Consider the following 72,089-nt stretch of genomic DNA (forward strand, 5'->3'; position numbering starts at 1 on the left):
TTGAACCATCTACTAGGAAGAAAATTAACTCTATGCCAACTGAAATCAGGACAGTTATTAACCTGTGGAGAATAAGAGAAGCTTACTGGCCTCATTTACATGTCAGATATGGGACAGATGGGAAATGTTTGTTTAGAAATGCAATATTATAATTTAATTAAATTTAATCCTCTCTGTAAGTCTTCGAATGAGAAACTTCAGACTGAACAATGACCAAAGCCAAAACTGCAACTTTCAGTTATAGCAAAGTGTGAAAGTCATAGGTGGAAGCAGAATAAAGTCTCATACAATAGGATTTTCTTTTTTGTTGTAGTGACTCGAGTGATTTGTTCCTGAAAAGGATCAGCTGTGAGGGGTAATTTGACAACACGTACAGGATACAGTGGCAAAGAGCAGCAGAGACATTGAGCTGTAGTGGTGAGGAGGGATGGTGACCGGTGTGTTGCTTGGCTGTGGCAATCCACACCGCAAACGTGTGGGGCTTCCCAGGGTAGCCCCGGAGTTGCAGCCATTCAGGCTGGCCTTGGCTTGGGAGAGCTCAGCACACCTGAGGGGATGAGCCGCCCCTCACTGGGGCTTCTCTGTGCTTTTATGGTGAATTAGAAATAAGTTGTAACTGGGGAAGGGCTGGAATATTATCTTACTGATAGGGTACAGTGCATCCACAGTTTTAAGTGGAGGGTCATGTGGGGAGAGAGTACTTCTGCCTACTGCTAACTGTTCAAACTGCTTTAAGTAGATGTCTTACTATCTTTCCATGTTCCACCCAGTTGTATCCTGGTTAAGCCCCTTTAACTTACTGCTCGGAAGTGAAGCGGCATTCCTCATTCTTGCATAACTTTCGCTAGTGTGAGGAACTGAGAGAAGAAATGCCTCAAACATCAACACAGAAAACCTCAAGGATAAGCTGTGGCCTCTGGATTAGCCTAAGGAATGTCCCCCAAGGAAGCCGGAGGGTAGGGAAGGATGCACCCCCCACTCCCTTGCAGTTGCACTGACAAACATCTTGGATAAACCTCAGAGAGGGAGACAGGGGCTAAACCAGGTTCTTTCCCCTCCAGCACAAGTACGGCTGAGCCCGAAGCTTTGTGGCTCTATTGAGCAAGGCGGACACCAGGCCTGCCTCGCTAATGACTTGCTCATGACTAAGGGGCCTTCACCACTGAAGCGGTAACAAGAACTGGTAAGAGGTGACCATCTCTGGGATGACCGATAAGATCTCTGGGAGCAGAGGAAAACCCAAAGCTGGGCAACGACCACCGACTCAACCGGAACCCTTGCTCCACCTTTTGCCTCCTCTCTCATGGAAGTGAGGTTGTGGCATGCCTGCCCCTCCTCATCTAGTATGCTCATCAGCTCAGAAGAGGAACTTCAAAAAGCAACAGAAACTTCACTGCATGCACACCCACCACCCAGGATTACCAGATTCGAGACAACGCTGGATCCAAGGTTGGTGATCCAGATTTCTTTAACTCTCTCTCCTTTCTTTTTCTTTCCTTTCTTTTCTCTCTTATAGAGTTATAAAAGACCACATTGCTTATTATCCTTTTCTAAGTTTAAATTGTTCTCTACTGCAAGTAAACCATTTTAACCAGTTGTTTGGTGTCATTTCACCCTAATTTAACCCGAGGGGATCACAGAACCCTTGCAATTCTCTGGTTTTCCAGTCCGCGTCGTGACAGCCAGGTCTTCTGGGTGGGTGCTTGAGATGTTACTGTTAAATTTCATCAGTTATCTCTGGGGAGAATTGTAGTTAGTGTTGAGCGTGGGCTGGGAGAAGGATTACATATTATATTATGCCCTTCTATGATCTCTTTCACTGAAAGGAACCAAGACATGTTACATTTACTAAAATGTCAAAATATGCCATGTGGTTACTCCATTATAATATTAACTGGATGGGGAAGCTGCGTTTCTGTGTATTATTTAGACTTGCATAAATGTGTTTCAGGGCTTGGTGTGATATCACTCTTCCGTGTTTTCAGCTTTTTCTTGAGAATTGTGTGAAGAACTGGCACACAAATAACTGACAAAGACCAGCCCGTCAGGTTGAACGGGCTAGCATAATTCTAGTGCTGTTCAGTTCTTAATGCCTGAAAATGTGATACATGTAGGTATATCCCGTATTGAAGCTGTATGTTGAGGTGTCATATGTGCGTCACTGATAAAAAGAGTTAGTTCTCTGTGTGTGGAGCCATCAGTGCCTCCTGTAGCTTGGCCGGTACTGGTGTGGCAGGTGTACCCGCCCAATGAAAATGGGGCTTCTTGGCTGCTCAACTGTGGCAGCTCCTGACTGACTGTTCTCAGGGCTTCAGGGTAGTTGGACCTTTGGCCAATAGAAGCCGCTATTGACCACAGATCAGATTCGGCCTGGGTATCAATGGAGGCCCCTGGGGGAGCCATTTGGAGGTCATCCCCTGGAGCAGCACACTGGGAGAGGACTCTCCCCTTGGGGCGCCACCCAAGGAAACTCCTTGAGATGACTTGGGTCGGGACGCTGCCCTGAGCAGGTCCTCGAGGAGTCCTCATTGTTAGGTGAGTGATAGAGTGTTTTGGGTTGTTGTTAGACCCTGGGAAGCGATAGAGCGTTTTGGGTTGTTGTTAGACTCTGGGAGAGCGTTTTGGGTTGTTGTTAGACCCTAAAAATGGGGGCTTTGGTCTGTGTTTGGAGTTGTCATTAAACCCTAGGAAGTTGCTTTGTTCTCCTCTTGTGGACATTCAAACCTCTAATTGAATGGTTGCGGAAGGCTAGTTAATTGTGTTGATAGTAGATTTTTAATTCTTGGTTGTTGTTTGTTTATTTGGGAGCCTTTGTAACAACTGGCACTTGCAGAAAAAGGCTTTACAAGCGTGACTGTGTCATAGCACTTGCATTTTAGAGAAACAGGGTACAAGTAAGCTCTCCCTGCTGTGGGTTATAATTAATTTCTCTTTGACTTTCATGAGAGGAAAAAAACACTTCCTTGCCATCTTAAAATTCTATGCAAAGCTTGTTGGAGTCAAAGGGAGTTGCCAACAGGTTTAGTGTTATCAGTGCTCAGATCTCCAAGCAAAGGTGAATCTTCTGCGAAAGAGTTCAAATTCAGACACACTGAATGTCAAAGTAATATGGAAAATCATGTAATTTTTTTAGCTGGTAATCATTTATTAAATTTCTTTCAGTCTAATGGAGATTGTCTGTATATTCCCTTGGTGGTCTATTATTACATTATCAGTTAAGTGTCTCTTACATATTAGTGTGTGAGTGGCACTTGTGGTAGTAATTACTTGTCGTTTCAAGGGCAATGTCATATGTGTTTAGTGTCTCTGTCTTTGTGGCATTTTCATCCAGTGAAATTAAATGGCTTTTTTAACTCAAGGGAATAACTAAAATCTTCATCTCTGTTGCTGAATTCCCTGAAGTCCTTAAATGAGAACAATAACATGTACCAGAAGACAACAACCTTAGGTGTGGTAAGTGGAGTGACAAGAGAATTAAAACATATCAGCGAGGTAAAGAAACCTGTATTAAAAACCTCTGCCAGGCACTCTCTGTGAAGAATTTAATCAATTTTATGTTGAAAAGTCAAAAGTATATTTCAGAGCTTTCTTTAATTTTGAAGCCAACTAGTCCTGTGTAGAATCTATTGACAGTTGATATCTTTTTTATTATTATTATTTTAGTTTAGCACACTGCAGTATTATTTTTATTAAGAAAGAAAGGCTTCATGATAATGTAGTCACTGAAGCAACCTGTTGTTTTGACGTATACTGGTCAGAACTTTTAAGTAACAGATAGAAATCCCTGGGGGCACTGGATTTATACACTGCACCTTACTCTACATGAATGGTATTGAATGTGATTAATTCTTCACACTCTACATCTATCCTTGCATAGTAACAGCAGCCATTGTGAATCTGAGTCTCTCTGCCTTCTCTAGGCAAAAAAAGAGTTGTACTACTTGTCTAGTATCTGCACCCAGCAGGCAGCTAGCAATGCCAGTAATGCAAACAAATCCCTTGCCAGTTTTTTTAGCTTAATTTACATCTTTTAATTTGGACCTTTCAGGGCCTCTTTCTCTGACTTGACCCATTAGTCAATGTGAAGCATTAATTGATTTTATAATATTTTTTTTTTTTTTTGGCTTGCAAGTACAAATAATACATAAGATCATGTGTAACTTTTTAAACAAGTGATGTAGCTAGTCTTAGTGAGTCATTGATATGAGGTGGGAGAAAATTTTCAGCTTAGATCTTTTAACTGAACAATGTATATTAAAGTAAGAGAAAATATTTTAACTAACTCAGATAACCATTAAAAGGTTTTACAAAAACTTGCAATTTTATAAATGAAACAGTATTTCTTGAAATAGGACTACCTTTAGAAACTCAAAAGACAAAAATCTAGCCTCAATTCTTACAGTTAATTTTGAATTAATTGAAATCACTGGTTTCTTGATAATCAAGTAATACTTAATGATCTAAACCCTTGTTAATTAAGCCCTACCCTTGTGACTGGACTTTTCAAAGAAATAATTATGTAATTGGTGCAAAGAACCTGTGGACATGCTTGAAGTTAGGTACACTCACAAAAGTGTTTCTTTAACATTCACTGCATGGAAAAATGAGTACGAACTCTGTAATACTGGAACCCTTGATATGAATACTCCATCTGTGGATGATTTTACTGAACACTGGTTACAATGTAAGCTTATGTTTGTTAAGCTGAAGTTTCACTTGAAGCAATGCCTATACCTTTAGGTAAAAAACCCCAAACCATTAAAGGTATTCAAGATTGTCATAGCATACAATTTGCCAAATAACTGCAATATGCAGGTTAACAGGAGTGGTATATGCTGGACACAGTCCCTGAATGAACTCACAAAATTGAATGTCAGCTTTTAAGTTTTACTTTTTTTTGCAGGAAGAACCTTAGAAAATCTAAATTCTCTGAAGTAGCATCTATGCTATAGTATGAACCTCTCCCACCCACTGGTCCGTGATGAAATCTCATGGACGTAAAAAGTGCAAGAACACGAAAATATGCAATTTCTAACAACCAGAGTTTGACCTGTGCTCTATAAATGTAACTGATTGATTCTTCTGCTAGACTTCAGCAAACATGTCAGGAGAACAGTTTGTTATGCTAAACACTACCAAAATGCTGCTCTATATCTTTAGATGAGATATTACAGTACCTCAGTTTTTGGAAAAACTTCAAATAGTTTGGTTAAAGTAACTATTAGCAAAGTTATACACTGTCTGATACTCTTCATACTAGAGGAATGTTATTATTATTATTGTTGCTATTAGTGTGAATAGTTTCCTCCTTTAAATGATCAGTATTCATCAATATGTGGACTGCAAAATTGTTACGATTATTTGAAGCACTTCAATTGACTTACAACAGAAAGCAAGCATCCAGCTTCCCTGAGCTGCTCAACAAACTCTACCAAGCAAATGTCTTCACTCTAGAAAGAAATAAGTTTAAAATAAATCATAACAAATGCATCTTTCTGTAAAATGTGCCCTGTCCAGCTGTAGGGCTTGCTATATATCATTAGTTATGATATTGAAATGACATCTTAAGACAGGAGAAGATGTGGGATAACTTTGCTCAGTGCTAGTAAAATAATCTCACATGTTAAACCAAAAAAAAACCCAAGCAAATCTGTCTTATTTTAAACATTTTAAGGTGGCTATGAAAAATGCTTGGCCTCTTCATGAACTCCAGAAGTTATGGTGACGAACTTCTAGTAGTCAGGATAAGATTTTCCCATATGACTCTCCTTTTAGGCGTCTTCATGACTGTCAAGGAATTAAAAGCATCTTTTGGTGCCTTGTTCTCTCTGAGATGCATCACTGATGTCACAGGGAAAAGGAAAGGATAAATGTGCATTCTGTAGTTCATCTGTCTCAGAGCCTGGTGATGTGCAGGAGTAAATTACTGTTTATCTGCTGGGTGCAGCTTGCATGCTCTAATGCCTTTTGGGTGAAGGCAGAACCACGTGTGCTTTTCTTTAAGGCTGAACGGTTGCAGTGCTCATGTCACTGTCACTGTTCATCTGTGATCACTTCCTCAGGTACTGACACTTGGTATTTTCTGCAGCTTTGCTCTTCTCAGTGGAATTTATTAGTTTAGGCCATCGTACAGACGTGGACACTGTGTTCATGACCATACATTGATTCAAGAGGACAGTGTGAAGGAAACTTCATATTTGTCAGTGGGTTTTTTTGCATTCTGTCTCTTGACATACCTTGTACTTCTTTCTCACCTTCATCGGGCTGCAGTTTTATGGGACAGGATCCCATTCCTTCTGTGCACACTTCACAGGTAACCCCAAGGGTGCAAGTCTGATCATTTTAATATTGTGGTGTATCCGTGGTGTAGGGACTATTTCTTACAGTTTTCAGCATTATTTCATATCATAATAGTAGGGAAAGAATTCTCCCACTTGTTCCCCAAACTACATTTACAGCATAAAGATTTCTGTCTGTGCCTTACAAAACCAGCATTTTGTACTTTTGTTAGGAAGTTTGAATTTTTGTATTACTGCTCAGCATGTTTCTTAAGTTCATACCTTAAATATTGCCTTGTTTACCCACAGGTACTTGCGTTTATTGGGTAACCCTTATTAGCAACAGCTTTATATACAGACCAGTTCCAGTGAATTTATCTAGAATCATGATGAAATTCACAGTAAATGATAAAAGTTTAGTTGTACTTCATTTCAAGTGTTGAATTATCTGGTTATGATCTATAAACACAAAGTGGAGGTTTGGGTTTTTTTTTTCATCTTTTTAACAGCATTTCTGCAGAATGTAAAGCATGACTTTTGTAGCGGTGTTTTTTCAGACCCAAGTGAGTATGGTATTTCTTTTACAACTTTCTTGGGATTGAAACAGACAAGGTTCATAGGTTCTTGCCCAGAAAATACCGGGGAGACTTCAAAAGGCAGATTTTCTTGCTATGCAAGTAGAAAATTACGTCCTTAGATCAGTTTTTTTGAGCACATAAGCTTTTCACAATTGCTTTTCTATGACTGTCAAACAAAGTAATGCCAATTTAATTGCATAATGTGAGTAATCAGCATTTCTAGAAAACCTTCCCCTAGCCCCATGTACCTTTTATTTGCTGTTAAAATGAGTTTATTGCTGGTTTATTTTTCACTGCCTATCAAACAGATGTTGCTCGCTCTCTGAGGGATTTTTCAGCTTTTCCCAGTCACTCTGGCTTGGTGACTTGCCAGATGTTTAGTTTCTCTGCTGCATTTCAATAAAAGTACTGGAGATATAGAAAAGCTTGCAGAAGTAACAGGAACACAGACAAGTGTTCTTGCTGAGAAGATACTTCAAAGAGGAAAACATGAAGAAACCTTGAGAACAGTATAATGCATTCATAAATGTCTACTGCATACAGATGCACATTTCCATTGTTATCTTTCGCTAGGCCTGCACGATATGATCTGTTTTTTCATACTCTAATCTCACTTCTCTCACAGTTAGGAACACAGGTCAGATGTTTTTCAAACTGAATTAATAACTCAAAACAAACAATCATATGTTGGACCAATCATACATTCATTAGTATTCAGCAATCAAAGTCATTCCCACTGGATGAAGAACAGAGACAGGCTGAGAAAAAGGCAATCCATATGGAGGATATTAAAAAGAAAGTATTTGTAAATATTAAAAGACCAGGTACCAGTATCTCAATTTTAATAGATTTTCCCAAACTTCTCACCAGTTAGTCACAAAATCGTAATTGCTGTTTTGTTAAGGAATCTTACTGACAAGAATCAAAAGGATAAAATAATAATTGAGAAAACCTCTTAGGAAACACTTTAGCTATTAGCTACTATAGGTGAATAGCTTAAAATTAACTGTACCAAGACTTTCTGAAATGCTGCTGCTGTTATAGTCATACTGTGGTCTTAAATTGAATTACAGAGGCATCCACAACCTCCCAGCCCAGCAAAAATAAACTCATCAAAAATACTAAGACTAAATGGTTGCAATTTTTTTTTTTTTTTTTCTTAAGGTAGCTTTTTAAGCTAAATTTTATAGCTTTAAAAAATAAGAAATTTTTTAGGATAAAATTTTTGAAATATATTAAATAATTTTTAAATAAAATTGTTAGGAAAAAGGAAGTCTGAAACAGAAATGTTAATGGACAACACTGGTCTGTCCACATGTGCCGAGTGACTAGACACTAAGAAAGACTGCTGCTTAGTCTTGGGTCCTGCAAGCCTTAGTTAAGTGGCAAGGAAAGGTTTGGAAGAAAAATTAATTGTGCTTTTGATTTAATTCATTTTTGCACTTCCCAGAGGTGAATATGAAGTGGGGACAAATTAAATCACTTTTGCTGGAAACAATTCATTTGGAAAATTAGGTGTTATAACCTGGTGACAAAATTGCAGGGTTCTGTTTTAATAAAGAGATGTAGCACAGTCACTAGATAGAAGGACCTACAGACAAACTGACTGCTCGGCTACTTGTGGACTGTGACTTTTAGCCAGCTTAATAAAAAATGCATGATGGAACTAACTGGAAAGTACTAGCAATTATGCATCTCCAATAAGAAAATAGTTAAAAATGATAGAGCATGTTATACTGGAAATGCTCATACCTGTGTTGAGCACGTTATCTTGGATTACTGTCAAATAGAGAAAAAAAAAGTCTTAAGAAATTTCATTTGACAGATTAATGAAAGATAATGTAAGGTATGGATTTGTTTGGGTTTTGGAAAAGGCATATTATTGTTTGTATTGATGCTTTTTTTTAAACTGAAGGAAAAAACCTCACTGAGTCTGTTGCTTTTACAAACAATTATTTTGGTTTTCACTTCTGTCTGATAGAAATTGCTCTATAAAATTTTTTGTAGGATATTTCAGCAGTACGTGGAACATCTTTGTACATGTCTGCTTTTAAAAAATGCGTGAAAGCTTGTAAATGTGAAAGATGCTACTGAAGTCCTGCATTACATATTAGTCAAACCCTTTCCTAGCAAGGTTCCAGGAGTTACATGTGGGAAGGATGAAAACAGGTACTGTAGCCCCTTTTTAATACACTTAATCAGATGTCTAGGTGCTTTGTTTTTATCAATTTCATCACCTTGCTTTATTACAAAACATTATTTCCACCAGTGTAATAAAGCTATTTTCCCCACTCTTTGATGCGTCTAAAGATCATACAGAGAAAAGAAATTTGGATCTGAAAAGCAAATGGCGCTATTCCATTTATAACCTTGCCAAACATACTTTTGTAGAGATTAGGCTGAATAAAACAAGTCTGTGACTCCTTCAAAATTCAAACGTAATCTCTTTAAGGCTTTGAATTATATTCCCTATACATGACGGGATAATTCCGAAAGCTCTACTCTGACCAACCTACCTGCCATCAATTTAAATCTAATCTCATAGTTAAGTTTAGATAAAAAATTATTACAGTGATTTTTCACACTTTTTTTTGTAAAGATTTTGTGGCAAATTGAAATATTAAAGACCAAAGAAATATCTTCATAGAGGCTAAGAGAACTGAAAATGGGATGGCATAAAAAAAGAGCATGGTAGAAGTGTTTTGGACTGTTCTATGTACTTTTATAACATACTTCAGTCCACAATGAAACATCTATTTATGAATGTCCTGTGAAAGCATCAACATCTATTACGATGTAAATATCGTATATATCTTGACAGAGATGTCCAATATATGTGATAAAGGGCTGGGAGAATAAAATTGGAATGGAAATCATGGTGAGAGCTCTCTGTGGGTGCTTGAATATTTTATCTGTGTAAAGAGGGCAGGAGAAAGTGCTTCAATTTCATTTATCTCCCATATCCTTCATAACAGGGGTGACTCCTATATCCTGACATATGCTTTAGCGATGGATTTCTGTCCTAAGTTTGCTCTTCTTTCATCCATAGAAGTTCTCAGATATCCTGGCAATTTGCAATTGAAATGACTTTCAAGAGAAGTTTTACAGACTTATCCATGTTTTAGGCCATACTAGGGAGGGAGATAGACTTTCCTATTTGTTGTGTGTTATTCAGATCTCCTGAGCATGCACACTCAGTGTTATATTAGCCCTCTGTTCTTCATACTCACTGTCAAGAAAGCTCCTGCTAGAATTTAGCATTGAAATAATAAGCCCTCTAAGAGTACAGCTCCTACTTACCATGTTCAGGTTTTAGCATCTAGTGGAGATGTGTTGCAGACAGTACTGCTGTCTTACAGGCATTCAAACTACCTGAAAAACTCAACACTGTTTTCGACTATTACATATTATTGTGTTTGGTTTAGGTGCAGAAATGCAGATGAGAAGTGTGAAAGGTTGTTTAAAACCATTTAAAAAATTCTTTTACATTAAACACATGATATAGAAACAGTAAGTAAGCTTAAATATATTTCAGGATTTATTAAGTTCAGTCCTTTGCCAAGGAAATATCTCTATTGTATTTTTAATTTGTCTTGGTATTTATTCAAATACTCATATTCCCACTCTTTTTCTCCATCATATATATTCCTGAGCATATGAAATGCTGTTTGCCAAAATGCTGTTTTTAAATAAAGCCATGCACATATATAAAATTTGTCTCAAATATATGAATATCTCTATAGAATTTATGTCTCAAATGGTAGTCAGAAGATACTTGTATTAATTTTCAAGATCATGTAGCCCTGTCCCATCACCTGCCTAAATAGGGATGTCAAACCTCTTGTCCCAGATCACCTACGCAAAGTTTGAAAAAGAGAAAAAGCTATCAGTATTTGTAGTACTTTAAATTGATTTGCAACTAATTTAAATAGAAGGTAAAAAAATCTGTACAGAAACATTTGAGAGACCAAATGTGATGTCATGAGGGTGCATAAATTTAACAAGTTTTGCTCAACATGTTCTACAAAAGGATAGATTCTCTCCAGATTTTGGTATCCCTCAGTAATACACATTTCTTCATATCTAAGCCATCTGACTATTTCTAAGTTAAGCCAAATAATAAAATTAGACTTCTGCTATGGAGAATCAGATTCCCTAATTGCAAATGTAAATGTTGCCAGATGTACTGCTCCCCTGTTCCAATTAATAAATCATTAGAAAACACAATTAATAAGGGCCTGGATATCTAGTGGTTCAGACTGCTTCTCGAAGGACGGAGATGAAGAGGAGATGGCTACAATGCCAGCACAGTGTGAATTTGGGGTGTTCTTTTGTAGGGAATTGAAAAAGAAGGATTTGAGTCTGTTGTGTTATCACATGCAGAAGTGGAAAAGTGAAATAAAGGGAATTGGATTAAAGGCAGAGCAGGAAAACAGGGCAAGTGATTTCTGTTTCTGTGATGAAAGTGACATGTCATAACTGAGGTTGGCCAGAAACTTCTTTTGATCGCTGTTCTCTGCACACAAGCTATGGGTCAGTCCTAAAGTCCGTTTGAAATTGTCAGCTAGTTTCAATGACTTTACCAACGTCCCAATTGTGGCACCATAGAGGCCTCGCTGTGTAGCCTAAATGAGACTCTGAAATTCTGTAACATAACCAGTCAGCATTATATGCAGGAGTAACATACAAGTGACAGTTGTTTTCATAACACCTTTAAAGACCTTACATTGCTTTGAGTTTTTTATCTGGTAGTGTTAAAGCTTACTCCCTAATCTCAAATATCAAGAAATTGTGTGGAAGACCCATCAAAATCTGTAAGATATCAAAAGACATAATTTTTTATTCATCAAGACATAGCTGGAATTTACATGTATGGTGAGTGTCCGCTATTCTCCTGTCCGTGTTCACATCAGTCCCCTTCACCTCGAGTCCTAAGAACTAACAATATTTTGCTCCCATTATCTTCTTTTGGCACAAGAGGCACATTTTTAATAGATTTGGGGACAGCCAAACTGTTGCTTTTGAAGCAATACATTCCAAGATTTGTACCTTCCCCATAGAAATGGTACAGGTACTTCTTCAATCTTTTTCTCTGTGGCACTGTTCTTAACTCTGTTACATCAGGTGATACTACCCAGCAGTATGAGGAGAATGGGTTATTTCAGGCAAACAGCAGTCAGCCTGCTGCCTGAGAGTGAAAATGAGCAAATGAAAGTTTAAGACTTTTATCCACAACTGAAAGAACAAAACCTGAAGAGAACTTCTCTTGTCATGCTGTGGTAATTAATAGTAAGTGTAAGATTTTTCCCTTAGTGTGATTCAGAAAATATTTCTGAATGTCTTTCAAACTGTGCAGACTGATGACCTCTAAATATCAATTCCGTGACTGGAAGATTTTAATTTTCTTAAATCCTTAACAAATGACAGGGGCATGCCATTATGCCTAACTGTCCTATTGCAAAAGCCAAGCCATTAAATATGTCTGAAGTCATTGGTGCTAAACTGGTATCTTTGTTTTAATACATTTTCAAGCTAACATCAAAAAAATAAGTGTAAGGAGTGGAAATAGCTGATACTGTGCAATTGCATATCACAGATGGAGGGGAAGGGAAAGAAGCAATATGAAAACGGCAGGAGAACGAAGAAAAAAATTCAAAGATTTTCATTTCAACATTTCAAAGATGGGGGTAGCAGCTGAACACAGTCCTGTTCACGAGGAATGTGGTCATTTATGGTTCAGCTCCATCTAAGCCAATGAACTCTTCCAAGGGTGTGTATGAGGCTCATTCTCAGCCCAAGGAGGGGTATTTGAATCTCCACATTGTTAACTCAGGACAGAGAAATTTTTTAAAGTCTAGTAGTATAAAGCAGCTACATCTAAGTATGGAAGAACTAGGCTCAGAATTATCTTAAGTACAGTTTAAGAGTAATTTGAGATACTATTATAACAAAATGTTCGGTCTAATTTATAGGCTCTGAGACACTAAAAATCATTAGTTTAAAAAAGAAAAGTATCCAGTGTCAACCTAAGGCCTAGGTCCTCAAACTTAACAATGTAGCAAAAAATGATCAAGGAAACAAGTCAAAACAATGTAAAAGTAATTGCTGCTTCCCCTTAGCAGCAGTGCTGCACAGCCTGATTATGCTGTTGCCAGTGCTAGCTGGATGGGCTGAGGTCACCCCAGCCATGTCTTGAGTTTCAACAAGTCCTAGCAAGCTTCAGTGACGGGGAAGGCAAAGACTTCAGAGACCGTTGGAGACCGAAATATAGAAAATAATCTGTAATTATACATAGCGAACCGCTTTATAACAGTTGTAGCATCGAAGCTATGCAAGCTGCGCTGCCTGCATCTCACGGCTCCTTTCAAGGTGAATGACGTCACACCTCGTTCCCGCGCTCCCACGTTGAATTCTTTCTCTCTCATAAAAGAGGAAATTTTATGGCCCTGTCATGCAAAGATCCTCTGTACCGGAAAATCCCCCTTTTAACCTGAATGCCTATAACATCCGTACTAGGCTTGACATGTGATAGCTTTAGGATTAATAATCTGTAAAGACATAAGCCACTTCAGTGTGTATTGTAGAACACAAGAAAATACGAACAGAGTTATAAAAAGTCTGACCCATTTTTTAAAGTTTGAGACCTCACTTTTCCATTGTTTAAATAAGCCCTGTATGAAATTTGGCATCAGCAGAAATTGTTCAGATGGATTATTTTCATTTGTCCAAAACCATATTACATTTGTCCAAATGTTAAAGGCTGCCAGTGACTACAGACTCCCACAAAGATTATTAAACACCTCCCACTGCTGAACTTTGATGCTGGCAATCAGAATATAAATGATGAAAAAAGTTGCTGCATAAATGCTGAGGGGTAAAATCACTTGTTTTTTTCTCATCTTCCAGGAGCCACTTTACCATTTTCATCCAGCATTAACTATCCCAAGTACCAATTCACTTGTGAAAAGAGAGAGGCCAGTAGTACTCTGCTTAACTGAACCTCTGTAACAGCAATGAATAAACTTTCATCTCCTTCAGGAGGGCCACACATTTACATAATTGTACTTACTTTCCTTTCTGTATCTGATCCGCTCTCTTTTCCTAAAGGTTAAGATACAGGGCAGATGTCTATACGCTTGCTGCTGTTATTAGCGTGCTTTGGCCATCTCATTTCTCAGTGGCTTTTATTGTGCTCATCTGTTCAGGAAGACTAGGTTTTCCAAGGCTCATTTGCTGGTTAATTGCATTCTCAGATCCTCTAAGATGTCTGTAGCACCTGCTCTCCACTTCACAGACTCTTTTGATCTCTCTAGAAATATCCAACTTTGATTAAGTGAAAATCTTTCCTAACTGTACTACGTGCCTAGAAAGCAAGTTAAAAACTGCCATTGTGACTATTGTGACCTATGTTAGGATTGAAAATATAATTCTATAATATAAAAGCCTGAAATGAAAAGTGATCCTATTTGCTATTCTGTTTGTGTGCTTCACTGCAGGCTCTAGTTTTCCTTGCCTTGCTAAACACTTAGGCAAAACACAGGATGTAGTGAAATGGTAGATTGCAGCACTGCAGCATGCAATTCAATAGCTCTAAAAATGTACAGTATAGACCAAATTATCACCTGCTGGCATGAATTTTCCCCTTGTAAATATGCTGAAACATTGTTTACCTGTAGTATCTCAGTTTGTTTCTATCAGTATGTATTTGCAAATCCAAAATCAGTGGTTTCAGACCTAACTGTCTATTCTGTTTGTACAGATAACCTTTTGGAGGCACAAGAATTTGGTTTGTCTACCTTAAATAGATTGTAACTATTATTTGGTTTTGATTTGACATTTGTTTCGTAGTTGGCATGCTAGAGGAGAAAAGTGGAATACACCTTTCCTCTGTTACTGACTGATTACATGATTAAGTTATTTAACTGATGTCAGTATGACTTTTCACATCTGTCTACCTAATTCGTGGGGCTATTTTGGGGGCTGCTTGCTAAAACGTTTTGAATTTGTACAGTACTGCTTTTTTTTTTTTTTTTTTTTTTTTTTTTTTTTTTTTTTTTTTTTTTTTTTTTTTTTTTTTTAATAATGCATTGTGAATGGATTAACCCACACCCCTTTCTATTCATGTAGAGCACTACACATTTTTAAGATGGATTTTTTTCGTGAGTTTCTCTCCACATGTCTTTGCAAAGTTTTAGCCAAAACAGCACAGCTGTTTCTGAGGCTTGGAAAACAGTGTTGTACATCTTCAAATGTTGAAGATAATCTGATAATCTATGCAGTTAACATAGAATCAGTGTAGTCTAATTCCTCCAATAATGAACTCAAAATTTGGGAGGAGTTGGTCTTAGGAAAAAATTATACATAAAGGCATTAAATTCTAACATCTTTACAGAAAGTATCATAATATATGTTCTCAGAAGAAATTAAGGCTACACAGCTAATGTTAGTTCTAGCATTTCCTGGCTTTTAGTTCTTGACTTTGTAAAATTACTAGTTGCTTGCCTGCATGTGAGTATGCGTAACTGTTGCCTTTTTGTGTTTACCACTAATGTTCTTGAAGTGAATATTCAGGAAATTGCATTTTTTGGTCTCTGTCTCATACTGAGTATACTGCTGTACTGTATACTACTGTAATATAATTAGAATTAGTGATGATGTATTGATGGAAATAGTAACAAGTAATGAGTGAATTCACAAACAGGGAATACTGAAGGAGATTTAAGAAGCTGAAGGTGATCGCTTTCCTTTGATAAATGAAGGTCAAACTGCCTGTGCCACTATTAATGTAATGGCTGTTCTGTGTGATGACAAATCTTTACTCATGCTGAGGTGCACACTTGTGAAGGTGTATTTGCAATTGTGCTGCAATTGCTCCAGTGAAGAAAAAGCTTGGGCATAACGCTGCTCCACCTCTGAATTCAGATGGAAACGCTAATGATACTGTCCAGAAGGCTTGCAGAGTGACCCCAAAAGCACTAAGCATGAGAGATTTATATCGAATGCTGTTGGATTTTCTAGCTTTCTCAAAGTTGACAACGAATTTTGGGTACTTACTGACAATTCAAGGTCTGATGAACAAGCCCTTCAAGCTTACTTGCAAAAACCTTTCAAATTTACTGAGGCTCGTGATGCAGAGCAAATCTAAAAAAAAAAATAAAAAATCCCACCAGATGCCACTGAGGCACCAAGTGCCAGAAAATGTAAACTGGTCAGAGCCTGAAATTCATTAAGACTGCAGTGCCCCTGAGTCAGTGTGCAGAGGGTGATTACTTTCCATGGCCCTTATGCTACAGTTTTGGACAAGCCTCGCTTTATGCCCATGTGGATAGTCTCCCATTTAGATGTTGGTATTTATGTGCTTGAAATTGAGCACATTCCTACTGCACACTGATTCAGCCTGAGAAGACCAGATAATCCAGTGACTGAAGAGGAATAATTGAGAAATTATTTAGAACCTACTGATTTTTATATTTTCTTCCTTTCTTTTAAAAATATCTAGACAGAAAGATGGTATGATATGTAGAAAAAAGCCCCAAAACCATCAACCTAAGATTCTGTTCTGACTGCAGCACTTCACGAACATTGTACAAATTTATCTTCCAGGCCAGGATTTAGACAAATCTAACAAAATCTGTTTCACAGGTAATGGGTAAACTAAGTGCTTCTGCCTCTAGCAGCTGAGAGGCTATGAACCTTAGCACGTTCTGTCAAAGGAATGTGTTGAAGGTTACATTCTCCGAGGAGCTGAAGAAATAATTCATTGCAAGTAATCAGTTGGATGTAGTGTTTCTTAATCATGACCAGACCCTGACTCACTCACATGTAACAATCCAAGAAATTATTTCACTATCAAAGAATAAATTTTCATTGGAAACTGTGCTGTTTTGTATTAGACACATATTTGAGAGGGACGTGAACAGAAGTTTAATGTTTTGTGGCACATCATTTTTGTGTGTGATATCATAGCTAGAAAATTATAGCTTGTCATAACATTTATTTGGCATGCATAGAAAGAGATCAACAAAGATGAGAGGTAAAGAGAAGTTAAGTAAAATTTAACAGTGGATGGGTGAGTCTGCTGAAGCCAATGGGAGTTTTGTGGTAACTTAGATTTGAATTAAATTCTGAACATCTTGTTTTAAGACTCTTAGGACACATCCAGAATTGAAGTGAGGGAGAGATTTCATTAATAGGTTCAACTCATATGGGAAGGAAAGGGTTGACAGCACTAAGAGTCTGCTGTATCTCTCCCTGTATAATGGAGCAGGCTTTTAGAAAAAATAGTCTTTTGGAATGGATGTGTTAACCCTACTTCTCCTTTTCCTGCCTCTCCATCCATAAAAAAACTTTCTTATTTGGTTTCCAGTGTAACCCAGAAAATAGAGCAAGGACGCACTTGCCAGGGGTGCAGCCATCCCGCCCACCCCTTTCACCTTTGCCAGATCATCTCTCCTTATATTTGGGATTACATTTGGGGTCAATAGTAACCGAAAAGCACCCCTTTAAAATAATCTAAAACCAACTTTCACATACTGTTAAGTGTTGAAATTAAAAAAAAACAAAAACAAAAACAAAAAAACAAAACCCAAAAAAACAAAAAAGCAAGATTTTTTTTTTTCTTCTCTAGTTTTGCTTGCTTCATTTTCTGATTATGGTACCAGTAAAGTTTTTTTCTCAACTTTAAATCCATTAATCTGTAACAAAGACAATTTGCACTCAGAACAGAACAGAAAATCTGTTTCTTTTTACTACTCAGTTTGTGTTAGGTTTATTGAAAATATTTGTTTTGATTGGCAGATTAGATTAGAAAGGGGAGTGGTCTTTACTGACTCTAAAAGTTTGCATCTAGGAGTTTAACTATAAACTTTCAGCTTCACTGAAAGGATTTGTCACTAAATATGGGTGTTCTTATGGAAAGTATTATTTTTAATTTATAACTTGAGCTCTTAATAAATTTAGTAATCTCAGCTCTTTAAAAATATATTTCCCTGTTTAAAATCATTGGAGTGCATGCCATACTGGGACAAAGAAGATATTAATGTATTCAGTAGTGCTGTGAAAGTGTGGATTTGGTGAGTAGTCTAGAATCAAGACCAAACTTGTTCTCTAATGAAGCAGCTGTTGCTCATACATATTAGATGTCCAGATTAGACACTTCTAATAATAACTAAAGCAAGCCTGGATACTCTTACTACTGTTTTTGCATTGGGATACTTTCTCTGTGAAGCAACATTTCTTTCCTCAGTACTTTATTCTGCCCCTTTCCACCCTGATACATTTATGTACCCTACTTATGCCTCCTTGCAGGAAGCAGTTTGTCAGATATGCAAATGCTAAAATTGTTTTAAAGATGCAGAATAACAATATAGCTGTAACGAGTAGGGCAATACAATGTTCACAGAGAGGATGTGCCTGATGCAGCACTGGCATCTGCTGCAACATGTGCAGCCCTGAGAAAAGAGAACGAAGCAGTTGCCCTACACTGCTATTGGATTTCTGCTTTGTGCTGGGGTTACAGAACAAAACTTGTCATACTGAGCGGAGAATCTTTTTCATACCTGTATTTTTATCCTTGCTAAGCTATATATATATATATATATATATTTAAAAGATTTGAGGTTGTGTTCAGGTGGGTGTCTTCAGTCACACTGATCATGAGGTTTTCTGCGGCACCGAGAACAGTTGGCAGGGATCCCTTGGTTCAAGGGTTTTATGCATTTGGAATAAGTCCAGTCTGAGTGAATCATAGCTGTGACCTATGCAGGTTTTTTCCTGGCTCGGTCAATCTCTCTGGAGGTTACAGTTGCAAGAGAAGGCAGTGTACCAGCACTTCTGCTCTTCTATGTTTACTCTTCTGTCCTACATCTCTTTATAAAACTGCATTTTATATCAAAAATATACCCTCTGCCTAGAAAGGTGACAGTACTGGTATAAATTCAGATGAAAAACAATAGTGTTGGCCTTCTGCAGCTCAGTTTTGTAATAAAGCATATTTTGTTACATATGTTTTATTTTTAACAGAATTCCATTTATTTTAAAAAATGTTGAAAATATCTTGTATTGATTTATATGACTTCAGAATGCGTACGCAATTCTGTGTCTATTCATTAGTTACTTTACAGATTAGAGGTTCTAGCTTTTGTAAGACTGAAAATTATCCTGTATGACAGATGAAGCCATTCCTGTAAGATAAATGAATTCTGCAATCAAAGCAATGGACAAAGAAGCAAGGTGTATATTATTTCCTGCATAGCCATAACTAGAGACCCTGTTGTGATGGATTCCATATATGCACATAAAAAGAATCAGTTCTTAGCCCAGGGATTTGAGAGTTCAAAAACCAGACAAAATTGACAGGTTTTAGAAAGCATGAAAAAGAAATATTACACAATTTTGGAGATGCTACTGATGTAAAGAGGGATGAAGTGATTTAACCATGATTTACACAAAGGTTTTCTGGGGAGAATGTCTGAATATGCATCTCTTGAGATGAGTAGCTTGTCCATGAGAACTTTAATTGGTTCTAAGAGTAAAATATTCTTGAGAAGCCATTCTACTACCTAATATATTCTTCTGAATCTTAAATATATCATTAAAACTGTGACATTAATTATATCTGCCTATTTTTTCTCATTTGGCATACCTGAGTTTCTCAGTTATTTTATGAGAACAACAGCCTTGTTAACTAGAGGATAAGAAATTTATGCTGGTTTGTTCCTTATTGTCAATGCAACTCCTACTTAAGGCTGTATTTTCCTAGCCCCAAAATTGTGTGGCTGACGTTGAGCGAAAATAATACTGAATTTCCTCAAAAGCTACATCCTGATTCTCAAAAACCATCACTTACACTGTTGCTATAACACTTCAGCCTGGTGGTAGGGAAACTACAGGTTTGTTACTTATGCCTGGATGCCTGAAGCACTGAGTGCTACTTTTAAGTCTTAAATAGTCACAATGATTCTAACCTTCATTTGCCAGTTTTGTTGTATGGAAGCAAGCATATAACTGAAAACTTTTTCTTAAAAGAACCCGAGAATGCCAATGCACTTGGAAGCTCAGGACACAGTGAAAAGTACTTCCTCTAATTCAGGAATGAATTTTAAATTCTTCAAATTCATGGGGACTACATTCATTTAAAAGAAAAAAAAAAAAAGTTTTGAGATAGATTGCTATTTCGTTTGTTTTCCATTTAAACTTTCCATTAATCTGCTACACTGTGCTCACTTCAGACTTTTGCTGATATTTCAAGTGAGGAGGAAGGTGATCGAGACATGCTTGAAAAAATATAGCAACTGCTTCTTACTGACTACCTAATACTAAGACAGCAGTAAAGTACAGCTATGGTGTAATGCTTACATGATCTATTAAAAAGCTGTCAATATCATTATCTTCAAGCAAAACTGAAACACAGATACATGAAAAAAACCTTACTAAGATCACTCTATGCCGTACAGAGGAGGAAACAGAAGAAGTCTTTCAAATCTATTTTTTCTTCCTGTCCATCAGGATACACAATGTAAATGCATCTGGTTTTGTTTCCCCTGAAGTTAACTATTTCTTGACAATAATTTATCCAATCTGGTCTTTATGGTTTATTTTTCTAGGTGAGAAAAGGTGCAAACTAGTGCAATACTTGAGAACAATCTTTCCAAACGTATTGATGATGATAGGGATAGACATACATGAAATGAATGTTTTACCTGTGAATTCATTTGCCCACTAGGGGACACTGGGACATTATATTTTTGTTCAAATGAAAGACATTTCAAAAACAATGAAGGTGGAAAATTCTCTTGTTCTTGCTCTAAAATAAAATAAAAATCATGCATATCTGATTTCTAACCCATGTAGAATGATGTATACTATGTTTTAAAAAGTTTAATGGGTGGCAAGCTTCTGGGCATGAATGTTGGATCTAAGACGTTTTAGCAAGTAGTTTGAACGGGTCCATGATATTACAGGTTTTGAATTGCAAAGATAATAGATCATATTTTTGGCATTTCCCGCTCATTAAAAACTGTGTCAGAATGATGGATTAATCTGTGGGCATTTTCTGTCTGTGCTATAATCTTTGTCAAAGGAATGACGTATTGGAATTATAATGCCTTTTGTATTATATGAATTATGAGGGCAGGCTTTAGAACTCAGACTTCCTTAAGAGTAAGGTGTTGTGTTGTTTTTTTTGTGTTGTTTGTTTTTGTTTTTTTTTTTTTTTCACGGTGATTAGAAAACCTGCTATTTTACCCCTTTTGCAAGTGAGTAACACCAAATAAAAACATTTGAATTAAAGCAGAAGTTTAGAGTGATAAACTAATATGAATAAGAGTAGGTTAATGGTGTGTAAACTACCTAAAAAAAGCCCGATGTACTTTCTATTAATATATTACATTTCACAGATACATAGTTACTGCCCTTTCCTCATGTTGACTTTACTGGAAATGAGTCTGTAATTTATGGAGCTAGACTGTGAATTGAGCTGTGCTTTCAAGCAGGGAAGGAGGAGCCCTCCCGTGTCTCAAGAGAGATTCTGTTGCATTATTTTACTCCCTTCCCTTACAGGTCCTAAGTATGGGGTTGGAGATTTAAATGTTTTCCCTACTGCTTAGCCTGTACATGTGGGATGCTCTAATGTATTGCAGTTACGGGCTATAGGCAAATCGTGAAGACAGCTTATGACTTTGAAGCATCTCTCTGAACAAGTGCTTATGAAGATGAAGCACCATCTACACATCCTTAAATTGACAATTTAGATCCCAACCTGAAGAGTCTACCTGATAGTCTATTGTCCAGTGTCTTTTTTCATTTGTGAGCGGAAAGTGCATGATGAATATTATTATCTGAATCATTCTTTACTTATAGCTTATCCAGAATGACATACATACACACCTAAACACACACGTATAGATATATACACATACATATCTGTACTTCAGTTCGTTTAATAGATATGAATGGCACATATGGCAGGACTGATGATAGGGCCTAGATTATTATTTTAGCCTGGTTTCAAGTTTTCTCTCTGCAAAATTCTGTGTAAAATTCAGAGAAAAAATACTGTAAGTCTGAGCATCACTGACAGAAAGGAGGGACAAAATCAGATATGTATGTACAGCAACCCTCATCTCTATGCCTTGTGCATTTCACTTTCACCCTTTCAAAACATACTAACACACCCACTTTTTCCAACATTGGCTTTGCGTCCCTTTGTTTCCTCTATACTATTCCAGACATTGCTCTTTCAGTGAGATGTCTGGCAGTTTTTAGCAATTCTACATCTGCTGTGCTCAGTTGTTCCATCAGTGTCATTATTTATAATCAGTGCATGACCAGAAGTCAAGGCAAGTCCCAAGCATACCTGCATTGTAAAGTGACAAATTCGATGGTTTTTAATTAAAAAAGTGCTACATGGAGGAGTCACCTGTATCACATACATCTTAAAGGAAAGGCTCCCATTCATTTGTTTATATCAGGCTTTTTAAGGAAGCCACAAAAAAATGTCAAAATGCAGAGAAAAAGGTAAGGTCATTCTCTTTCTGCATGTCATGTTTCTTAGTCTTTCAAAGACTGTAACTAAGGCTCACCCACTTAAGTACCCAGATGCCTGTTACTCTGAAGGTGGCTGTGGTGAAAGAGTAGAGCAGGTAAGATTGGTGGTGAAATTAGCTGGGATAATTCCTAGAATCCTAGAACAGCCCAGGTTGGAAGGGACCTTGGAAGATCATCTGTTCCAACCTGTCATGGGAAAGTGAGCTTAGATGTGATTACTTGCCACACTGTCCTATCACATCTTGAAAACCTGCAGTGATGGGGACTTGACCACATCCCTGGGGTGGTTGTTCCACTTATTGATTGTTTTCACTATAAAAAAATTCTTTCTTATATCAAGATGGAAGCTAATACTCCTTTTTCCATATGTTAAGAAACATGCAGTTCCTATTTTTACACTATTTTTTGCACTTGTATAAAAAAATCATAGCGAAATGCATAAACTATCCTGAAACAGCATTTACCCAGTGTTTTTTGCTTTATATTAATAAGCAGAGTATTAGTTATGTACTAATTTTCTGAACAAAGGCTTTAATGAATTTTGAGAATGTTGAAAAAAAAAAAAGTTTACATGTGATACCTTCTCCGGATTATTCTATTTCTAATGATATCATTTGGAAAATGATTACTTAAAACAAATGCTCTGGTCAGCATCCAGTCTCTCAAATGATTCCGCCCGTGACAGCAGCACTGTTCAAGGATTAGAAATACTAATAGAAATAAAAGTAGAAATACTGAATTAAATATTTGTCCATTTGGAAGTCAGTGACACAGTTAAGCAAAGTCAGAATTTTGTCACTTGTGTTTTTAAAAAGAAAATTCTGATAAGGACAGACACTTGAGTGTTGCAACAGGAGAAATATTCAAGGAAAAGATTCCTTTATCTTGACATAAAATCTAAAGGGAGGTTAAATTAAAGAAAACCATAGCATGCCTATGAGTAGATCCCTAGCACGCACATCACATATTCATGAAAATCTGAAAAGCTCTTATTAAATGCTCCTTTGTTGTTGTTTTAGTCATAGGAGTTGCACAAATGAAAAAGAAGAAGAAGAAGAAAAAAAAAAGGAATTTGATAATTTTAGATAACAGTTCCTGAAGGTCTTAGAATGATCTTACTTGTTTTTGTGCATAGTTTGTTTTTTTTTTTAAAGTTCTTACCTACTTATGTGCTGGAGCCCGTGATTGGTAAATGGTGACATGTAAGCCTCATTTGTAGTCTTTTTCGACTCAGTTTGTATATAAAGATGACATTCAACTGAAAAATGTTACTTTTTATTGAATCTGCGATAGCATGCCAAAGTATATAAATAGCACTTTGTTTACTGTTTAAAAATACATTTCACTTGAGGTACAGAATGTGCTTTTGACAATGTTTAATTGGGGAAGAAGGAGGAGATTCATGGAAGTAGGAAAAAGCCCATTATACTCTATTTGAGTAGAAGTAAGTAAATAGGATACAAAAAGTACATAAAAATAATCCATTTAATTCTGAATTGAAAAAACACCTGCATGCTTCTTCATGATGCAGATCATTTATTCTAGAAGCTCAGCGCGTCCAGCAAAGAGGCAGGAGGATGGCTTGGGCACTGGGGCAGGCAGTGTATGAGAGGCAGAGGGAGCTGGGTTTTTCTGACCTGCAGAGGAGGATCCACGTGGTAAAAGGACAGGAAACAACTGCAAGTTCAGTAAAGGACATTGCGATTGGCTATAAGGAAAAAATTCTCTATCACGAGAGCGGTTCAGGACCAGAACAGATTACCCAGAGAGGCTGCTGAGCCTTGCTTTGAGCAAGAGGTTGGTCTAGAGATATCCTGAGGTCTGTTCCAACCTAAATCATTCTGTGATTCTGTGATATTTTTTTTCTGAGTTGAATGCAGCTATGCAGATTTTTCAGATATTATGATTTATTCCTTCATCTTCTCCTAATAGAAATCCTTAATTAATATATAAGGTATGTTGACATAGACATAGTTTGGTGCAGAAAAATGAAGGTGTGTCTAGAAAACAAGGGTGTATTTTGAAGTACGAGAAATAAGGAAATACAAGCAACTCGGAAAAGGCACTCTGTGTCCCTACAGAAAGCTGAAGAAAAAGAAGAGAGACCTTGATGAAGAGAATAACTATGTGTTCGGTCTTTGAGCCTCTAGTATATTAATCTCTGAGTTTCAAAAGTGTGAGGAATAGTAACATAGTGCTTTTTAGAAGAAATTCAAAATCTGTAGGTTTAAGAAAATGCAGGAAGTTTTAGCAGCCAAATATACAAATACCTACATACGATGGGTTAAGGTACATCATAAATATCTAACTTTTAGTGACTTTGAGACATAAAATATATTTAGGTTCAAGTGTGTTATTGTATTACTATAGCTGCCTGATCAGAAGGCCATTTTATCAGCAAGAAGACTTGTCGACTTCAGTGGGTTTAGATCAGGTTGTATGTCATGAACAGCAGTAGAAGTTAGATTTCTGTGACAATATTTGGGCACTGTAATAAGAATGACTTGAAGTACAGCCTCACAGACTTAAAGAGTATCAGTAGGTTTTATTTGCATAAGGATGACAAAATTTGGCTTTCCCAAATTGTAACACAGCATATTTTTTCCAGTATGGCATTTTCATTAAAAATTAAATGTACTCTAAAAATGTCTCTAATGTATTTGGTGCAAAGGACGGCATAATACAAAACAAAAAGTCCTAAAGTATTTCACATTTTGTGTGAAGAAATTAAAAAGTTTTAAAACACTATAAAAGATGAGCTAAACTCTCAGACTGTGAAAGCATTTCTATACACAGAAGATATAGAGAATATTATGAGAACTTGATTTAATGCAGTCTATTAATTACTATTAATTATTTAAAATGTTATAAAACTCCCCCATGAACCCTACTGAGATGCCAGCATGTCAAGCAAGCAATTAAAATACAATACAGTTAACCATAAAATAGAGAGCAAAAGGAAATAAAATATTAAAAAGCTAAACAAAGTGGTGGTGTTAACAAATCTTTATCACTTACTGAAATTCAAAATTCCCTGAAACTGAACCAACAGCATTAGCTGATAGGACTTTATGAATTGAAATACAATATTCTCCAAAAAAATCTTACTGCATAAACGTCAAACTTTACTTTTTTTTTTTTTTTTTTTTTTAGATAAATGTGTGATCATTACTATTCAAACTGACTAATTTATGTCAGGAAGAGAAGCAATGGTCAAAAAACCAGCAGACTCTGGAGAACACTGAATAAGATGGACTTTTCTTAATTCCAGAACATATCCTTGGAAATAGAGAGAGGTGACTGTTATTTACAAGGATTTTCTCCTTCAGTGGCACCCAAAAAAAAAAAAAAAAAGAATAAAAATGCTGAAATTTTTAAAGAGAAGAAATATTAGTATGTACTCTCTGAAATTTTCAGAAAGTATTATAAATAATAAGCAAAATAAATGCCAGACTGTAAATATACAGCTATAGTGCCATAACATGCTATGGAAAAAGACATAAGTATTTTGCTTTTTTAAAGTATTTTTTTGTAGAATCTCCCAAATCCCCTATAGTCTAAAAATTATATTTGGTACCATTTCTTCATGTTTTGTCTTTAAGCAGCATCACATCATGGCACTTCATTAACTGTACAGAACATGGAAGTGAATAAATGACAGATTTAATGAAAGGATTTAAGTGGTAGGCCACTCTCTCAAATATTCCTGAAAAATAGTGAGATCGATCGATCGATCGATCTATCTATCTATCTATCTATCTATCTATCTATCTATCTATCTATCTATCTATATCTATCTATATATCTATATATCACCTTACCTACTGTTTCATGAGAGGCATAGAATATATTAAATGCATCATATCATGTAACCATTCCAACTGGGGTAGACAGGTCTACCTGACACTCTTTTGTTGAAAACTGAACTGTAAATTAGAGAGTGAAACTCTGGGGAGCTTTCATCCTGTAAAGATTGCTGGTTTCTGGTGTCTATATCAAGTCCTTCAGCAAAATCTATTTCTGGGAATCAGTTGGTTTGCCTCACATAGATGCAAATTGCAACAAAAAAATATCTTTTTTTTTTTTTTTCTTCTTGGTATTAAAGCTTTTGAAATTCTGTACATATTGCAGATGTACCTGCACGGCACAGTGAGATGACAAAAATTCCATCCTCAAACCCAAAAGATGTTAACCCTTCATATGCTTATGCTGCATAAGTTTTCCTTCCATATGCATATTTTTTATTCATATGTAAAAGTGTCCTCACCAACCCGTATATAAGCCATCGAGGTGCCATTAGTATAGGCTTCATAGTGTCTCAAACTGTTTTCTTGAAACAATCTGCATTGTGTTGTCCATTTGTCTGTCTTATCAGAGACTGCAGAGACAGAACTCATCCCGGTGTGCCATTACCCAACAGGACATTATTTCTGGTTTATGTGTTAAGAGCAGAAAGGAGAGCAGGACCTCAAAATTCAGTTTAATATTAACAGGTGTAATGATAACTTTTAAAAATAGGTAAGAAGGGGTAAGAATGCAAAAAGACCCATGTGATACAAAAGCAGAATCAGACTGCTCCAGATACCACCCTTCCCCTTCAATTGTTGTTTCTTCTGCAAAACTTCTGGCTGATGAGTATATGGTAGGAGATGTTAATATAATGTGGTGATAAAGTATCGTTCTCAATCCTCTCCCATGTCCTCAACATGCACATTATCTACACAGCATTCTTACATGGCCACAAACTATGCACGCACCTCTGTATTGAAATCTGCGTGTCTACTAGCCTTTTCTGCCTATTATCTCAGAACACACTGCAGTCCTAATTTCATGTAAAAAAAAAAAAAAAAAAAAAAAAAAGGCAAAGAAAACAAAATAATAGTCATGTCTTTGCAGCCAGAACCAGCCTCAGTGGTGTCGGTGTCATGAAGGATACTGTCTTGGAACAAACAGTGCAAGGATATTGAATCCCCTTTATGTCATTCTACAACTCTGTGGTTCCATGCATTCCATTCACTACTGAAAAAATTTGTTGTTATCCCGACATTAAAGAAGTAATTTCCTCTTCTGAAATGTGAAGCAATTTATAGTCTATTAGTGTAAGATTCTTTTACTTAATCATTCTATATTTTTGAGTCCAAATTCAAAGTTTATATCACAATGCCACTATTCAACTAGTGTTTAAAAAATATAATCCGCCACCTATTAGAGAAATACATCGTTGTGTTCCTCCCAGCAGCAACTTTCATTAGAGAGTAATGGCATGGTAAAGATCAACATGAACCCTTTACCTGTGGAACCTATTTAGACATTAGCAAATTAGAGTGCAGTTAACTAGACCAGAGTCTGCCTGGACTAAATTAGGCATGCCACTATAAATTAGACAGTTATGATAAAAGCCTTTTATAATGTAATTTATCTATAGATTTTTTTCCTTCCCTGTGTCACTGTAGCAAGAGCTACCATTTGCATACTAAAATGCTGAGAATTGTTGATTACTTGGTTGTTTTTTTTTTTTACTGAAAATGAATCAGTAGAACTCTGCAGTACTATATACCAGGAAGTGTCTGCCTTTGTAGTGTCAAAAGCTGAGGCTGAGGCCTGAAATTTTGACTCTTCAAAAAAAATCTTAAATATATGATATTATATATTTGCCTCCTGTTTAAGTCTTACCTAAGTCTATGCTTCTTTGACCCTTCTCACCTCAAGTGACCAGTGTGGTAGGCTTTCTTAGAGCACATCTAACAGGTGAGGACTGTGAAGGGGAAATGATCCAGTGAAATATGTTCCGTTTGAATATCATACCTTCCCCTGGAATTAAAGTCAATTCTAAAATGCGGCAGTTTAATACAAGATAAATGCTGTCTGTCCACTCAGTTGTTAAGCATAAAAAACCCCCTGTAACAATCTGTCACGATTATTAGACACGTCAACGTGCTTTGTGTTGCAGTTCTTTGAAGTACTGTAGGTTATATATGTCAATTTATATTGTGTCTGCCATTACAAACTCAGTACATACCTTGTGTACACCAACACGCCAAAGGAAGACTGTCTAATGGGCATCCCAGCTGCTAAAAACAACTGTATTATCAAACCATCAGCGCTTAACTGAAGCAAGAGATAAAACTCCAGAAATTTTCTTGCAGATTTCATTCTAGTAAATTTGTTCTGGGGGAGTGGTTGGTTGTTTTTAATATTTAAGGTTCTTAATTTTGATTATCACTAGATGTGATTTAGAAGAGGAGAAACTTGTGCATTTTTACACCTCAAAATCCGCTCTCAGCAAACAGCCGCAGAATGATTGGTAGAGTGGAAAAAAATACTGACATATACTACTCACTTAGGAAATAATTTTTGCTAAGCTCTAGTCATGATATTTGTTGCCTCTCAGACTGCTCCTGCTGTGATTGTCCATTGTATCCTTCCAGATATATTGATTTAGAAAGCCTTGGATTGGGATTGTGCTTTTTCCACTTTTTTATGCTTTGCTCATGAAGCCTTTGCTCAGTGATTGATCCTAGATATGCTGCAGTACTAAAACACTTAAGTTTCCTCCTCCCAAAGCCTAGTTCCTGGAGAAATAACAAAATAAAACATTTCAGAAAATTTTTCTCGAGAAAAGGCTGAGAACCTCTAGACCTTGGTAGCTCAAAATTCAGAAAGCACACAGGCTCAAGCCTTCTGTTTTATGAGTGACTGTAATCTTTTAAGGAGCACAAGGATCCTAAGTTTCGGAGAGCTGGGATAGGCATTTATTGCCAAGTATTGCCAAGTATTATCAAGTCCTGACATAGTTTTTCAGAATATTACAGCAAGGCCATACTTTGAAACATCTTGTCAAGATATATTGCCTTCAATACTACAAAATCGTTGACTTACATACAATTTTATACTTGTGATAGTGTTACTTCTGTGAAATTAATTGAGTACAGTAGTGCTTACAGAATCCAGTCTTATTAAAGACGCAGTGTTCATAATAGATTCAGTATTTTGGTATATTACATGATAGGTATCTAGGTACTGAAAAGCCACTTTTCGATTAACTTTATTCTAAAACAACTTCTCAGGTATGCTTTATAAACATACATACATATATATATATATATATATATGTTTATTTCTGTTACATCTTTTTTTGTTCTTCTGCTCTATTATATGAGTAGTACATGAAACTCCTTGACAAAAAGAGCAATGAGCAAAGAATCCAACATTTTTTGTTATTTCATAACTGTTTTCACTGGCTGTAGAATTTGTTTTTGTCAAAATCTGCACTCTGTATTTATAAGAGTTTTGGGTCTTTTTCTGTTGAAAAATAGATTTTATGGAGTTGTTGTTTCTCAAGCACACATATGTTATATCCCAAGCATATATATGTATGTCTGCTTTTAAGCCAAAACTGTTTTTAAATTTAAAACTTAAACACAATTTCAGTAGCTAATAACTGACTGTTTCTGCATTTAATATTTTATTTCATTAGCTGAAAATGTAAGCATTTGTCCCCTTCAAGCAGTTATTACCTTTGCTTGAGGATGTTCTTTTTTATAGTTATTACTGTGAGTTAAATATCATAATTTTAAAGCAGGTACATTAAGATTATTAAGAATTAATTTGGTGACTATTAAGTCAGGTATAATTATGTTAAAATATAATTGTTACAAATTTTGATCATTCAGAAAGTCAAAAAACTATTAAAACACATCAAAATTAATGATAATAAAATTTCAGTAGAATCCTGATAGAAAAGTATTACTTGTTTTGTCATAGACATTATAGTTACCTGTTAATATAATCATGACTCATTTGTGCAACCCATAATCAAATACAAAATCTTACTCTAGAAATCCGTTGAACACCGAGACATTGGTTGTGAATAAAAGGTTACTGCTTTCTCACTCTGAATGCAAAGATCCTTTTGAATGAGAAGTATCTTCTATATATTCCTCTATCTAGTGAAATAAATTTGTACTAGCTAGTATATTTGGATGATTTTTCCATACCATTAGCCAGTAAAGAATTAACAAATCTGTGTGGACTTAAAGTTCTCCTTATAGGCCTAGGCATCCTTTTTTTTTTTTTTTTTTTTTTTTTTTTTTTTTCACCTGGAAAACTTCTCCTAATAGTCTTTGTAATGTTTATACATTATCCAGTATTTCAGTCTGCTGAATATTTGAAAATGTGCACTGAACCCATAGACACCAACTCTGCAGTGCATGCCTGGGAATGTCAGTTATCTAACAGAGTATTGTACTGACTGTTTTATTTCTATATGCCTTCTGTCCATCTGGACAGCCAGTGTAACAGATCCTTAAGGTGTCATTTACTGGACATGTTACATAGCACTCATTTGTGGCACCGAGAAGGGGTCTATAGAAGACAGTCACTAAACTGAGGTAGAACTTCTTTACACTGCAGGCAGTGAACTTCTGGCTTTTCTTGCACAGGAGATGGTAGAGGCAGAGAGTGTCAACAGGTTTAAAAATAGAGTTACACAAGTTTGTGGACAATATATTCATAAACAGATCCTACAGAAGAAAGGCAGTGGTGTACTTTCTACCACCCCTACTCCAATGACTGTTGGGGGACAAAACCCAATGGATCGCAGAAAGTAGCTTATATGATTTCCATAAACAATATCTTTTGCTGCTGCTGTTACTAGAAGTAGAATACCAAACTAGACTACTGGCCTGATCCTGTAGTCCTTCTCTTGTAACGTGTGAGAGTGAGAAAAGAAGATGCTCCTCCATATCCTGTGAAGAAAAGAACGGGAGTTTGTGAGATTTTACCCTACTGCTTTGGCTTCAGGGCAGCACAGGCCAGAAGATGTCATAAGGCGAGAACCTAGCCATTAAGGGGTAATAATTTAAATCTTATATTCAAATAAATAAAAAATTGAAGAGGACTGAAGCTGCTGTTGCAAAGTATCTGTGGAGATTTAGAGACTGCAAAGACCGCAGTGCAGAGAAGACTAATGAGCTGCTGTTACCCTGTAGCTGAGAGGTCCTCGAGCAAGTAGAGAGGTATTGTCTGAGAATGGGTATCTCTTTCTCATTGGCCTTATTTTTCAGGATTAAAGGTATTGGGTGCTGCATAGAAATGGTATGGAATTGATGTAGCCTGCCAAGGTCATCACGCTGCGAAGAGGACATAAGAGAATTTGGGCCTCAGTAGAGCATATGAAGCACTTCTTTGGATACTGCACCTGGACTGTATCTGAAATCGCAGGTGGAGCGATATGTTATTTTCCTTTTGAAAATTGCTGTAATATGGGTCTCAAAGTGCTTATGAATACATCAGCAAAGAATGTTGGGATGGGATAAGAGAATATGCATATCACACCATATGCTATCTAATCACAGGCAGGAAGGCTTTTAGGCAGACACTCCTTTTCTGCAAGAGAGGATTAGCACTATTTCTAACAGGTGCTTACCTAATCTGTCCTTACAGGTCTCTCCTAATGTGGGTTTTGTAATCTCCCAGTCCATTCCTCCGTATCACTGTCACTACTGCTTGAAACATTTATTTCCTCCTCTCTCAGTATTTGACTCAAATGTTTCTTATTCCTTTGAAGACCTTTTTCTTACCACCAGCAGGTCTAAATTTATATGCTTCCGCTGCTGGCCTGTTATAATGCAAAGGTAAGGAGCACTGTAATTTTTAAAAGAATTTTTTTTCTAGCTTCTAGAGAGGCCATATGAAGAAATCAATGTGAGTAAGAAGAAATACCCACAAGATTTTGTCTAAGCTTGCTTGTCAAGGTGTATAAGACAATAGAATGTTTCCAGAGGTGACAAGGGAATAAGGGATAGGATGGGATGGGATGGGATAGGATAGGATAGGATAGGATAGGATAGGATAGGATAGGATAGGATAGGATAGGATAGAATAGAATAGAATAGAATAGAATAGAATAGAATAGAATAGAATAGAATAGAATAGAATAGAATAGAATAGAATAGAATAGAATAGAATCTGTCTCTTATGAATAGAATAGAATAGAATAGAATAGAATAGAATAGAATAGAATAGAATAGAATAGAATAGAATAGAATAGAATAGAATAGAATAGAATAGAATAGAATAGAATAGAATAGAATAGAATAGAATAGAATAGAATAGAATAGAATAGAATAGAATAGAATAGAATAGAATAGAATAGAATAGAATAGAATAGAATAGAATAGAATAGAATAGAATAGAATAGAATAGAATAGAATAGAATAGAATAGAATAGAATAGAATAGAATAGAATAGAATAGAATAGAATAGAATAGAATAGAATAGAATAGAATAGAATAGAATAGAATAGAATAGAATAGAATAGAATAGAATAGAATAGAATAGAATAGAATAGAATAGAATAGAATAGAATAGAATAGAATAGAATAGAATAGAATAGAATAGAATAGAATAGAATAGAATAGAATAGAATAGAATAGAATAGAATAGAATAGAATAGAATAGAATAGAATAGAATAGAATAGAATAGAATAGAATAGAATAGAATAGAATAGAATAGAATAGAATAGAATAGAATAGAATAGAATAGAATAGAATAGAATAGAATAGAATAGAATAGAATAGAATAGTTCAGTTCAGTTGGAAAGGACTTACAACATTCATCTAGTTCAACTGCCTGATCACTTCAGGGCTGACCAAACATTAAAGCATGTTATTAAGGGCATTGTCCAAATGCCTTTTAAACACTGACAGGCTTGGGCCATCAATCACCTCTCTTGAAAGCATTGTTCAAGTGCTTGCCTACCCAAAGGTAAAGAAATGTTTCCTAATGTCAAGTCTGAATGTCCCCTGGCACAACTTTAGTCCATTCCCATGTGTCCTGTCACTGGATACCAGGGAGAAGAGACCAGCATCACCCTCTGCGCTTCCCCTCCTCAGGAAGCTGTAGAGAGCAACGAGGTCACCCCTCAACCTCCTTTTCTCCAATGTAGACAAATCCGGAGTCCTCAGCTGCTCCTCACAGGAGTGATGTTCTTGCGAGTTTTGTTAATATTTTAAAAACTTCTGGAATATTTCAGAATATTAAAAGTGGAAGGTTTCTGTTATGTCTAAACAGCAATGTGATGTGGAAATAAGAGAAAATTAGCTACATACATGGACTTGTTAGTTTTCCATAAGAACACAGATGAAAGGGTCCCACTGTACTAAGACTAAATTAGAAGCATGGATCTGTAGACTTTTTTAATGGTCCCTTTAAACACTCACTAATTTTTGTTAATGAATATGGAAATTTGCCTGATTGATCACTAATTACAAATGAACTATACTATTAGATTAGTGATGGTATTTCTTGGACAAAGGAAATTGAATTCTCAAGGTTAGTTTTCTTACAGTAAGCCAAATATTCCCTGGCACTCTGCAGCACCATTTGCATTTCAATTAGATTGTGGCTCTGTGCCATGAGTTACCATACCTTGTCTCAGTGTAGTCATCCATTGACTGAAAAATGAAAAAAAACACTCATTTTTTATTTTAAAAGTTGGCTTCCTATGTGTAATGTTTTGTAGTTTAAATACAAGGTAGGTCTCTCTCTAATTTTAAAGGGATAAATCCAACACATTTGAAAGCTTAGTACCACACAATTTGCAACACACATATATTATTAATACCCCTTAAGAGAGCTAGTGAGAATACTTTCAAATTCATTGCAAGTTCCACTCACCTAAAACAAGAAGAAACTAACTTAAATTTCCCGAAGAAGCAAAATTTCCAACTCTGTACTTCAGTGGTGTCTTCAACCAGAATGTTTTACTTCACGGCTTCTTTATTAGTGGGAGCAACTGCTTTTAGTGAATAGGAATTCTTCTGATTGCTTTTCCTTTTGTTTTTTTTTTTTTAGTATTTTTAAAATGAATATATAAATAAAGAAATGTGAGAGACTGAAATGTCAAATGACTGTCTCAAAGCTTCCTTGTGTCTGTGCAAACCTCAAGGACAAGCTGAGGCCTTCGGATTACAGGAATGTCACCCAAGGAAGCAGGAGTGTCTCGAAGGATGCACCCCCCACTCCCTTGCAGTTGGGTTGTCAAATTCCTTAGATAAGTTTCAAGGGGAGAGACATGGACTGAGTGAAACCAAATGTTCATCACTGGCTCTGTATTGTAGCCATTTGTGACTCTGCTGTGTCCGCCAGACACGGTGCGCGCACTGCTAATGAACTGATAAGAGGTGAACCTTTCTGCCCCACAAGAGGGATGATTGCTCAAGAAGCATGAAGTCAGCAAAAACCTGTGGGACCAGAGGAAAAGCTAAAGGTGGACAGATATGCTAATCAGAGGATACAATGAACTTAAAAAAGGCAACAGAAAACTTTGTGTGTGTGCACCCACCACAGAAGAAATGAAGACCGCGGACCAACGGGACCCCACTGCATGCATGGTGGTGACTAGTCTTGCGACTATCCCACATGCTTGATTGATTTCTCTTTTCCTTCCATTCTGTCCTATTGCTACCCCTCTTCACTTTTAAGAATAAAACCTGTTTGGAGTGTATTTCATTTGACCTAGTTTGTGTCTTAATCTCGCTCTTGGAATCATATCAAAACCTCCCCGACATTGGATTGGGACAAGAAACACGCCACATAATCTGTTCCAGAAGTACCTGGACTTTTTTCTCTTTTTTATTGGTTTGCTGCATCCATTTCTTTAAGCAATTTTTATACTAAACCCCAGTATGGAATAGTATACTTAGTACTGATGAGAAATAGACACAGTTAATAGAGGTTCCCTGTATTTTATTTTTTTAATGTGATATCCTGACTTGACCATGCCATGTAAAGTCAAGTTTTCTTTTGGCAATTTCTGGATCTTTAAAAGTACATTTTTTGACAACTTCTTCAAAGACATATAAATAAAAATTGGTAAAGTGGACTCCCCATTTGTATGCAGTCTCTGTCCTTGTTGTCTTTCATCTTGCAGAACTAAGATGTCTAAAGATTAAATGCTTTAATGTCCTCTTCAGTTCTGAACTGAATAATATGGCAGTGTGCTAAATCAAGATCATTGAGCTAGTACAGAAATATGAAGACCTTTGACAAAAACAATAGAAGCTAACAGAATTATCACTCTCCAAATTTTCTCTTTTTGTTAAGCTGAATGAATATGGAATTTTATATTATGTACCTTTGGAATGACATTGTAGACCGGGAGTAGGAGTTGGCACCTGTCACCTAAAACAATAGGTAGGAAATAAATGCATTCAAATTACCATTGTACAGATTAGGCAGTGTCAAAGACAATGCCATCATTCTATTGTTAGTATTAAGAGCACATGAAAGACAAATCCAATGAGACACTGTGTATAGAGTTCTCAAAAGTGACTGTAAGGAGCAGGAGAGAATTTAGTGTCAGCATGTTTTAGTGCTGATATCAAATACTTTCTATGTCAGGCTCTACCTGATGAATGTTTAGCGAGTCCTGTTGTTCTACGTTAATGCTTTCTTTTTTCCCCTGTACTTTAGTTTCCTGATTGTCACTCTATTGTATTAAGTTGCATTTTTGTTAATTTGAAGTGATAGGTTGCTTTCAGCACTGCTTTAACCACAGCCAGACCAAATCTGGTTATGCTCTCATTAGATCTCAAACTAAACAGGTCCTTGTGAATCATCTTTTTAATGAGAAACCTTCAAAATAAGCTTCTCATTGCAGCAACGTGTGTACGTGGTTACTCAATAGACAGAACTGTGGGGTACAAGTCAGAATTGAACAGTTTTCTCACCTTAATTGCTCTGTGCTGGTAAAGATGTTGACTTTCATATGTGAAGAAAAATAATTTCCACTTAGAATAATTTAAAAACAAACAAACCTGAGGCTTTTTTTTTTGTGTGGGTATGTGCAAATGCAGCATATTTATCACAGTTTGCAGTAGCTTGTTTACTGGTTTGTTTTATGTTCCCTTCCTAATGTCATCAGAGTGCTCCTGGGGAAAAACCTAAAACAGCAAACATCAAACTGACAATAGGCAGGATAAGTATTCCCAGACCTTGCATCATCTGAAACAACCACAATAAATAATTAAGTACAGCCATAGAATCGAGCAAATGTTTGACCAAGAAGTGATGTCTCACACTGCATTTTAAATGTCAGCAAAGTCAGGTTCTGGTGAACAACTGCATGGAGCAAATTTAACAGCAAGGAATCTGAAAATGTCCCATTTCTGTACCAAGTGGCAATACAAGTTATTATCACTGGAGCACAGATGCGCTCAAGGGAGATCATTTGGCTGTGATCATCCACATGGAGATTCTGTATATGTAGGACCATGAGGTTCCGGTGGAACTGCATTAAAAGCCTCCTTTTCAGGTCTCTTTTTAAGAGAACCACAATGTCAAATCTATATAAAAAGAAACTACAAGCATCTCTGAGCAGTCACTCTTCTTCTCCCTCTGCCTCTACATATAAGCATCTTTCAAAAGTTTTCTGGCCTCATCTGTGTCCCACGTCCTGTGGAGTGTGTTTCATGAAGTCTTGCAGGAAGAGGGAAATGCTGTGTACTCAGAATTCCCTGCTTCCAGCCGTTCTGGAGACAAACAGGTGGTCTCATGCAGTTGGTAATGCTTCAGGCTCCCCTTTTTTATGTTGTTCTCCTTTTGCCAGTTCAAACAGTTGATGTTAATGGATGTTGGAAGCAGTCTACCTCACTAATAGTGCTAGTAGTTGATCTGCAAGTGATATTCTTTCAGAATCAATAAGCATTAGAAATTAGTTTGTTTAGTGTCTGGAGAAGCATAACTTGTATGAATTGTAAGAATATTATGGTGATTCGGTACATTAAAAGAATGTATAGTATACTTTATTATAGTCTTTGAGGTAGGCACTTAAGTCCTCAAGTGGGGTTAGACAGGCTTCCAAGTACTTGCTTTGAGAATGAAAAAGATGAACCTCACCCATTAACTGAATGCAGAAGTTTGCAGTATTCTTAAAATACATTTTAAAAATGACAGCTGCTTCTGGGATTTTAATTTGTTCAAGAAGATCACTTCAATTATGAAGTGAACATTCCATTACAGTTTAAAGCTACACTAATGTCTTTAAATCTTTTTCAGTTTAAAGCTGTTCTCGCAAGGGGATTTAAAACAAGGCTTTCTACTTTGATCTGCTTAACTCAGATACTATAGTGTCTACTGTGAAGATATATAAAGGCCTAGTTAGATTGCATGGATATATGAGCAAATTCTTGGCTACTGTAAATCAGCATAGCTTTATTGAAGTCAGTAGAATTGAATGGAACCTCCTGTAAAATGGTCTCTCCTACTGTTCTGGTTTGCAGTATGAATTTACCTTTTGGAACTCCTTTATTGTGTTCTTCCAGTTCTATCTTTAAGGTAAAAAAGTCCAAAGATACTATTCGTATATCAGCTTTGAAGCTTGTGAAATGTGTGTGTATTTTAACAAAGAATATATAAATGAAAAAAAGATAAAGAGCAAACGTTTTAATATATTTGTAAGGTACAATGAAGAAAGCAGTCTTTGCCTCTCACAAATTTGCAGTAGACATTAGGAAACTACAGGAAATCCCAAGGAATTCATATCAAAACTTGGAATGCTGCAGTGAATCTGTTTCTGCAGCAGGTGAATGCTGCACTTTCAGGGTATTTTTCTGTTCCTGTTTAAGTTATGTGAGAAAAGTCCTGGAATCTATATTGGGCATTTTACTATAATATTACCTGAGAACAGACTACTGTGATCTCTTGATGGGATATTTAAGGAACAACTTTGTGATTGTCTTAGTGTTCTACTGTTTTAGATGTTTAACCTTCAAGAATTCCCTGGCAGCCAAACAGTAGTTGAAATAGTTTTGCGACTAAGCTTGGGTACATAGGACTCTGGGTGAAATTACAAATTAGGGATCCATTGGTTCATATCTTAAATAAGGTTACCTCTTTCAGTCAGCATATTGCATTGTAAGAATAGTTTATTAGATGAACCTTTAGTACCTTCTGTTATATTATCACATATTGGAGTGTCCTGGTTTCAGCTCAGAGGGGAACTGAGTACCACACAGATGCTCACTCCCTCCTTCTCTCACAGTGCTGAGAAGGAGAAAATAAAGCAAAAGACTTAGTGGTTTGAGCTTGGAGAGCAACTGAACACCACGCAGTTGCTCCCCTTCCCCTTCTCCCCCAGCACTGGGACGGAAAAAGTAAAGCCGAAGGCTCGGGAATAGAGGAAATGTCAGGGAGGCATGATTCACCCGTTATGGTCAGGGGCAAAAGACACATTTCTTAGGGGAAGGAAAAAAGCAAAAAATACGGACACTAACAACAACACCACCACTTAATGGACAGCGTAGGACTGTGAGAAGAATTACCACATCTTGAAAACATCTTCTCCCACCTCTCCCTTCTCAGGCTCAGCTTTGTGGCCAGTATCTCTCCCCTCTTCCCCCCAGCAGCGCAGGGGGCAGGGGATGGGGGTGCGCTCAGTCCTGCTGCTTCTTCCACCTTGGGGCAGGAGGAACTTCGGGCATTCCTCCCCTGTTCCAGCGCAGTCCCCCTCTCAGAGGAGACAGTCCTCCACAAACTCTTTCCAACATGAGTTGTTCCCACGGCCATGTGCGTAACCCCTGCGTGTTGCAATCCTCCCAGCACCAAACAACAACAGCGGGGCCTTTTTCCCACAGGGTCCCATCCTTCTTCGGGCACAGCCACCTGGGTCAGTGTGGGGCTCCCCACAGGCAACAAATCAGTATCTGCTCCACCAGTGACCTCCGGTGGGTGGCTGGGGGGAGGCTCTGCCATCTCGTCACGAGATACAGGGGAGTCTCTGCTATGGCACATTTCCCCCCCTTCTCCTCCTTTCCTGCACCGACCTCGGTATTAGCACAAATGTTCACCTCACAACTCTAACTTCTCTCAGGTTCCCCTCCTTAAGTACATTATTGCGGAGGTGCAGCTAATTAGCCTGGCCTCGGTGCAAAGGTGGGTCTGGCTTGGAGCCAAGGGAGCTTCGAGAAACTTCTCACAGGGTCCACAGCTGTAGCCCCCTCCCTGGCTACCAAACCCCCCCGCCACTCACTGAAACCCAGGACAGAATGTTTCCGTTTTTAGCAGTGTATGTTTGTACCAAACTCAGGAATTGTGGATAGCTAGATGTTATTATATGGGAGTCTTAATATCGAGTTATCAATAAGAAGGTGCCACTCTAGATGTTATTTTGCCTGCTGGTGTGGATTTGGCCCTAACAATACACCGAAAATATTCCTGTCTAAATCATTTTTGTAAGAATTACTTTATTGGACTTAGGAATGTATTGCTGGCTGGAAGTTGTGCATGGATTATGGTCAGTGAGAGTTACAAGTGAAAATGTATGTTTTGGGCAGAAGTGGTTGCATTCACCAAACATCTTTAAGCGATCAACAAACTATTTCTATATTTGTGTATGTGTCTGTCTCCAGGTAATCAGAATCTACCTGGGTGTAGAAGGTCTGCCTTTTTTAAACAACCCAATAGTAAGGATTTTAAGAGCAATTTATCCAAATAATTATTTGTTTTAGATAGCTCTTATTTTATGGAAAAAACTGTTTTATACAAAATTCACTTTTTATGATGCTTAACAAGCAATTGTTTATATATCTGAATAAGAAAGAAATGGGTTTACAAAATTCAATAATCATTTCTGTATTGTACTTATAACGTAAAATATAAAATCACTCTTGGCTCTTATATTCTCTTGCTAGTTTTAGAACATCTATTCCTGAGCTAGTAATTAAACATTAAATGCCACATTTCGGAGGTCATGAACATGTACAGTGGTTGCAATACTGTGTTAATAGACTTCTAGAGATAGGTATTTTAAGTTTTAAAGCAGGCACAGGAGAACTTAATCAAAGAATTAGCCTATTCAGACTCGTATGCAGCAGTAAAGCCCGAGATTTCTATATGCTTCTGCATTTTCTGCTTCTAAGATGGTGTGCCAAGAGTCAAATTGTAGAAGGATATTCCCTGCTGTATAAAAAAGAATGAAACATAATTTACCAAAAAAACCCCGTTTCTGAAAACTTCAACTGAATTTTACAAATACATGTACTTGAATAGTTCAAGATTTAACGACATACTTTTTCAGAAAGCTATATGCACATTGCTGTCTGAGTATGAATAAACCAGAATTAAATAGTTGGGTATCTCTTAAACTTTTAATGGTTTATGTATTTTTACCATAAATCAGATAGGTGACAGCTGAATGCTTTTTATTCTATATTACTTTTCATAAGCTTCTCCTTTAAGTTGTTTTATTTAAATATGCTTTCTGTAAATATTACTACAGAGTGTCGGTTAATTACAACCACTGCATGGGCAATGATGTCTAAGGAAATTAATAAAATATACACATGATGCATTTCTATGATTTCCACAATTTGGACCATGTTCCTCAGGGCTTGACATGCTCAGACAGTCTTCCTGAACTGAATTCCAGCTAGTGAAGTATCCCTTGGCGTAACACAGTTAGTTCTGTAACATCCTGCCTGCCAGAAGAGAAGTCCTGGGAGATGATGTTAAGCTGGGACTTCCTCACGCTCTAGCAACTCCTGGAAGTCACAGGCTTATATTGAGTCATGTTCTTCTCAAAAACAGTATACAGCCAGTCAAAGATTATGCATTCATGTCTTTCCTCCCAAAATACTCTCTGCCCCCAACTGCAACTGAAGTATCTGTTCCATTATTGATCATAAATGTCATTGATGACATACTGCCTTTTCTGACAAAATCACTGGCCGTCATGCCAAAGTCAGAAATAAACTTTGCTTTTGTTATCGCTGCTGGCAGTGGCTGTTGGGAGCAGCAGGAGTTACTCATGTGAAGCTTTCTTTCCTGGCCACTGGTATCAGACCACATGACTACTCCAAGCTTATTTAGGCCTCCAGTCTTTCATAGCGTGTGGACCTCAGTGCTTCTTGTCTAACAGTTGCTGTAGTTCAAATAGATGCTTTACTGATTTTTTGAATCTTAACATGTTTGAGAAGATATTGGGATAATGTCATTTGGCGTTTTGGAATATTAGGCTATTTGGCATAGAGAAGGCTAATTTTTTGTTTATCACCTTCACCAACTTGTGTCTTACTGCCAGTTTGGGAGCCATCCATCATCTGTCTGACATGGTTATTCAGCAAGTCAGGACTGATAAATCTGAATTATCTGGTCTCACTTGTCAGCATGGATGTCATCCTTGAACAAATGCAAAATCAATTCCAAACCAAAGGGTATGCTCCTGCCAACTGTTAACTGTTGATTGCAGAATAAGTTACATGTTTCCTAGTGATTAGTGAATGTTGGCAAACTTCTTGACTCACAGCTTAGTTTGGGAATTAGGATCATACATATACTTTGAAGAGGTGATGAGGTAAAGCACATAATAGCTCTTGCTCTGAAACAGTTTCTCAGCTAATTCAATTTCTCTGCATCCTTCTCCCCTTTTCTCATGGTGAAAGGAATGAAGTTGTAAAAGTCTGCTTAACCATTAATCAGAAAGTTCCTTTAAAGTACAAAATGGACAGAGGAGGGAAAATAAACTAAAAATGACAATTCAGTTCTTCCCTGAGTACACATGTCTATAATGCACGGCCAGGAGCAGGCCTGACTTAGCAAACCTTCTATCCAGGTAGCCAGCTCAACTCCCAAGGGGTGAAAAGCAAGAGCCACTTCTTCACTGCGTAGCATCAATTTACAGTTGGGAGGAAGTAGTATCAGCTTGTAAATTATCTGAAACTAACTTTTGCGAGCTGTACCAAAATGAACTTGAGGTGGCTTAAAACGCTCTCTACTGCCAGATGTGGGGTTTAATTTCTCAGCTAGAACATATGCTTAGTCTGGCATTAAATCATGCAAAATGCACACACGCCCTCTCTTGCAAGGTCATCCAGAAGGGCTGGCCGTCTGCATAGACTTCTTGAGCATTCCCATTCATAAGGGAAGGAGAAACAGTTTGTTTATGAGCAGTTATTGTAACAGCTGAGTTACAGCTGTTTAAGCTGAGTTACAGAATGACCTTCAGGAGTAACTAAAATTTACATATGTACCTGACAACACCTGAGGTTCTTGCTGCTCTTTCTCACTGCCAGGTTTGGATGCAATCTAACGTGTAGAAAGCCAGAACCTCAAACGTGCTGTTAATTGCATGTTACCAATCATGCAGACGGAATGCTACTATGCCAATCTTTTTACAGTTCAGAGAATGCGTGAGGGTAGGGTTTGTAAACCAGAACAGGTCTAGCTGCATAGACGGACTTAACATTGAATGTTTTTAGACACAGTCTTCTCGGGTATCTACATCTCAAAATAAAACCTCAAAAAAATTAACTCTGAATACTCCTGTCCCAATGATTCTGGCACCTCAAGTTATTTACAAAAAAAAAAAAAAAAAAAGAAAAAAGAAAAAAGCTAAATATTGGAGCATTGTATGAAGAAATAAAGGTTTCATGAAAGTCTTAACGTTGACTCATTTAATTAATTTGGGAAGATTTTTAATATAGAGAGACCATAAGATAAACATAAATTAAAAAAAACCCCAAACATTCTACTGAAGTCTTTTTAGAGGGAACTATTTCATGCCTACTGTGTTTGCGCTTATAACTTTAATTTGCTGAATAAAAAAATAGATAGTTCTTTTTCTTTGTTTCTGGAAAACTCCTAAAGTTAAAAGCATGAATATAAGTGTACATACATTTTCATGTAGATGATCCTTATGGCAATCTAGAGAGTAATATAAAAATCTATTAAATAGAGATAGCCAGCTATCTCCTATAGCTGTGTCCGGCATAACAAATAATGTAACATGGTCTGGAGATTTTTATTTGTATTCTTAAGCTTTAGAGATTTCCAAACATTAAAAGTAAATATTACATTTAAAAAATGTGAAAACATCTACTAAATTCTCTTTCATATCTTAAGGATATCTTAAAATCAGTTTACATTCATCAGATGAGAGATTTTAAGAGCCAAAATATGAGAAGGTAATAGAACTTAATATATTCCATTATAACATTTAATTCAGTTGCTCGTTGATTTACACACAATAAGTGATTGCAAATACTCATTCAATTTCTAATTTATAACCCAAAAATATAACTTTTCACAAAGTTTCTAAGATTTTGTGATGGCAACTATGAAATAATGATTCTGATGTTGTCAGTCAGTGGATCTTCAGTGGCTCTCAAGCAAGGTCTTAGGGTTTTTTGCATCTGTGTCTGCATGCTTATTTTACTTATTGGTTTATAATGGCAGATCTGCCTCCAAACTACAGAACCGTATTTCCTGTGGCCAAATCCGAACAGCATAGAGTTCATGCAGAGCTAGTAAAGTATAAAGTGAATATGCTTACACAAACCCAGAAGAAAAAATCATGTCTAAAATGTAAAACCCCTGAAGACAGTGGATGTTCTGAAGTAAGCAGACATCCATACTTTATCGCACTCACCAGGCTCGTTGTTTTGCAGCCATTTGCTTCACCAGCATGGGCACTTCACTCAAGTCACACTTTCTTAGCAATTCTCCACATTAGATTGATTATTCAAATAGCTGACTGTGTTTTCAAACCTGGGCAGTTTTCAGATGCACTTGTGCAAAAGGCTTGTGGGTTAATATCTGAGCTTAATATGTAATTTAGAGCATAGTATTTATTATTCTGCATGTTAATTTTTCATGCTGTATCAAATTACTATTACTCAGATATTTCAATCCTCTAAAACACTAGAAATTCTTTGCTAACTTAAATAAGTTAATTCCTTGCTTTCTAATATAAAAATATTTTCATAAATTATTTTTCTCTGGTTCATTCTTCTTTTTGGAATGCTTATTAATAATGAGTCTACCCTAACAACATGTCTTCTTTGCGGTTAGTACATGAAAACATCTCCTTATATGAAAACACTCTTTTTCTAGTGTTGTTTTCTTTTGGAGCATTTATTTTTCTTTAGGGCAACTCTGAAAGAAAATTAATTAGTTTTTTTTTCAAGAGATTCTGAAAAATTAACTCTTTTATGGGAGGAGGAAAAAGCTAATCAAGTCTCAGGTATTAAAAATTTGGATTTGGTGTAAACCTAGCTATTCCTAATTGGGTTTCCTTTTTATAGCTTATGATTACTTCTGAAAAGTACTTCATTATTCTTACCATATTGTGCTGGTTTGTACTGCATGATGGACACTCTGTCCTTGTCAACCTTGTCCTATCCCCAGTTCACCTACCCTAGAAATTACCTGTTGTTTAAGGTGCTCTTTGAAGGATAAATCAAGATTTAAAAAAAAAAATAAATCCAGATCTACAAAACATTATGCATTTAACTCCACTAAGAATATTTTGTTAAATAAAAGTTGTTCAACATACATATTTTTGACTTTGACCTTAATTAACTAATTTATTCATTATCTTTTTTGAACCTATAGCAATACATGATACTTCTTGGAAAAAAAAGTTCTCAGCTTGCAACTCAGTTCTGGAGATAATTGTTTATTGCATCAAGACTGTTGCATCTTCAGCATTTAATTTGCAAGATTTAAAAGGAGAATACAGTGCCCACAAAATGAGGAGCACAGCTTAAACTTGCTACTGTATATCATTTTTTGAAGCATCTTCTAAAGCCTTTTTTTAAAGTGCATTCTCAGCTGGTCCTAACAGACTTCTCAGGCTTTTACAAATAGCCAAGAATCACTGTATATTATTCATTGATGGTGTAATTCCATCAGAATTATGGAAGTTAAGTTCTCTGTCATATGATGCTCAGCCAAGCAATAATATCTTACAGCCAAGTTTTTAACACAGGCTTTTCTAAACCTTTTTCTGGACCTTTAAAACTGTGGGCAAAATGAGTAGTACATGAACACCTAGCTATAGAGTTAACACATGAGTGACTGAGGAGACCATTTTCCCCTCTGTTTTGGTGCTTTCAAATTCTGAGTTCCACGCCTCATGTTAATAAAATGAAGACTATGTAGCATTTTTAATTTTTGATTGTTTTAAGACTTCAGTTGTGGCTTACAATTCAAAGGTGGCATAGATATGTCCTTGTATGTGCTGTGTATTACTAAGACCTAGGTAACATCTTGCTTTCAGCATATACTGCAAAAACGAAAATCAGTTCTAGAAAAAGATTAAATCAGCAATTAGGATAATGTTACAAGACCGTCACAGAAAAACTATTGCAGAGCTCTTCAGCCTATTGTATTTGCAGCTCTTCAGCAGCCTGGCCACGTTAAAGTCCTGATGGTTCCAGGAATATCCAGCTATACGCCACACTAAAAGCAGGACTCAAAATAGCTCTCCACCTGTTCCCTTATAGACAAGTCCTTCTTGCAATAGCAGAAAGGGAATATGGCTTTTCTTTAAGCAATGCATTTGAGAAGATTTTTTTTTTTTTGTAATTTATCTTTTTATAAAAGGTAAAGAAGGTCAGCTTTTTTTTCCCCCCCTCAAATAGCAGTTCCGCTAGAAAGGATTACTTTTCAGTAGTTCTTCCTATTACCCAGAAAAAGAGAGAAAGAATCCTTTGAAAACTGTCTGGCAGATTAAGGAAACCAGTACAATTTGGGGGCCAGACTCCTTCCATCTATTGATCTTCTTTACCATTTCTTCCTCAACTTTATCAGCAGAAGACACAATACTTCATATCTTTGAGATCTTCTTGCATTCATGGAATATTTTGGTGAAATTAAATTTTACTTCAAACTTCCTCTGTACTGGAAAAGTATGTATTTTTCAATGATTGAATCATGGCAAGCTTTGGTGATAAGGTCTTTAAAAACATACATTCAGATAATACTACAGTTTACTGTGTTGGTAACATTAATGCAACTGCACCAGTGGTAAGACGTAATTACATGTTTCAAGCTGCAGAAATGTAGAAGGCTTGCTTTTTACACCTCTTAGCTATCATCAAATTTTCACTGTTCTCTCTCTGTTTTGTTCTGTTATTATGAAGTTGTTTGAATTGCCTAAGCAGTCAATGGGAGAACTACTTACCTGCTTTCCACAGTTCTTGACATCAGCTAAACAATGCATGGCAGTGTTTTATAGAAAGAGACAGACAGAAGAAGAGATATGGAGAAAGTAGAGATAGAAAGTGACATTAAACATTTTATGAAATGACAAAAGAAAGCACTCTGAAAGTCAAAACCCTCCAACAATAGCAGCACTTTTAGAAGACTATCATGGTAAATAAGATTGTTCAGAGTCTTTCGGCAAAGGGTGTAAGAATTTGTCATTGTTCTCTATTGGTAAATTATCCTTGAAAAAATGAAAGATGCCCTTAGCAAAGAATAACTAATGATAAGAAAATTTGCTCCTAGCAAATAACTAATGCTTTTACAGTAGAATCCTATCCAAAGGAAAAGTTTATGGCACAGCTGTAGTGCAGATAACATCTTTCAAAATTGTATATTCCCGTTCTTTTCGCTGCAGTGAGAACTTATTATTACTTCATTTTTTTTGTGGTGTTAAAATCTTTCCTTACATAGGTGTTGTGGCTCCTTCTGATTTTCTTCTCATTGTTCTCTGGTATTCTGCTCTGGCAAAATTGTAACTTAGCACTGCATATCGGCAGTAATTGGAAAAATTACAGGACTTCTCATATTTGGGATAGGGATGACAGGATTTAAAATAATTTAACTGACTGAACATTGCGTTTAAACTGTTGAGGTAATCTGCTAATTTAGGGATTTGATATTTTGCCTTTGTTTACCTGGTGAAAAGTTTCACTTCTCTTTCAGGGTGACGGAGTTGGGTCTGTTGGTGTGATTATTCACGGACTGAAGAAAGGTTGTGCTATTCAGACATTAATCCTTGGGTGTGAAGTAGCAATCTAGCTTGAGTTCCAGTATTTTTTTTAAGAGTTACATTATTTTACAGGATCAAACTAAATAATACTTTGAAGATATATGTAAATTGTAAACAGTTTAGCACTCTATTGAAGGCTTTTTGTGTCAGATTTCATAGAAATGCCAACAGAGTGTGGTATTCATGTGAATTTTCAGTTAATTAAATATATTGAACACAACGGACAAATATTCACACAAATTCTTGTCAAAGATACTGAAGGATATATGTGCTTACCTAAGGTCATAAGTGATATTAGAGATGAAAGCTGGAAAAACACTGTAATTTAATGGTGAGAGAAGAGCAGTAGGAACTAGATGCCTAAATTCTGTTCCTGGTTCTTCTACTGACTTGCTGTATGCCCTTTGGCCAAGAGCGTTGCTTCTCTGTTTCTTACCTCAGCTACTTTAAAGAACAATATAGTGTTTCTTACAAGAACCTTCCTCTCAGGGATGATGTGAATCTGAATTAATGCTTAAAAAGCATTTTAAGATCCTGTAATTGAGGCACTGTGTAAGTGCAGTGTATTAATATTTTACTGAATACAGTAATTCCTGAATTTTAAGCAGGAAACCTGCTGTTAAACAGTATAGTTGGCATGAGTGTAAATATTAAAATGTTGCATCCAAATTAGACTTTAAATCATGGAAATTCTGCCGTAGCGATCATTCCATTTTCAGCTGGAATCTGCCTGGGTAGAATTTAATACAAAGTCCTTCCTTGATATAATGATACCTCTTAAACTTCAACAATACAGATGGTATTTTGTTAGATTTTTATGTGACAGATACAGATGACAATCAAATTATTTTTGTAATTAGGCACCCAGAAATACACAGAGCAGAGAGGCAACAAATGTTGGTTTGAATTAATATTTAAATCTCATTGTTTGAAACAGTCCTCTTGAAAGAAAATCATGACTGATTTTTAATAGCATGGAAGCCTCTAGAGCCCTCCAACTCTATCAGCTCTGTAGTGTCAGTCTCTTTTAATCAGTCCTTCTTTTATCACTAAGACGTAGATGACAGCCTGAAGTTTCACCCTGAGGTGTAAAGCATTGAAATATATATGTGACTTATCTGACTTCAACTTTAACAGAAATGTACGTAAACAGAAGGACCAATGCTGTCCTGATCATATTCAGCTTTCTGGATGTCATTGAGAATAGCACTGGCCTAAAAATAAGAAATAGCAATTTTCTAACTAATGTTATTTTAGTTTACATGATAATTGTCAAAGTCAGCAGTCATATAAACCTCCACAGTTATTTACAAAATCTTAAGACTGATAAGAAAGCCTAATTCACATAAAACCAAAGGCAGCATTCACAGCTGATGTGAAGGGACCTCAAATTTAATCACTCATATCTCATTCTGACTAGAGAAAATTGAATGTCTTATGGCAAATACCCCAGAGTTGCATCTCAACACAGGTTTTGTTTTCTCTCTCCCATAGTGTTACTTGAACTATGTTGTCTTTCCTCATTCAGCCAAGGACTGTCTTTAATTGAGATTTTTTTTAATGATACCTTATAGAGCTCACAGGGAATTTGAAGACTTCTTAGTATAAACATATTGCTATGAACACAAAAAACGAGTAACAACCAAACCAATTTGTTAGTTGTTGAAATGCAATGGTTTTCTAGAGTGAATATACTTTGCCCATCTTTCTATACTTATCTGTACTTGCCCCTATACCACTATGGCTTTTTATAATGTAATGACGCCTGAATCTGGTGAAGGGAGTGAAAAATTCCGCTCTTAAAACTGAACCTTAGATCAGGTATCAAGAGCAATCTCTGGTCCAACTGGTCTGTAAATCCTTCTTTGAGTACTAAACAGCTTTTGTGACCAATACTAATATGTAATTAATAGCTGTCTTTCAAAGCCCTATTCTATCGTATTTAATGTTAATAGCTATAAACGTGACTGAATAGTGATGACTAATTAACTTCTTTGTCTTTTTATGTGCTGTTTGCACTTCAAAGTGTTTACGGTCATGATAACAACTTTATGTTCCTTTTGGTATGTGTATGGAGGATGTCAATAGTTTTACCTTAATGTGGTCTGTGAATAACATCCTACAACAGTGAGACATTATTTTTTATTTAAATGTTAGGTACAGTATTGCTATTGTAAGACAATTATATTATTACAGTCCTGAGATACCTAGTTTCTGGTAGTAAAAATACCAAAATCTAATCCAACATCTCTCATAACTTTCATTATCCTCTTAATCTTTACCATTTTGGGGGTTCTATTTTGTAATTTTTGTGGTTTCAAAATGGTTAAAGTGCTCTACAGGGCATTTAAATTTTCCAGATTATGTAAACCCAACAAATATCCATCCTTTCATGTGATGGTTAATTAAAATAGCTGCTGCAACAAGAAGGATAAAAGAAATTTCTAGATTCATACTGAAATGGCAGGAAGTAGATCAAAATCTCAGATTACGAACGGAGAATACTGAAGTAATGGCTAATCATAGAGTGGATTTATCTAGCTAATTTTTACTGAGGTCCCTTTATTAGGAAGCAGTGCTGGGCTACTCAGGCACCGTGTATAATTTTCTCAGCTAAGAATTGCAATGGTGTGTTACAACTGCTTGCTTTGAAGATGGGGGAAGGGCAAGAAATAAAGTATTTTCTGGAGGAATGTGGAAGATATTGTACATCTGAGAACTAAATAAACTCTACACAAAGTAGAGATATTGTCTGTATCTGGACTGGCCTTCATTTGAGTAATATCAGTCTGTACCAATAATTAAAAAACTCAAAACAAGAAAAAACAAGAGTGGACTCATCTTCTGAAATTTTTGGCACTGAAAGTACAAGTAATTGTGGATTTTAACTCCTTAAAAAGCACCTTCTTCTGCACATCCTAAATTCCTCTTTAAGTAAGAAACATATTACAATGGATAAGTTAGGCAGCTACATGATTCCTGAAAAAAATTCAGGAACATAATTGATTCCATAGGAAAGTGTTATGGGCACTTTGATGTGAAGCAGGTTATTCATAGCGTAATCTTATCTTGAATTTATATTGAGGAATGAAAACACAAATAAAACTGGAGGCATGTCGCCTTCTACAGTCTGAATCGTCGTAGCCCTCGTGATGAATAAACCTAGTGTTTGCTGGAGGAAGCTGAACTAACAAAGATTGGATGCATGATCCAGCTGGGTAACAGCTGGTGAACAAAGTTGTGCTGATGCCTTAATTAGACATGTTTTCTAAAACTACCCCCGAAACACTGTAGCCTACACAAACTAGCTTTTTGCTCATTTTAAGACACAGAAAAAAAAAAAAAAATGCTAAAAAGGGCATGACCAAATATTAATAAACTGAAGAGGGTGGCCATCTAACTTTGTTAGAATCTTCTAACAAAGCTTCTTAGAACTTGTAACTTTTTGATAAGAAGACAAATCCAGCTCACTACAGCTACACTGCTTCCATTGACCTCTCAAAGCTGGTGTGTCTCACAATATGACAAACCTCAAGAATTCCTTTATCGAAGCAGAGGTATGTTTTTCTTAATTCTATTGGTGAATCACAAGGACAGAATAGGAATGTAATAATATATTTATGTGAATCAATAATGTCTACATTAGATGTAGTTTACACTAAATTATTACTTTTATTCTTTTATGATATAAAGAAAATTAATACACTCGATGTATATGTAATCCAATATATTTGGGTGTTACACTTGCCAAAGCCAGAAAGCTTGGAAAGTTGAAAAATATCAGTAGAGGGAGCTCCTACCGCATTTTTTGAAAAGATGTTTTATAACCTTAGGTGGACAAGCCATTTTGCATTCGTTACAAAGAAGCTGCCCCATCCCCGTGTGATATACTCTCTGACTGTTCAGCAGCGTATTTGAGGCAAACTACATAAGAATGCAAAAGGAAAACGGCTTAGTATCCATATGGCGTGTCATCTTTTGTAGATTATGGATGTATTGCAGGTTGCAAACTGCATATAACATCATTGCTCTACTTTTTTTTTTTTTTTTTTTTTTTTTTTCACATTGAACCTTTTCAGTCACCACAAATGTCAAGTAAAGATTGAAAAAATCAATACTCAAAAAAATAATTTGGTATGACATGGTAGAATTTAATTTGTCTAAGTGAAGGGGAAGGAGAACAAAACATTTTTTTTTCTTCTATATCCCTTGTCTTCTTGATCAATAGGATATACTATTTTCTGGTCTCAAAGTCTAATAACAACTTTCCAGTGTTCTTAAAAATCTTAAGGGTGTCATTTACTCATTTTCTCACCTGCCTTTTCTAATAACAAAGAAAGCAGCTTGATGAGATCAAGCACCAGTGACCTTCTCCGTGTGGAGTTCCTGAGAAACTTGTCTCCTGTGGTTTGATTACTTTGACAGAATGAAATACATGGTCACTGTTAATAATGACAACTAGCAGTAGCATATGAAAAAAGCCTCTGGCATTGCTGACAAGGGTCAGATAGCAGCACACGTTGCATTTCTGCTGCTACATTTAGTCATTTTCCATCACAAACTCAATTACATATCTTGCACGTCTGAGCAGGGTCTATGACTCGACACTATGAACTGTTACTAAAACAAAGGGTAGTTGAGGCTGTAGTTACAACTGAAATGCAGTTATCATACTGCTAAATTCAGCTGTGTGATTTGCTCACAAGTTGTCCCAATATTTTTGGCTGAGGGATCTGCCCAAAATAGAATCTCTTGCCTTAAAGCTTCTGTCTGCTCATTTCTCAATTAAAGGTGTTGTTTGAGTGGTCATGCAAATGTCCATCTTCATGTTTGGAGAAGGAAAACAACAGATTTTTTGGGGTTTGTGTTTTCTTTTGTCTTAAACGCCAGAGTTTAAAATATCTTGGAATATTCATTCTTATACTTTCTTTATATTACCAAGGGAAAAAAAACCCACCAAAAAACAACAGACAGTCTTGGTAAGTTTTTCAAGATATTTAGGTATCTGGATACACACATAGGTGTTTAGTAACATTTCTAGAGCCACTGAAATTCCTTTCAGGTTTGAAAACTTACATTTCTAGATGTGTAATGCCTTTAAAGTCCTTGTCTTAAGTGACTAACATGGCTAAGAGTCATTCTTAAAGTATTAAAACCCCCATATTTGCTTCATTGGTTGGTTAAAATTGAGATTGCCTTCATGACTGGATTTGATGAGTATCTCACGGTTAACTGGTAGACTGAATTCATGTGTTTTATACAGTGAGGTTCGACCAGAAAGAGGTGTTTAACCTGAAAGCTGTCCTTTTTATGCAATGGCTGAATAGATTTTTTTTTTTTTAATATAATCAATTTACTGAATGATCCTTAATTTCCATTCTCCACACAGTTGAGAGTATTCATTATGAAGCCTTTTGCTTAAAAAAGATAAATGACTAAAAATTTATTTTGATAAACTAATGAGGAATATCAGCAACTATTTCTTTTATTTTTTTCTTAATTATTTCCCTTGGGAAAATGGAGGAATCTTTAAAATCTGGTGATTGTGTGCTGTATCATGTTTATAAATCATCAGAAGATTTTAAAATTCATTTAGTAATTGATAATAAAGTGTTCAGTTACATCAAAAGTCTAGATCCTTGGGGAAATTTTTTATTTGCCATACATATTTGTTTTTACAACTTTTCAGGAAATGATACATTTCACTACTTATTTGCATAAGTTATTCTTTCCTCATTTTATTTTTATTTTTTTTTCTGCATAGTTGTGTTCCAGGTACCAATGAGGTTAAGTAAATCTTTGTTATAGGCTCAGTTAGAAGTGTGTGTAATACAGAAATGTTTATGCAAGTCTTCTGAGTATAGTCCAACTGAAAAAAAGGTTAGTCATAGTAATGGAAGAAACACCAGTTTATGGATTGATGCTGTAGTCTGAAAACATAAAATTAATACCTGTACTTCTCCAAATACTGTAATGTTTATGATGCAAATGATGATAGTTTTGAAGAACTGGTGCATAATGCAATAAAACTGATAATTTGAACTGTTGGATAACTAACCTACCCGAATGTACACACATGTGGGACACTAGCTGCCAGCTTTGCAGGTAGCCCAGGCACACATCTGTCCATGCCTTTAAAAAGCCCGAGAAGCCTGGCTGTGAACGGCTGGCTGCAGTGCATTACACCAGAGCCAGTGCATTATGTTCTGGGCCAGCTCAACGGACTGTTAGAAATGTATCGCTTCAGATGTGTAATTTTGTTTTTAGAGAGAAAAGGAGATGGATAATTATGCTTAGATTATGGGTATTTTTATGCTCCCTGTAGATATATTGATGATAATCCCCTGGCCTGAGACATTTTATTCCATTCTTGAGTAAAGGCTTTCATATTTTATCAAGGCTTTTCCTGGAGCCAGCCTTAAGCACTAACAAGAAAAATGACTGCTTGAGGCTCTGGTTCAGCCTTAGCAACTTAGCCCAGAGACTCAAAGGCACTCAGGTGTCGTGACACAGGGCTTTGCCACACCTGAGTTTAGACATCTGACCACCATACCAAAACCCTTCTCACTGAATACTAAGCTCAAACTACTTGTATGATCTACAGGCACGATCTTGCACTTCGGGATGAGTTACATGCAGATCAGCATGAAGAACAGAAACAGGCCAACTAGTAGGAATTTCAAAAACAGGACGAATGTTCTATTTCTTCTGCCTTCTTTGGCTCTTTACCTGAGACACCCAAGTTCATTGGAGGACACATCCTTTTTCATCTTCCCTGTGTAAGTTGTGCAGAAAGATAGTTACATTGAGAAGGCAAATAAACCTCAAAAGGAAGGAATCCTTCAGTGCTGAACAGAGCAGGGAGTTCATATTGACCACCCTGATGTCTTAGAAGACTCAGATGGGTATGTAGAGTTCATGAAGATGGATCTGGCCTTTGTATCCACTAGACACAAGTTGGTGTCTTTCTTCAGTTAGAGTTCACAGCTCACCGTCTCTCATGAAGGTAGATTTCCAGTTCCCTTAAAAAATGAGAGGCTTAACTGCCACTTTCATAATATAGGTGAGAGGTAATTCCTGTCTCCTCCCTCCCTCCCTCCCAGAATTATCCAGTCTTCTGGAAATTAGAGTGCTCAGTTAGGAATATGGATTTAAGGGTTTGTTTTTGCACCTGTGAATGCAATCCCCATTACATGCTTCTTGGGAGAGTTCCTTAAATCCCAGGCTGCGAAACTTTGCTGACTCTTTTTTTCCCCTATTCACAGTGGCCACTTTCATTCTGTTATGTGATGCAGAACAGCTTATAAAACAGGAAAGAGGGAGAGCAACTCCTCTCCTGCAGAATAGCTTATAACTGTAAAAACTGACCATTTCCACTTTGAGGGATCCTAGGAATCTCTAACATTTGCCTTAAATTTAGGTTTCAGTAAATGTAAAATTCAAACCGGTATACGATAGTTCTCATTAATTCAGTGAAACATCATTCATAGCACAGGCTCCTTTGAAGTGAAATTGAAGAGACTTGGCCTCCATTGACTCTGGTTTAAGTTTTGGTTTGGCAATAAAACTTCAAACTGAATGAGTTGTGGCTGCTATAGTTCTTATTCAATTTCTATGGAAAGTTCTTACTGTACTCACAAACATATAATAAGTGATCAAAAATGCCTCATTCCTAGCTCATATTTTGCTGACAGAGAAGATAATTTGCAAATGTATCAGTATTTTCTGGGGGTAGCTAGAATTCCTCGGCTTTGGCTTTTTCCCAGTTGATGTCATGAAACTGGCCATAAAACCAGACAGCAAAGTTATAACCAGGAGATATTTGCTGACAGTTTAACACATCTTATTAAGGGCAATAAAGTAATTGGGAGTAGTCAACATAAATTCATGATGGAAAAGTCATGTTTGACCAGTGTGATGGCCTGTGACAATGAAATGTCTGGCTCAGTGGATGAAGGGAGAACAGTGGATGTTGCTTGTCTTGACTTGTGTCTTTGACACTGTCTCCCATAACATAATTGTTGAAATACAGACTGAAGAAGTGGACACTGAGGTGGACTGAAAACTGGCTTAACTGCTGGGCTCAAACAAGTTGTGATCAGTAACACAAAGTTGACCTGGAGGCTGATCATGAGTTATGTACCCAGGTGCCAATACTGTCACCAGTACTGTTTAACATTTTTCTTAATGACCTGGATGATGGGACTGAGTGTACCCTCAGCAGTTTCCAGATGACACAAAACTGGGAGAACTGGTTGATACACCAGGTGGGTGCACTGCCGTTCAGAGGGACCTGAATGATTCAGGTCAGAGAATCAAGCTGTCGGGAACCTAATGGGATTTGACAAAGGGGAATGGCAAGTCTTGCAGTTGGGAAGGAAAGATCCCACACATCATCTGAAGTTGGATGGGGGCCGACCAACTGGAAAGCAGCTTTTCAAAGAAGGACCTGGGGGTTCTGGTGCCCCACAAGTTGGACATGAGAAAGCAATATACCCTTGTGACAAAGAAGGCCAGCAGGCAGCAGAGCATCACCAGCACTTTGAGGGAGGTGATCCTTCCTCTCTGCTCAGCACTGGTATGACACATCTGCAGAACTGTTTCCAGTTGTGGTTCCCTGGTACAGACATGGACATACTGGAGTGAGTCCAGTGAAAGACTACAAAGATGATTAAGGGACTGGAGTGTCTGATAGATGAGAAGAGGCTGGGGTTGCTGGGGCTGTTGAACCTGAAGAAGAGAAGGTACAGAGGATCTTATCAATTCATATAAATAGCTGATGGGTGAAGGAAAGCAGCTAGAGCCAGATTCTTTTCATTTGCAATCAGTGACAGGACAAGAGACAATGGTCACACATTGAGACATAGGATATTCCATTTAAACATAAGAAAAAGGTATTTTACTACAGTGGTGGGCAAACAGTGGAGCAGGTTGCCTAGAGACATAGTGGAGGCTTTTTCTGTGGAGATACTCAAAACCCAACTGGACGTGGCCCAGAGCAACCTGCTGTAAGCCTACGCTGGGCAGAGGGTAGGATTAGACAATTGTTATAGGTCCCTTCCAGCCCTATCCATTCTGTGATTCTGTGATCTTTCTGTCTCTAGATTTTTGTGTTGGCAAGCTTTCGAAACTCCTTTTTTGTGCATAGCAGTCTGAGAAGTGGTACCACAGTCCACATTGCTTACAGTTTAAAAAAGATGTGTGCCAAAGCACAGCTTCACATTTTGTAAGTCCTAAATCACAGGTTTTTGATTCTGACATATAGGTTTTTATTACATTTTTTGATGGGTTCATTCTGGTTCAGTCTGTATATATATTGGTCCATTCCTCATACAATGCTTTTCAATTTTGTTCTCTTTTGTTATTGCAATGTCTAGCCTTTTCTCCCCTTTAAACACTGTAAGCCTGTAAAATGTTTTGTAGACATTAAATTATCTGTAAATTTTACCAACATAAAATTCAGATAAACCTAAGGACGTGGAAAGTATTTACAAGAAAACACATGCTGAATGTATAGAAGCAATGTGTGTGGTAAAAAAGGTCACGTTCAAAATTTTTTAAATGATCAGTTTGTAACCTTGCAGTTGGTAAAAGGAAACAAATATTGGGGTACAGGGAGCATGCATGTGCAATATTTTATCTACCAAAACAGCTAGAAATAATTTTCACAGTCAGAGTACAAGGAAAGATGCACAACATGTTACACTTAGAGTTAAAAAAAAGATTGTAAGAAAAGAAATACATCTTTTTTTTTTCTTTTTCATGAAGCAAATAGAATCCTAATTTGAATCTGAAAGTTATTTTACTATGGTATTGTTGAGAAATGATGAGTGAACAGAGGTTATATTGTGATATTCATATGGTTATAGAAGAACCCAAGGTTAAGTAAAGCTTGAAAAGAAAATCTGGGTAGGAGAATGTACTGCAAGGTGTGTGAATTTATTCATAGATGAAATTCTGGAGAACATGATACATTTGACTCTGTGATTGTGAAGGTGGAGGTTTGCTGAGGTTCTTAAACTTGAAGTGAGTCTTAGGTCAGATAGACTGTTTGTGAGTAATAACAACACTAAACAAAGCTAAAACAGTTACCCTGAAGCACTGATTTCAACCATGAAACTCATATATTCAGGTTTTTACTTGGTAGCAAATATAAAAAGTATTGGCAAACTTGTGTGGACATCAGGTAGTAAGTATATAGCCTAAGTATTTAAGGCAAGCTTCTGGAATATAAGGTATGATTTTTAATGGTTAAGATAATAATTTAAGGAAATTAAAAAAGGAATATCATGGCCTTTTCTTGCAGTATTTATAAATGAAACCAGTTCTGGCAAGTACTCCATTCATTTAGAAGGTTGTTGTCATTTGTATGGCATCTTCAGAATTTGTATCCAGCTCAGATCCCTTGGGAAGCTTCACATTGGTTCTGGATCCCATTCTGAGCTCAGGCTTGAGCTCTGGCACAGTGCCCCATGTTGGAGTCTAGAGAAACTCAAGGTGCAAACATAAGTGGAAGTCCAGCTGCCCAAGGTACTTTAAAGTCAAACTATGAGGTATGAAATGAGCTTATGAATCTACACACTTAGGTCTATGCTGAACTGGAGTTTTCGGCATCACGTATGTGTGTACTTCAGTTGCTTTACTGGGCCTTGCCACACCTGTGACCTTTTTCTGGGATATTTCTCTCCTCAGGCAGTCAGCATGAATTCCTCAGAACATGAGGCCGTACATGCACAGCCTTAATAGTTTGAGTTTAGTAAGCAATCAAGCGTGGCCTAATGTAAGTTTTTGCTGGTGTAAAGGAGAAGTCTATTGCAATATAAAAATAAGACTAACACTGGATCTCTGAAATGGTATTAATGCATCCTTGCAGAAGCAGAGTGAATATAATTCAAATCTTTTTTTTTAATTTTAATGGGACCTGATATGCTGAACAGCATAAAGAATATAATGTGGTGAATTCTGATTGATAATCAGTGGATGCTCTAGCGAACTTATTACATGAAATCACAACAGACGACCTGACACTTCAATGCATATCCTTCATTTTTGAAGTATTCTGCCTTACGGGCTAGCATTCTCCTTGTCTGCACTTCATCCCCCAGGGGATTGGGAGATTGAATTTAATGGTTAGCTGAGCAAGGATGAGCTTAGCTCTGCTCATGTTAAGTTAATCATTGTTCTCAATGAGAAAACTTATTTTGCAAGTATTTATGCAACTTGTTTAGTTCAGTAATTGAAAACAAAATATATATATATATAAATTGTTTGGAGACCCTTTATTGGTCACATATAACTTTAATTAAGTGTAAAAGTCACTGGTTAAGTATTTGCAGTCTTTCATTAGTTGACTTGAGATTTCTAATCACTTGAAATTATATGAGATAAATTTAAGATTTCTTATCTAATAGATACATCTGCTTTTAATTGTCATGATTTTAAGTGGCACAATTGTTTGCATGATACATTCCTGATAACTAAATATATTTAATTGTCATAGCATCATAGAATGATTTGGGTTGGAATGGACTTTAAAAGTCATCTAGCTCCACCCTCCTGCCCTGGGCAGGGACACCTTCCACCAGCCCAGGTTGCCCAAAGCCCCGTCCAGCCTGGCCTTGAACCCTGCCAGGGAGGGGGCAGCCACAGCTGCTCTGGGAAACCTCTGCCAGGGCCTCACCACCCGCACAGGGAAGAATGTCTTCCTTATATGTAATCTAAATCTACCCTTTTTCAGTTGAAAACTGTTACCCTATGTCCTATCCCTACACCCCCAGACCAAGAGTCCCTCCCCCCTTTCCTGTAGCCCCTTTCAGTACTGGGAGGCCGCTCTAAGGTCTCCCCGGAGCTTCTCTTCTCCAGGCTGAACACCCCCAACTCTCTCAGCCTGTCCTCACAGGGGGTGCTCTAGTCCCGTGATCCTCTTTGTGGTCTCCTCTGGACCTGCTCCTTATGTCGGGGGCCCCAGAGCTGGGCACAGCACTGCAGGTGGGGTCTCACAAGAGTAGAGTAGAGGGGGAGAATCCCCTCCCTCCATCTACTGGCTACACTTCTCTTGGTGCAGCCCAGGACACGGTTGGCTTTCTGGGCTGCAAGCTTATGTTGCTGGCTCACAGTCATTTTTCCATCCACTAATACCTCCAGGTCCTTCTCCGCAGGGCTGCTCTCAATCCACTCCTCGCCCAGCCTGGGTTTGTGCTGGGGATTGCCCCGACCCATGTGCAGGACCTTGCACTTGGCCTTGTTGAACCCCATGAGGTTTGCACAGACCCACCTCTCCAGCCTGTCAGGGTCGCTCTGGATGGCACATCCCTTCCCTCCAGCATATCCACCACCCAGCTTGGTGTCGTTGGTGAACTTGCTGAGGGTGATTCGATCCCACTGTCCATGTCACCAGCAAAGGTGTTAAACAGCACTGGTCCCAACATCAACCCCTGAGGAACCCCAGTCATCACTGCTCTCCACATTGTAACAAAGCATAGGATTTAATGATTAATTCTTTGTGTGAATTCTCTTGGACCAGGATGTGATATCACTATGAAGAACATGATAAGACATAGCATGAATAGTTGTCATCCTTTCAGTTCTACCAAATCTAACAGGAATACCAATATTAACAGGTACTATGGAGACAAGAAACCCAAGTAATTCAAAACTGAACTAAGGATGGGAGTGCATTCACTGATCAGCTAAGGCCTTAAGCAAACCCTTTTCTTTCTTTGTTTTTCAGACATTACTCTGACTGATGCTCATCTAACTCACAGTGAGATGAATCAAATCTCTAGCTAGATGCATGAGTTTTCTCACTTTTCTTCTTCCTATTCTCTCCCCCATCCTTTTGAGATGTGGGAGTGAGCAAGTGGTTCTGTGGGGGTCAACACACCACACCACTAAAGTGATCAGAAGAGAGATGGGCATGCGTGTCAAGGACCTGAGGCAGAAAGAAAAAGGAGCGGAAGCAAAGCAATGGCTTGAGATCATTCTTTTTGATGATAACCATTTGATCATTTCAACTATATTATCTAACCATATTCTAGGAAAAAGAACACAAGAAAAAAACGAGAAAACAGCTGTAAAACAAAGCAAAGTTTTGCACATCTTTGGCTACTAAGAACAAATGGAATCCTTAACTTACATTAGCAAAAGGTTTAAATTGAAGATTAGAGACTCACTGTATACTACCTTAGATCCTGCACCAGAACAAGGAATATGACCAGCACCACAGCTGCATAAAAGCTATACCAATGCCTTAGGTCTCAGGTAATTCTGAAGAAATAAATAAATCTTAGATGATTATGTCTGAAGAGATACCTAGTGCTTCCCAGGCATGGAGTCTAAAACAGTTCCTATGAATAAGAAATAGGAATGATGCAAAATAAAGTTTTCTTTCCTACAGGATTTAAATGACTCCAAGTTATTTCCTGAGTCAAGCTATATCAGTAACTGACACTTCCCAAAATGTAATTTTAGCAATCTCTAATAACTCATGGTTAAACCAGCAGTTACCCATTTAGTGTAACCTTTGCTGCTGGTAATTGAGAGTATGCATTGCTTAGACAGCTTTGAATTAGAATTAGTCATAGGGACCTTTCAAAGAAAATATGTAAAAAGCTTCATTCCGAGTCCAATTAGAGCTAAGGTCAGTCTTCTTTAGCCCATCTCATTAGTGCACTCTGGCAGTGAAAGTTACTTCAAGTCTCCAAATATTCCTGGATATTTGTTTTGAATGGATGTCAGCTAATAGGGGAGGTGTCATCAAAATGTAAAAAGTTACTTAAACTAATTATTGTCTAAATAACATGTATATTTGTACCCCCTCATAAAATGGATTTAATCCCTCATGAAGGCAATCACATTTTCTGAGGTGAAAGTAGCCTCAGTGCCCTTCACTCTAATGGGAGTTGATGCATTACGGTTAAGCTCCTGTTTCCAAAGGCAGAACATCTGAAATAAACTGGGAAGAAAAAATGGGAAAAAAATACCAAGTAAACATCCACGGTTTGATAAAAGACAGAAGCATTTGTATTCAGGATTACTACACATATAGAACTATAAGTCTGACTGAAACCTTTTAAAATCTATCTTCACATGTGACTGTGTTGTTGAAGCTACATAACAGAAATTAATGCAGTAGCAGTTCATATTCTGTAAGGATACAGGGATATAAAATGTATTTCTCATCCTAGCTATATCTCGAATATATCACAGGATATATATATATGAATGTTCATTTATTTCCTTTATGTATTTTGTTATATGCTTCCAGCTGTTAAATTCTTTAAACACCTTGAATTCCAGACAAGGATCTCTACACCAGTGAGTAGCCAGGAGTAATTGCTGGCCTTAGAGTCGGTTCCCAACCTGCTCAGTGCTGACCTACTCCATGCTCAGGGTGCAGCCTGGAACTGTCAGTACACCCAAGTTACTTAAAAAGCAACTCACTTTCAGATCCTTAGTCTCATCACATCCTCAGCCTGGGCATTTTCACCAAAAAAAAGCATTTTCTTCCATAGGTATTTTAAACCCTTGGACCATTTCTAGATTCGATGTTAAGGTTTGTTTCTTTAAAACTTGTAAGAAAAGCAGGTAGTTTAAATAATCTTCACTGCTAAAGTCACTTGAGGATTTCCAGTCATCATAGGACATTTTTCATTATATTTATTAAAGATATTTCAGGTCCAGAACTGGGGTTTTTTTTGACTGTTTGTTGTTTTGAAAAGCTGTAGTTTCAGCAATAAGAGAGAAACACTTTGTAAGTGACTTGTAACAAAACCTCTGAGTTAAAAGTTTATGAAAGTGGCAGTTTAATAAGTATTAGAGTAAAAGGCTAGTAGGTCCCGTTTGGCTGCTATTGCAATGTAAGAATAGTCAACCAGATTGTTCTAGGTGCTTTGTGCTCCTTTAAACAAAGTTTAAACAAAGAGGACAGTATTGGGATGAGCTACCGGTAGAACAGATTTGTCTGAGGATTGGATAGAGCAGATGTAACAGAACGTGGTTCAGCTCTCCAAAAAACGTCTTTGTATTGAAGTTACAAGCTTTCAAAATCTCGTCTTCTATCTTTACATCTCATTTCACTACTGGGTCTGCATTTCCTGTCCCTAGGCATGCCAAATTACTGTTTCGAAGATGCAGGGATGATACAATTATCTCCAAGTTAAATTAAGTTTCTCAAGCAGTCCTTTATTTGACTTTCTTATCTTTATCGTATTTCCTTGCTCACTCGTTTCATGTATAAAAATGACATGTAAATTTTGATGGAGGAAGCCACCCAAACCAATTTCTAGCTAAGGGTCACAGCTGGGGATATTTATATATATATTTAGAGTTTTATTAGTAATCTTAACTCATTTCCTTTGTTTCTGTAGATGGAAAATTGAAGAGAATATGTTAGTAGATATTAAAAAGTAAAATACAATGAACACCATATATCCAATTTAAGTGTCCCAGATATGAAACCTAGATATATATGAAAAGCAGGAAGCGCCTTTCATGAATGCTTCATGGTTCACATATTTTATTTTTGTGATTCAGGGTGCAGAAAACCTGAGGTATGGCTTCCAGAAAGTATTAATATATTGGTAATGCAGATAATTTTTAATGGATCGAACTATCAATTGCAGTAAACTAATGTGATATATAATTCATAAATGGCAAACTATACTTAATCCAAGGGAAAATCATGCTAACCTGCAGAAATATCTAAACAATTGCAGTTAAAAGGAATAAAAGTCTTAAATATTTAAGTGAAATAAAGTCCAAATGACATAAATACAGTTTACAGAAGTGAGACATAATTATTAAACAGATGTTGATTACATAGTAACTAGAAATAAATGTTTATAAATGTCTTTTTGAATGTTTTCTAATAGTTCCTAAGGGGGGAAAAAAAAAGTGGTGGTGAAGAAACAGATTTATTTAGATAAAACATTAGGTTAGAAATTGTTTGTCTAACATTAAAAAAAAAAAAAAAAAGGACTGTTATGACAAGTAATGACAAGCAGAAATTGTAGCTGTTGGGCGTAATGTTCTGAGACTGCATGTTCAGAAAAGAGGACAACAAGTTTTTATACGTAGCAGAGCTAATTCTTGGGCAGGCCTGTGACTGTGTAGAGAAGATATTGGGAAATAGCAGGGTTTGCACCCATTGATCAGGATTGTTATCTGCACTGGAACCAGAAGGGAGTATAAGAGGGACTGTGGCTCAGAGAGGCGACTTACTGGTCGTCTTTCTTCGTTCTACAAGCGAGGTTTACAGTGCTTGTGCTATTTTCTCTCATTATAAGGCTAAGGGGTAAACCACCAAATCATATGTTTGGTATTGGATTTCCCACAAAATCCTAGCATGTTTTCATAGACATAGTTTTCATTCTGATCTCTCTAAGAAAATTGTTGAGTATATTTTGAAAGAAAGAAATGCCATGTTTTTCTAGAGTTAATTAGTAGACAGCTGGAGGACAGACTTTAAGCAACATGCAACCTTACATGTCATACAGATAAGTGTAGAGACTTTTTATTTGTTTTTCTGAAGGGTAAGATTAATATTCTACTGAAAAGGGAAGAGTACCCCTTTACACTCAGTTATAGTTGCAAATGAACTAGTGAAACAAATTCTAATTCTTAAGATATTTAATATTGTAAACACGTTGCCATTTTGCCCTTGAAAGGGGATACAGACCTTTTATTTCCATTTGCTTAGGAGTGGAGAGCATTGCAAGAATTTTGTATCATTCTTCAGTTTGAATTCTGTGTAGTATATGCACAAATTTTTCTTTTAGAAGATGTAAAGCTTGCATGTCAGGTGGGCTATTCAAGACTGGTTAACAGAAATCAGTATAACATGTTACTGCTGTGGGTATAGTTTTGGTGTTTTATATATATTCATGAGTTCTTAAAAATCATAGGCAATCTCGCTTTAAGAATTATTAGCATATTTGGCTATTTTCTCAATGGCCAAAGTGTCCTGTTTTCTATGTCTGGCCTATATCATGAATAACATCCTCAAGAGTATTTTGAACATATAAAATTAATAAATTCTTTTTTTCTATCAGGTATTACTGTTATCTTTTTTGGCAAAGATACTGGACTGTGAATACTGAAGTGAACAAATGCATGAGAAAAAAAAAAAAAGACTAATTTGTGATATTTTCATTTACAGTGAGATCTTTGTGAATGAAAATAAAAATAATAGGTTGATGGATGTTTTAGGGGCATGAAATAAGGATTATTGCATTCTCAGTTCATCTTCTAGTTTTTTATACCTATATATTCTTTTGTTCTGTACTCCATATGTTCTATATGTTCTATTATTCTATACCTATATATTTAGGTAACAAAGCAAATAACTTGACCTGTCTCTGTGCCTGTTATTCTAACTATACAATGAAAATAATATGCACTGAAGTTTTATAGGGTTTCTTAAATCATTAGCTAAAACATGCTGGAAAAGTACAAGTTGATCTTATTCAACCAGTACAAACTTCTAAAGTGAGTATTATACAATAAAAAAACCCATTTGTTTCAATGATTTAAAGTTTAAATGTAGGATTTGAAATGCAAAATTACCTCCTATTAAGTAGAAATGCATTAGAAAAAAAGAGAAAACATTTTAGCATAATTGCCTTCTGATTCCAGTGTTCAAGGACATAAGAAATGCCTCACAGAAAAAGTTCTTTCAAGAGACTCTTGCTCTATTCTACACGACGTCAAGATTAATTAAGTCGACTCTGTACATGCAAAACACAACCTTCCCCATTCTTTGCCTAACCTCTCCCAGCCTGCCCCAGCCAAGTCATCACTATGGCAACTAATCATTCCCAAATCCATCAGTACTACCGTGACATGCATGATCTATCGTATGATATTATTTATAATTGATCCTTATGGAGACATTAGTTATAAGTATGTAACACGTTAGTTTGAGAATACAGGTGTATTTGAAGCTGCATATGAGGGTGTCATAAGAGTTTCAGAATGCCCATAATGTTTCCATGATCCAGCATTATTTGCTATTTTAACAGCTTATCTGCCTGCATAAAGCAATAGTAAACATTGGAAGGTTAATATTGGCATTCCGAACAAAATACAGAACAAACTAAGAAACAGCATGAATTATGGTAGAACAGGCATAATATGGTCCCCACACTAAAACATCCCTGTCAGCTGCATTGCTTCTTGCTAGACTGAAGTTTGCTAAACAGTCTTTCTATGATTCATATCACCTAGAAATTATAATGTATAGTCATTTATAAATGCATATAACCCCTACTAGATAGCCTTCTAATAATAAAATTTGGAAGCAGCAAAAGCAGAAATGGCTGAAATGAGTGTCATGTCACATCTTGCCTTACCCTCCTGGAAAAAAGCAATTTTGGTTACTCGGAATAGCTGAGAACATCTCACTTGTGCCCTTTATTACTAAATATCAAATAAAAATTAATAAAATCTAAAAAAGATGTGGACAAGCTGGAGAGAGTCCAGAGAAGGGCCACAAAGATGATCACGGGTCTGGGAAGCCTGCCATGTGAGGAAAGGCTGAGAGAATTGGGTTTGTTCAGCCTTGAGAAAAGAAGGCTTAGGGGAGACCTTATCACCGTGTTCCAGTGTTTAAAGGGTGGCTACAAAGAAGATGGAGACTCGATTTTCACAAGGAGTCACATGGAAAAGAGAAGGGATAATGGGTACAAGCTACTCCTGGGGGCATTCCAACTGGATGCAAGAGGAAAAGTTTTCACAGTGAGAGCAATCAGCCACTGGAATTATCTCCCCAGGGAAGTGGTGGATTCCCGAACTTTGGACACTTTTAAGATTCAGCTGGACAGGGAGCTGGGCCAGGTTGTCTGGACCGTGCTTTTGCCAAGAGAGGGTTGGACCAGATGATCCTTGAGGTCCCTTCCAACCTGGCATTCTGTGATGCTATGGTGAAATCCCTTCTATTGAGGGGATTGGTAATAACTACACTATCTTTCAATATTTTGCCTAATCAGCTAATAGCTATCTTCCTTTCTGTCTTGTAGACACCAATATTGAGCTAGTTAGTCTTCCTTCTGGATTGCTGTAGTGTTCTCTCACAGGTCTTAAAAAGCTACCCTGAAGTTTCACCTGTCACAGAGGGTGATAATCTTTCTGCTTAGAGTTGAGTGCATGTTTTTCTGTACCTCAGGTACCTCGTGGACTGGGAGGTACATTAGGAATTGCAATGGCTTTTCTGTGGTTCAACGTTTATATGTGTAAATATTCTGGAAATGGGGGTAAAGGCAGAGATGTCCATTTAGTACAACTACCTGCTTATATATCTGTTATGGCCCTCCTCTGTGATGGTGTAAATTGTTTTATTTCAGTGTGTCTTCTTGGGAATTTGCCATAACCTAAGTTTTGGGTTGCTTTGCTTGCTTTTTATCTTCAGGGCATTTGCTTGAGTGTGGACTAGTTCTGGGTAGCTGCAGTGGTTAATCAGTGTGTCAGAGAAGTAGCAGGTGGTCATACATGATGCTTATGCCTTCCTGTTATAAGCATCTTAAACTAATAGATCATTACATGCAGTTTATGTAGTGAGCCCACAAGCCACGGAAACGGTGGTATGAAAATAGCAAACCAGCAAAAATTAGTGTTCTTTCTACACCAATGGGAGACATAGTCAGGTAAAACATATGTTGGCTATTCAGTAACACAATTTAGAGGAATGCATAAGTATACATCCATCGAGAGAAACTGGAGCAGCATTTTAAAAATCCAGCTGACAATCCTTATTATGAAAAGGCTATAGACAGATAATCTAATCTTCTGGATAAAGAGTATGCAACAGTTGGAAGCTTTTGTTTGATTCCTGTGAACATCATGAGTACTGTAGATTAAGCAGTGGATTGTAAATGTGAATTCTGTACTCAACAAACTCCTGCAACCAATAAAAAAAAGGCTGTGTGCTTTCCTCTCCCTCATCTATAGGAACAAGTGAGTTGGATATGCTCCTTTGAACGAGATGCTGTTTTATATTAATATGAAGATTAGACATTGGGGGGACAGAATAAGATACTTCATTTTTAAATTACTCAGGGCTAGTAAGTGCACAACAAATTCGTGATGCATTTTACAACTGTGTTTGAAGACTTAAGCCAGCTGCATTTTGAACCCAGCTACACAACTCTGAATTGTGTCTATACAGTCCTACGGTTTATCATGTGTAAATGGCAAACTATACGTTAGGTCTACTTTAATGTACACTTGGGGAACTGATTTTGCTGCTGCCATCTCTCTTTATATGAGATTACATGAACCTGTTGCTTAGGTTATAACCTCAGATTGTACAAAATCCGTTAATCTGACAGGCCTCAATGAGTTTGGCCAGTGACTTCAGCTTTTCCTCTGGGACACTGTGGCAGTGGCTTGGACTGATAAATAATTGGGTTCTTCATGAAAAATGAAAAGAACTCTTTACCTGTACACCCAGAAATACATAGTGTAAGACAATATAATGAAAAATATTTATTTACGTATTTCCTGATATGCCTGGCAAAGGCAATATGAATACCTTTTATCAAAAGAGGGAGAATAATGTGTTTACTGAGGTATCTGTGTGTTTTTATTATATTGTTTCGACAGGCATCCTCACTCTGAGGGGCTTCTGAGAACCTGCTCAACTTCCCTGGACTACACCTGTTGAAATTTCATGTTCCCCTTTATCGTGGTCTCACAGATGGGAGAAATAAATCCATATGTCTTCCGTGTGTTTGAGAGCATGTATGCTTTGAGAGCTCTTTGGGTCCTTTAGACTGCTCTATCACTCCTGATGTCTTCTAATTTAACTCCTTACTGTAAAGTAAACCAGTATCAAATAGGTGAACTGCCAGGCATATGAAATTCATAAACAAAATAGACACAGTTCCCTTCTTCCCTTACAAGATAAAATGGAGGGTACAATCTAACAATTTACTGGAATGTAATTAAGTGGCAAGGTATTTGCTACCATAAAAGCTTCCCCTAAGGAGCTGACATAACATGCGTGGTAGAATTGCTTGAAAGGTGATGAATTTGAATGAACAAGGCAAAGCAATAATAGAGAGCTAGAGAGATCACATTGCTAGTCCTTCAAAGGGTCAAATGCAATGAAATTGGTTGCAATAGGAGCAAATCTTGTATGTCTAACAGACAATGGAGACATTATTTCATCAATGAATTAATCATTAATAAATGAACAAATGTTTAATCATTGTACAGAATGAAAAGAACATATTCTTTGATACAGATCAGATACTCTTAGCAAAATGAAGAAAGAAGAAATGGTAGGAAACCGTAAATTAACGATAAAATTTCTATTCTGTAGTAAGAATCAGTAGGTACCTGGATGTATAATGAGGAAATGATATAAATTCAGTGATAAATCACTGAGACAGAAATGGTGTTACCACACCTGAAAATGACTGTTTTCTGAGCAGGATGCAGAAAGAGACTTATATTATAGTCCAGAAGAGCTGATAAGCGGTATTAAAAAAATGAGCATAAAATATTTTTTAAATGGCATTTCCCACTTCCAGATATTCTGTTAAACTCTCTTGTCTGCACAGAGGTATACTCATTAAATCATTATGTCACCATTTCTAAACAATTAAGTCTACATCTCTAGGATTTCTTTTAGACCAGAAACTTACACAATTAATTAAATATTTTTGCTCAGACTTCCTATCTTTCTTTTTCTTTCCTACTTAGCCTTTATTCTTTTTAGATGCTCTTCTTTTCCTCCTGTTCTTCAGTACAGAATTTGCCTGTGGCTGATGTTTGTTTGAGGGTTCACTCTGAGTCCCATCACAACTGTTATTCTGAGGGCTCACTCTGGGTTTTTCACTTGAAACCACATATCTCTAATCTAGTATGTTTTGGGATTTAGCGAGTATCTCATCTGAGATAAAATTAATATACATAAATGTCAAGAACATGTAGTCTGAGCACTTTCTGTGAGGTTGCAGTCCAGTTCAGTCATCCCTTCCAGAGCTCATTCGTATGTTCAAATACTGGGAATCCTACTTAATTACTTCCTTGATGTTTCCCGAGTTCCTTCCATCCTATTCTGCTGTCACTTCTAATAAATAAAGGCCTTAGTGGGTAATCAATTGATTAGATTAATGGTGACAGAGGGTGTTTTCAAACACTTGATATAAAATCAGATACTTTACTTTTGGATTCTTAATTGGAACGTGTTATGAGTTTAAATGTTTTTTTTAAGTGTTACTTAACTTTAATGTTCTCTTCATGGTATTAAGATTTTAGATTATTTTCCTGGTTTAGTATTTTGAGTTTACTTATTAGGAGACTCATTTACACTCATAAAACCAATAATAGTTTTGTTCAAATTTAGTTGGCCCAATGTTTTTAGCAAAATAAAAAATTTCCCTGTTCGGGCACTTTTACAGTGATACAGTACCTAATATTTTTATTTTAAACAACTAAGAGTAACATTTGCTCTGTGTTAATGCGTATTCTGAGTTTCTTGGAATTTAGGCATCTGCCACAAACACTCCCATTCAGGCCATAGACAGTGTAATGACAGTAGGTCTTGGAGGATGAGAAAAGTTGGAGAAAAGCATTTCCTAAATTTTGCTTAGAGAAAAGATTATCCACTGCCAAGACTATCCAGTTTTATATGTATTAATACAAGGGGGGTTTGCGTCATGTCATCTATAGCACTTAGACAATACGGGGCTGATATCAATATTTTCTGATAAATGAATTTGCAATATCACCAAATTGGGAAAACGGTCCCCCAAGATAGAGCTACCCTTCAGTGGATCTTAGATAAGCTGGAGGAATGGTCTAGGTAGCCTCCTGTTGTACCTTCCAATCTGAATTGTTCTATGATTCTGTGATTCTGTATTTCTGTAATGTTCATCCGTACAGCCTTTGAGAGGCTGACAGAATTTTCAGAACATCTAAGATGAGATAATATCAGTCATGTTTAAGAGATGAAGGCATGAGGCACTCAGAGACTGAAGTCAGCTCAATCCATTTTGGAAGTCTAATTGGAAATGTCACTGTATTCAGATCTTCAGATTTAGCCCATAACATTTTTCCATTTCAGTGACTTCCACTGCTTTTGGTTCCAGTTCTAAGGCCTCTAGTTTGGCTTCTAGGCTGTGAGAAAAAGCTAGCGATCCTCTGGACAAGCCACGGTACAGGTGGCAGCTCTGTCAGATGACATTTAGTTTGTGTAACCCTAATATAGACTGTAAAACTACCTTTCTGATTCTTGAATCTCCGGCCTCGTTTATTATTCATTTTTCACCTCCTACAACACATGAAACAAAAGTCCTATGAACAGCATCCTTCAGTGCACTTTAATTAAGCAAGGCAACAAATAATGTCATGAGTCCTGTGGGGAAAAATAGTGGGACAAATATGCAGTGTAGTGAGCTGCAATGTGAAAGGTAGATCACTTCCTAGCTATCGGCTGCACAGATTTTAACGGTGACATTTTGATGTTAAATTTTTTAATGGTACTGGAGTACAGATTTTCAGTGTTTATGTTCTTATATTGAAGAAAAATTAACTGAAATGTGACAACACATTGTTTCCCAGTGGTATTATCGGAAAGATAATGTATTTGATTCGCTACATCCATACTGGCCGTGCAGGCAATTGGCAAATCCTGAGCAACCAGAACAGTAAGATGTTATCTTACATACCACTGATGTGGTAGGTAACTCTCTGACAACACGTTTCACAGACAGCACAGTGAAAGTAAGCAGTGGATCATTTTCCAGGCTCTGGTATGGAAAAATTTTATTAACAAATTAAGATGGTGGTGGTGGTGGTGTTTTAGCTTCTTATCTTATGCTTCACGCCTTTAACTTGCTGATGTTGTATTTTCTCCACTCTTGCTTCTCTCTCCCCTTGTGTTAACCTTACACTGAGAGCCTTATCCGCTTCTTAAGCATAGACTTTTGCTGCCCCAAGTTCCTTTCTCATTTCCATTTAGCTTTTGATCTGCTCTTTCTCCACCATAGTAATTTTCCTCAAATTATAGGATTTAATTCCTATTGATTGGTTCCATTTCCAGTCTTTTTACATTGCTGCTTTTTGAAATGTACCTCTCTCGTAACCATCTTTTCATTCATCAGCCCCAATATGCTGTACAGATCTCCTTGCGGAAATGTTCCGGTCTCCACTTTGTTCCAACTCCTTGCCTCTCTCCCAACACCCTGAGACTGCCCATTTCAAAGAACTTTGTGCCATTTTTTACTGTTCCATACCTACCATACTTGGATTCATACCTCTGATAGTTATGATACTTTGATACTTTGAACTTAACCCCTCCATATTTCTGGTTTTTTGGGTTTTTTTGGGGTTGTGGGTTTTTTTGTTTGTTTGGGTTTTTTGGGGGGTTTTTTGGTTTTTTTTTTTTGTTTTTTTTTTCTTCTTTCTGGGAGAAGTTGAAAAGCATGTTCCTTCTCCTTAGTTAAAATACCCAACTTGACCTACAGTTATCCAGAGTTGTAGTGTTTGAATTCTTAAAGAAATTTAGGTTTGGGGAACCAGTAATTATCTGCTGAACATAGGCAAGCAGCAAATTTCAAAGGCTACAGCTGTCAAACTTAGGTGACTTTCAAGTGGATGGCAAAAGGTCCATCCACCCTTGACATGCACAGTAACCTCTGCTAAATTTCAAAATTATAAATGACACAAATGATGGAAGAAAAGGTCACCGTAAGTTTTTTAACAAGGGGAAAAGTTATTTCCCTTACTCTTATTTTCAGAAACAGATGAAATAAATTTGATATACATTTTTTTCAATTAAGAAAATGGAATATTTCAGCCCAAATTGAGTAGTACTACAAACCCCCCAAACTGTTAGTAGGAATGTTGGGCAATTTACCCATACTGTATATACTGTGGCTAAAAGCCTCCCTGCTTTCCTTAAA

This window comes from Athene cunicularia, assembly GCF_003259725.1.
Source record: "Athene cunicularia isolate RWA chromosome 11 unlocalized genomic scaffold, athCun1 chr11_part1, whole genome shotgun sequence".
NCBI classification, from domain to species: Eukaryota; Metazoa; Chordata; class Aves; order Strigiformes; family Strigidae; genus Athene; species Athene cunicularia.